Source organism: Ornithodoros turicata, chromosome 1 (genome assembly GCF_037126465.1).
Source record: "Ornithodoros turicata isolate Travis chromosome 1, ASM3712646v1, whole genome shotgun sequence".
Taxonomy (NCBI): domain Eukaryota; kingdom Metazoa; phylum Arthropoda; class Arachnida; order Ixodida; family Argasidae; genus Ornithodoros; species Ornithodoros turicata.
Window position 1 is genome coordinate 209,244,978 of NC_088201.1, and position 72,089 is coordinate 209,317,066.

A 72,089-nucleotide genomic window follows, 5' to 3' on the forward strand; every position below is an offset into this window, starting at 1 on the left:
GTTCAATACAAGGCGACCTCCTGACAGAGCTTCAATACCGGCCCCCTCCGCCCCCGGAGCTAGCGTTGGAAGCGCGCTGCGCGTGGTCAGGAGGAGCCGCCTCGGTCGAACGCCTGCATGCAACAGGTTTGGGTGACAACCCCCGTAATTCATACAATGCGGAGTCATCCCACCGAGCCCTAGATCCGTTCCTCTATGACCAGAGGACGATCCCCGCAGGAACGAGCCTTGACAGACCAGTCCCGCCCCGAAGTCGCGGTCAACCTGGCCTTTCAGCTAGCGAAACCCCACGGCAACGGGAGCGGCATCATCCTGCGCCCCCGCAGCCACGAGCGCCCAACGGCTGCTGGAATTGCGGCAGCCCTGACCATTTTCGTCGGGAATGCCCGCGACAAAGACCGAACACCCGTAATGTGCCATCGGGAAACGGTCGCAGCCGGCGTCCATGAATGCTCGCTCAACGACGTCGGCAAGTTGCGAAAAAAGCGAGCAGACGGTTACTATCCGTGGCCTTGATCAGTGGGCACGGCGAGTTCATGGGAACTGAACCGTTCACTATGCGTTTTGTCTGCATTATACAGGTCCTGATTCTATCGACTGATGGAGCAGTTTCGTGTGGTGTCGACTCGCCGTTATCAGCGTCAACAAGTATTTCGATAATGGGAATCGGAGACAACGCCGTAATCACCAATTCACTGTTCACATCATTGGATCAGCGTTTTGTGACGTCATCCACCGCTCTGTTCATAAAGAAAAGTCTTCACCCGGGCACCTTCAGTGGGCACGGCGAGTTCATGGGAACTGAACCGTTCACTATGCGTTTTGTCTGCATTATACAGGTCCTGATTCTATCGACTGATGGAGCAGTTTCGTGTGGTGTCGACTCGCCGTTATCAGCGTCAACAAGTATTTCGATAATGGGAATCGGAGACAACGCCGTAATCACCAATTCACTGTTCACATCATTGGATCAGCGTTTTGTGACGTCATCCACCGCTCTGTTCATAAAGAAAAGTCTTCACCCGGGCACCTTCAGTGGGCACGGCGAGTTCATGGGAACTGAACCGTTCACTATGCGTTTTGTCTGCATTATACAGGTCAGTTACAGTTCTTGCTTGCGCAGTGACAATAGGTTCTTGATAGTTGTGCCGTGCCCACGTACTTGCTTGAGTATTGCCTATGACTGTTTTCATTCATGCCAATTGCTTATGTGCGGCGACGTTGAATTGAACCCAGGTCCTTCCGTAGAGGAGATGTTTCAAACTTTAGTAGAGGGGCAGCAGGCTATCAGAGATGATATTGCAGGCCTGAAGTCGCGCTTAGACATCACCGAAAAGACTATTTCTAGTTTTGGTGGCCGATTAGCCGACTTGGAAACAAATTTGAGACAGGTTCAGCTTAAATCTATGTCGCTAGACAAGTTGTCTTCCACTGTAACCAGAATTGATGACGCGGTCAAATTACAGCAGGACAAACTGGTTGATTTGGAGAATCGAAGCAGGAGGTCGAATTTGATAGTTTTTGGTATTGAAGGTAGCGAAAACGAAACAGAAGAAGATTTGCGTACAAAAGTTGTTAAAGAAGTCTTCGACGATAAGCTTGGTGTGACATGTACTTCTGTTGCACGCATTCACAGACTTGGGAAACCCTCTCTATCTAGACCAGTAATAATTTTTTTTCAAGATTATAGGGAAAAAGAAGCTATTTTAAGGAATGCCAATAAATTGAAAGGATCACGTATCTATGTTCAAAACGATTATTGCACTGACACGCTACGTAAACGCAAGCTCTTGTGGAACACTGCCAAGGCTGATAAAGATAATGGTAAGAGGGTCTCCCTGGTGCGTGATAGACTGCGTATTGATAATGATATGTACATGTGGGACGATGCGGCAGGTTGTAGGCGACTGATCACTAGAGGTGATTCGTCGCTTATGCAGTACTAGCGATTAAAGACTCACCAGCTCCGGTTATTATCACTGAACGCAAGAAGTATTGTTAATAAAATAAATGAACTTGAGTATCTTTTGTTGTCGTATGACCCACATATTTGTGTTATCACGGAAACGTGGCTGCATGAGGGTGTCGGTGATGACGAAATTGTACCCCCGGGTTATCGGATGTATAGACGTGATAGGAGGTCCCGTGGTGGAGGAGTAGCCGTTATAACAAAACATATAGTTGATTCTGTTATTGTGGATCAGATTACCTCCCATGAAAGTTTGTTCCTGAAAGTATCTGTCTGGGGAGTTTCGTTTTACCTTGGTGCCATTTATCGTGCTCCTGATGTGAACGATGCTTTTATGTGTAGATTGTACGATTACATGTTGCCGTTGTCCGGTAAAAATATAATAATTACGGGAGATTTTAATTTACCTTCTATTGACTGGAGTAATTTAAGTTATGGAATATCCTCGTCTAGCGATGTCCTCTTGGATATGATGCTGTCCCTAAACCTGACACAGTTAGTTAATTGTAATACTCGTGGGAATTCCATTCTGGATCTTTTGTTGGTGACCGAAAAATTCACTTCTGGACCCGTGGCTGTGGAGCGTGGTATTTCTGACCATCAGTTGATAGTTTATACCCCTATTCTTAGAGAACGTGTGGATTTATGTTCCCAAGGAGTAACTGTGGTGAAGGACTTTGCGAAAGCGAATGATGTTGCTATAATAGACTTTCTAAACGAGCGACTTGATTTAGTACACACCAGTGTAGAGGCCTCTTGGAGGCACTTTTGTGACACTGTAAAGTGTTGTATTGATGATTTTGTGCCGGCTAGAAAGGTGCACAAGAATAAACCGTACCCTTGGATGAGTCGAGAAATTATCCACATTAAGCGAAAAATTAAAAAATTAAGAAAACAGCGTAAAACGTCATTGCCGGAGTTCGGTATGCTCAAATATAATTTAAATACAAAGATAAAAAAAGCGAGAGAGAACTTCTTTGGTCATAGACTGCAGGAGTTTGTAAAGAAAGACCCGCAAAAGTTTTGGCGTTATTTGAATCGAACGAAACAAGATGTTCAAAAAATAAAAGTTGATAACGAGATGGTTACTGACCCACGTTCCATTGCTGAAAATTTTAACGATTATTTTCATAGTGTTTTCGCCGATCGTGAGGGTTACTTCCAAATATCGGTAGCAGATCCTCGAATGGAATTCTCAGTGTCTAGGGAAGGTGTATTGAACATGCTGCTAAATATCAATACAAAAAAATCCACGGGACCAGATGGTATCCCGAATGAATTTTTAAAAAGGTATTCTGTGCAAATTGTTGATTTTCTGACGGAATTTTTTAATACGTCAATTAAGACGGGTGAGATCCCAGAGGATTGGCGTGTAGGTCGTGTTGTCCCAATTTATAAGAAAGGGGACGCATTGTTAGTCAGCAATTATCGCCCCGTGTCCATTACTAATACTTGTTGTAAAATGTTGGAGCATGCAATATCAAGCCATGTGCGAAATATTTTAAATGATAAGGGGTTTATTACTGTTCACCAACACGGTTTCAGGGGATCTCTGTCTACTGTAACCCAATTGGTGTCTGTTGCACATGACTTATTTAATGTTCTGGACAGTACCGGACAAACTGATGTTTTATTTTTTGACCTTTGTAAAGCCTTTGACAAAGTCCCTCATATAAAATTATTGTGTAAGCTGGAAAGTATAGGGCTCCCATACTGTAGTGTTCGCTGGATTGCCGCCTACTTGAATGACCGACGGCAGTTTGTGGAAGTCAAAAACGGTCGTTCAGATGTTTGTGATGTGACATCTGGTGTCCCGCAGGGTAGTGTACTGGGGCCCATATTATTTTTAATTTACATAAACGATCTAGTTAGTATAATTCCGGAAGGTGTTTCTGTAAAATTATTTGCAGATGATTGTATAATATACAAAGAAATTACGACCACGGCCGATCATATTTTATTACAGAACACTATTGAAGCAATTTTTCTCTGGTGCCGAGATTGGGGAATGGTAATTAATAACAACAAGACGGTTGTCTTACGGGTAACAAGGAAGAGGTCACCCAGTATATTTTCATATTTTTTAAATAACTGTACAGTATCATGCGTTGAAAAATATAAATATTTGGGGGTTACATTTACTAGTGATCTTAGTTGGTCATCTCACATAGCAGATATTTGTTCTTCAGCGTTAAGGAAATTATGGACTATGAGAAGGAAGCTTAAAAACGCACCAGCGAGTACCAAAATTTTAGTTTACAATACTTGTGTCAGGTCTAAGTTAGAGTACGCGGCAATTGTTTGGGACCCCGGAACCAAGAAAGATATTAACCGTCTCGAGCAAGTTCAAAGGAAGGCAGTGAGGTATATTTTTGGCAAATATCGAAGAACTGACTCACCAACTCTCTTAATGAAACAGAATAACATCCCCTCCCTACAAGCACGAAGAAAAATAGCACGATTAACGTTCCTACATAATTGTTTGTCTGGAAAATTCAAATTGAAATTACCAGACTGTATAAAACCGCTGACGGCAAGGCGGACCCGACATAGACAGAGCGATCGTTTACTGTCCCCAATATTTGCTAAAACGAATTGCTTTAAATGGAGTTTCTTCCCCAGAACAGTTGAGGACTGGAATTCTCTCCCACCCGATGCTTTCCAGTCCCCAAACTTTGTCAAAGAGCTGGAAAGAATTATTTCTTGATGTTATGTGTTGTTACGGTTGTTTCCGTGTTCTCTATAGTAGTTGTGCGCTCTTGTAGATCACACATATTTGTTGAAAGAGCCCCTCCTGCTAGGGCTTCTATGCTCGCAGTATGTTAAAATAAATAAAATAAATAATCAGTCAAAAACTAGCTTTGCAAGCGGTAAGATAACGCAAAGAGATGCTTTGGCTCCTCTTGCTTTTTCTGTCCGAGATTACATCGAGGATAAGGAACCAAACATCGCCGTTCGAATTTTGGGCAAAGATTACATCGCCCTTATCGACACTGGAGCTACGCTTTCCCTTATTGGGGACAGTGTTTACGGGCATTGCGTATCACGGCATGTGGAATTGCAATCCACAGATGTCACTCTTCGTCTTGCTTCCAATGACGCCGTTCCAGCACAGGCAGCAGTTGTGCTCTGGGTACGTTTGGATGGTAGACGACGAATGCAGCGCTTCGTGCACCTTCCTGGCCTGGCAGTTCCTGTTATCCTGGGCAGAGACTTCATCATCCGGCAGAAGTTGGTGCTGGACCTGCCCAATGGAGGATACGTGTACCACGGCTCGTCGGGATTTTTCCGCTTCGCCGCAGCACGGGAACACTACACAGCACAGCAAGCTGTGGCAGCGTCCGTTGAAATGTCTGGGCTGCCGACTGTCTTGGGGTCATTCCATGGTCCCGAGGAGCAACGCCGTCAGCTAAAACAAGTACTGCGGCAGTTTGACGGAATCTTTACCGAAAAACCGGGTAAGTCGTCTGTGTTACAGCATAGCATAGACACCGGTAACGCTAGACCCTGGCGTTGTAATCCCAGACCATTGAGTGTGCATAAGCGTGCTTTATTAGACGCTGCTCTTGACGAAATGCTCCAAACCGGTGCAGTTCAAAGGTCACAGAGCCCTTGGGCATTTCCTGTTCTTCTGGCTCCGAAACGAGATGGTACGGCTAGGTTATGCGTCGACTACCGTCGACTTAACGCAGTAACTGTAAGGGACTCTTACCCCTTTCCGTCCATCGAGTCTATTATGTATTCCCTGGGCAACGCAACTGTGTTTTCAACGCTTGATTGTAGTAGAGGGTTTCTGCAAATCCAAGTTGCCCCGGAGGATGTCCCAAAAACAGCCTTTACTTGCCATAGAGGTTTGTTTGAATTTGTACGAATGCCTTTCGGACTGTCTAATTCACCCGCCAGTTTCCAGCGGTTGATGGATACAGTGTTGGGAGATGCGAAGTACAATTTCGCAATGGCATACATGGATGATGTCGTAGTGTTTTCTAGAAATTTTCAGGGACACTTGGAACACCTATCAATCGTCCTTGCAAGGATGAACGAAGCGGGCATTACGATCAACCCCCGCAAGGTGCAGCTGGCATCGTCTAGGATCAGCCTCCTCGGCTTTGTGGTGGACAGAGGGACCATCCGTCCTAACGACGACAAGCTAAAGGCGATCACGGACTTTCCGGTTCCCAGTAACGTCAAAGCCTTGCAGCGCTTCCTAGGTATGGTTGGTTTTTACAGACAATTCATTCCTAATTGTGCCGAGCTAGCGCAGCCGCTAAACCAGTTGTTGCGCAAGGACACGCGCTGGAATTGGGGAGAAGAGCAGGAACGATCATTTCGAGCTCTATCACAAGCAATCGCTGATACGGCTAGGCTTTATCTGCCCGACCTTAACAAACCATTTGTTGTGCAAACAGATGCAAGCGATTATGGTGTTGGCGCAGTTCTCTTGCAGGAGCATGACGCTACTCTTTGTCCAGTGGCTTTTGCAAGTCGCACGCTGAATCCGGCAGAACGGAACTACTCCGTGACAGAAAAGGAGTGCTTGGCGAGCATCTTCGCTTTCAGGAAGTTCGACCTTTACCTGGATGGCAGTACCTTCACTGTCCAGACTGACCACCAGACACTTTCTTGACTGCAGCGGCTCCATAACCCGTCTGGACGACTTGCCAGGTGGGCCCTGATGCTACAAGGCTACTCCTTCACCGTGTAGTACAGGCGGGGCTCAACCAACGTGGTAGCAGACGCACTGTCCCGCGCGCCTCTACCGGAGGGGGAAGAGGAAGGCACCGAGGCGCCTTCTCAACTTCTGGCAGCAGCACAGGTGGCACGAGACGTATCTTCGTCTTGGGGCACGGTCGTGAGCAGAGAGCAGCTCCTAGACGCTCAGAGAGCGGACGGCCTTTGTCAGCGGGTGTCGCAGTGGATAGCTGAGCAAGACTCGGCGGACACCGGAACGACTGACCGACGGCACGACTCCTATCTGCTGGGCGAGGATGGCATCCTGTTCAGATACATACCCCAGGCGGATGAGGACGACGGCTCATCCCCGTTCAGAGTCGTGGTGCCACGGAAGTTGCGTAAGTCTTTCATACGTTACTTTCATGACTCGGCCTTGGCAGGTCACAGCAGTGGCAGGAAAACTTATGAAAAGTTATGTCGTGTTGCGACATGGCCAGGAATGAGGCAGGATGTAACAAAGTATGTTCGTACTTGTCCCGTATGCCAGAGAGCCAAACCTCGTGGTGGTTTACCCCCTGGGCGCTTACAGCCTGTTCAGAGCAATAGACCCTGGCAGATAGTCGCTTGTGATGTGATGGGACCATTTCCCCGTAGTCCTAGAGGTAACCAGTATTTGTTTGTGGTTACTGATCATTTCACGAAATGGGTTGAGCTGTTTCCTCTCAGGACACTGACTTCCCAGAGAGTGTGGGAAAAGTTACTCGACACCTTTTGCCGGTTCGGGTTTCCCGCACAGCTGATCACCGACAACGCAACCTACTTTACAAGTAAGGTGTTCTCAGATTCTTGCGCTGTCTTAGGCATTCAGCATAAGACTTCCCCGTATCACCCTCAGGCTAACATTACGGAACGTGTTAATCGGAACCTGAAAATGATGTTGGTTGCTTTTACTAGCCAGCACCAACGTGATTGGGATCTTCGCCTGGCTGAGCTGGCGTTCGCTACACGGACGACGGTCAACAGATCTACAAGATTCACCCTGGCGTTCCTGAACCTGGGACGAGAGGCCCCTTTTCCTGTGGAGAATGCTCGGGCCTCCGGGATGGTGCTACCCGGCCTCCTTATTCAAGGTTTGCTGAGGACCTCCGGAGTCGACTGGACGATGCAGCCCGGACGGCTCGGGAGAATCTGGACGTCGCAAGGTTGGACCAGGCTCGCCAGTACAACCGCGGACGTCGGAACCTCACCTACAGAGTCGGTGACCTCGTCCTTCGACGGACTCACCCGCTAAGTGATGCGTCACGAGGCTTTGCAGCTTCACTCGCAGATAGGTGGGATGGCCCTTTCGAGGTAAGTGCGTGCTCCTCCGGCCTCACTTACAGGCTTCGTCGCTGCAACACCGGCGAAGAGACTGGGCCGGTTCACATCTCGGACTTGAAGTCTTACCATCTCCGAGACCCGGACGGAGAGGAGCCCGATTCGCAACCTGCCTCCCTCCAGGACCTGGACCCTGTTCCCGGACCTGCGTCCAGTCGCTACGACTTGCGTCCCCGCAGGCGGCGCACGTAGTCGCCACTATCTCCATCGCTAAGCATAGTGCTTGTGATTTAGTGCTTTAGTAGTGTGATTTCTGTTCCACAGTTTTCCGCTATCTGTTTTGGGGGGACGCCTTCTCAGGCGCCCACGGTTTGAGGCCGCCTTCTTACCGTTTCCCTTTCTCCCTCGCAGATGCAACGACGTCCTCAATCCTCCGCCCGCCGTGCACCCTCACGCTCCCGTTCTCGCGGAAGCCGCCCGAGTCCCTCCGGACCTCCAGACCGAGCCCAGGTGCAGCGCCCACAGCACCACTCGGTCGCCACTTGGACGCTCGTCTCTAACGGGCAACCCGTCTCCTGGGCATCCCGCTCACGCTGGACAGCCCAGCCACGGCCTCTCAGAGGTGACGACCTGGGCCGCACACCGACACCGTTCAAGGGCCTGACTCTCTCAGAACGCCACCCGACCGACCCCCTTCAACCTCTGACAGCAGAGGAAAGACGGATCCTGTGCCCACTGTGCCAAGTTCCCGAGATACACCGTGCCACACACCGCAGAGGCGCCCTCCACCAGACCCGGGTCGAGGCTGCTCGCACCGCAAACGACGTAGCCACGGCCATCTCGACACTAAGGCGTCTCCAACCCGAACTCCTGGCCGAGACTAGGCCTCCTCCACCCGCCGCACCCTCATCGGTCCTGGAGGATGACGCCGTACTGGAGCTGTCAGACGACCTCATGTCTCTCTAAAAGGGAGGGGGGATGTGGCGTGCCACGCTCCCCTATCTTATCGGGTGAGCCACCACGAAAGCCGCCAGGGGGCCGCAATCACTGGGAGGGCGTGGCGTTAAGCTACATAAGAGGCCACATGCCTCTTCGGAGGCTCTGTTGTTTCCCGCTGGGAATTGAAGCTGTTGCTTGCGAATAAAGCCGGTATGTTGGTTTGAATTTCTGGTTGTGCTGCTTGCTTCCTCGCGCACGGAACGGACGGGCTGACGCCCCGAGGTTGTGGGAACTTAGGTTTCCACAGCAGTAACGAGTTAATATTTTCTGGTCAGCTACAATTATTTTTTCTTTTCTTTTTTTTCGGTTTCTGCTACCTCGTTTTTGTCACATAGATGGAAGCTACCTATTCCGATAAAAATGGAATGAATTGAATTGAATTGAATTGAATTGAATTGAAACTTTATTTTACATTGTAGCATGTACAATGTGGGAGGCCCAGTGCAAAAAGCTGCAAGAAGCAGCTTGACAAGGCTCTGGGTTCCCACTCTGACCGTGACAGTTGTCAACGATAAACACACACAAGGCAATGTTCACTGTGTCACATATCAAATCATTCTATCAATACTAATGACCAACGCAAGTGGAACATAATCAGACACACTTAAACAAGTAACATTTGACGAATCTGTTTGTTGGAAGTTTTTGCATAGATTTGAAATTTATTTAAAATTACAGGCGATTGAAAGGATAGTTTTTGATTACCATAGTTCGTTCTTGAGAACGGAATTTTCCAGGTGTCTTTGTGACGTGTGTTAGCACTGGAGGAGGGGGCTGTGAGCTTTAATAAGTTAAGAAAAGTGCTATTATGAGTTTTCACAGCATTTTTATATATTGAAAGTAGTCGATAATGGGATAACTTCGGAGCAGGTATGATATTAAACTTGGTGACGAGACAGTCTACAGGGTCTAGAGACAATAATTGAGCTATACTCCTCAGGCTCTTTTTCTGTAACCTTAATATAGAGTGTAAATTACCATGTGTCGTTGTCCCCCAAATTAGAGTGCAGTAATTTAAGTACGAATGAATTAAAGCATTATAGACCATTGACTTTATTCTAGTAGGTAATATGTAGCGATTTCGGCAGAGGACTCCTACAGATTTAGATATTTACGTTTTATGTGCTCAACGTGATCGTCCCATGGGAAATAAGAATCCTCTGTCGCTTCTCCCCGGCCGTCTCGGGTATCGTGCCCTTCTCTCTGTGGTGCGCGCGTACTTTGACCGCTGCGCTAACACGCTAACATACCCCAAAGGAAGCAAACGTTGTTCCAAAAAGCCACATTTCAGTGGTATGGAGGAAAGAAAGTCAGGAGGGAAGAAAGAAAGTTAGAAGCTGTGTAATCGAAAGTCGCTGGATGCGATCTTTCCGGAATCGCGCGTTATGTGGGTCGTTGCTTAAGCTGGGACTGAGAAAGTTTTATCTCCGTACGTGTCAAGCAGTTAAGAGACCTTTGTGTGTGTGAGTGGGGACAAGGAGGGGCGGGACGCTCTGATGATGGGACACGGTGCGGTTCCGAAGGTTCTGGCACTTAGTTTCTTATATCTTGTCATGCATGCCAATCGCTCGCTTTTGGGAACTGCAAAATAAAGTCGGGATCTAGTCTCTAATTTATGTTGACGAACACTGACATCTTCAACAACACATTACTTCTACATTATACACTATCGCTTTGGTGTTCAGTTTCAATTTACTTCTGTACAAGCATATGCTGCTCAAAGCGTTGCACCGGATATTTTACGACCACCACAAAAAAAAGTGGAACAATACTGCAACATCACCAATATATACCTGCCAGAAAAGCTAAAAAGTCCTAATTCCAGTAGATATGGGATTTACCCCCCCCCCCCCCGGTACACCAAGATGAAAATCGTCATCGACAAACAGGAAGTGCATGCACTGGATCCTGTACCGCGCGTGTGCAAAACCTGCGACAGAAGTGCGTTCTGGTACCTTGATATTAAATTCGTGTATGGTGGCATGCGAAATATGTAACTCTCTATCCCAGCGGATGCATCACAATTACGACGAAAGGCTCCTGTTTCCCAAAGCGTTGTGCATACGCGACAAAGCTCTCGTGCAACAGCTAGAATGCAAATGCGGATTAACCAGCCCAATGACATCATTACCCTACCCTGCGAGGTGTTCCCGGGAACTAATACTGATCAATGCAAACCATTATCAATGTACATCTCGTAGTCGTGCGTTGGCGGTGATGTAAATACGCGTACCATCCTGTACGATGCCGGATAACGACCTTTGTGCTTCTTCGGGTGTCGTGTTTTATCGCAAATAAAAAAAAGAAAAAGAGAGTAGCTTCTTGACTGCGAGAGCACCACGCTTACGGAGACATTCAAGCCGTCCAGCCAACGCGGAGCCCCCTTCACCGCGGCTTCCCCGCATTCTAAAATAAAAGCTTCTCGCTTTGCACTAAGAAAAAGTGTAGGCGAAAAATTCACGGAGAGATCGTTCCTTGGTACACGATAAGCGTGTTTACTTATCAAAATATTTTTTTCTACTTCCACAGGACAGACAAGTACATCTGAAAGGGTGCATTACAGCAACCTTATTTCAGAGGAGCAAGTACCTGACGGAGCTTGTTTGTTTGTTTGTTTGTTTATGAGGAAAAGAGAGGTTGGCCATGCTCAGCAGGCCTGCTACTCCGCTACCACGCTTTCTCAGCGGCGGCTCGGCAGAGTTCGTTCTCCTTACTTCTCCTCCGTGCCCCCAGCCTCGTCCGTCTGTCTTCGGCGATTGCTGTAGAGCAACGATCATGCTGACCCAAAGCAGGCAATCAAAAAGCGATGGTGTATGACAAATCAAGTTTATTTGTCTTCGGGAACTGCCTCGAAAAAGCTACAGCACATATCTTTTTACGTCTTCTAACAGGCTTCACTGGAGCTTTAGATGCTTCGACATCGAAGGGCAGTTCAGAAGCAAATGCTGAGCTATGTGCGTCGTTGTTGCCCATGGCTGCGGGAGAACTAAAACAAAACAAAAAAATCTATTGATGATCCGTAACTCTGCACGAAAATCACTGCTATGATAGGCAATCGATCTTGATTTCGTAGTTGAACACCATAGCGTACTTGTCACAAATGTTCGTAGATCACAGTGAATGAACGGCTGTGACGTGCATGAGGGGCAACTAGCATAACCACACATAATTTGATTAGCGGCATATCAGAAACGTACAAGTTACGGCAATGCACTGCATAATAAAACGCCGCTAACGTACCGGTCATAAAAAGTAATCAAACTTGTCTTACCGTTCACCTGCGGTACGTCGGGAAGAGTGCGGACTTCCTCTCTGACGATTTCTGCGTCCTTTGGAGGTGCAGGGATTCCCTGTCATGTTCGTCTTCCCGCTGTTGTGATGATCACGTGGATGTGCCATTCCGTTCTCACATTAGCAGTTCGCCACAACCTAAATCTAAAGCATTCAAAACCCTCAAACTACCCGCTAGCGTCTGCGTGCACAACGTTTGCAGTCCAAGAGAACACGCGTGGCCGGACAGACGTGATGTCTCCTCCGTCGTTTTTCTTTCTCCTGCGTTCGACCGACCGTTTGGATACTCGCGCCTCAATCAAATGACTCTCGCCCAATCAGCGCGAAGGAAACAGACGCCAGTTCTTGGAGACCAATGAGCATCCAAATATTTATACATATAATGCGCAGCCAATCAGAGATCTTCCGAGGGCCCGCGCCGGTGGCGACAGTATTTTGGAGGCGGTGCGTTTCGCTTTAGAGCCGTCGGCTGGCACAGCCGCCGCGCTGTCGCCTCTTTGAACGCTCGCGAACAAATTTGAAAACGGCCAGTCATCGCCCAGAAAATGAATTCATCCTCATGGGAACCAATCAGTGACCACTAGCCACCGGATGTTTCCAGGACGTTCAATTTATGACGTTTTCTGTCGTCCGATGACGCGAAACGCATGAAGCGCCTCACTTTGTCCCGCAAAGTTTCGGCGAGTTTCGGGGCCTTGTCTCTACCTCTCCTATTGGCGAAATCGACACTAGCGCGGCCACGCTCCGACCGCGCAGAGCAAACTGGCGGCTCCCTTGACTGGAGTGTCAGCGGTAGAAAACAGAAAAATACCAGAATTTTGGTCCATGTGTTCAGTCTTCTCTGGTGAGTGTCTGGTTTAACATTCAGTTATTCAAGCTGAGTCGACTTAGTGCAAAACACCGTGTTCTATGCGGCACGTTACTTCCAGTAACGATCGCTTAGGTGTGCTCTTTCGACACGCGAGTAACATAAAATCTTGGTTTCACTGAGAAAGTGCTATTCCCTTATGTTTCTTATTGCTTTATCACGCCATTATTCGTGTCACCATCTCGTTAGCTAGCACTTGTAGTTGCCATAAAATTACGTCACCGTTCAGCAATAGTATAGCGCTATACTAAAGCCAAGTGTTGTACCGCTGTCCGCGCAACGGGAGGCAACTATTCCGGTAGACGGGGTAGCCTACCGGGTTGCCGGTTGCGGTATACTAAAGCTCTCTACTGACAATCTGTGGCACGTGATAACCTTACAGTAAAAACTTGTACACACAGCACTCAGAGACACAGCCTGGCTTTTAAAGAGGAGCAATACTGCTGCCCTGTAAGAGCGATATGGGGTAGTTCCATGGTTGAGGGAAGGCTGCGTGATCACACAGAGGTCAGCGACAGACACAGTGTCTCAAAACAGCAACTCTCAGGTTGTCGCTGATTTGGGCTGCTGTGGCTCTCTGCACCTAAGCTCAGACTTCTTCAAACTCACGCAATTTTGCAACTCTGCAACTTCGCAACTTCTCCGAGAAACTGCGTAGTTTAGCAGCCCCACATTTGTCGCTCACATGTTCATATTGTGTGCTAGTTCGTGCGGACAGTTACCAGCAACTTTGACCTTTGAGGCTATCCTCCTTGTCGTCGTCGAATCAGTGCTGCATCCCTTCTCAGCGACTTTTCCAGTCCTAATCGGCCGTTCTGGCGCAAGATGCTTCGAGCGCCGACGATCCCCTTTATAAGTACAGAGCACTCAACCACTGCTTTCCAACCACCGAATCACACACGATATCAACTGGCTGCTGTGTATATTGTCATCCAGAAGGAGAGTTAACTATGGAGGTAGACCCCTTCACACCAACTGGAACACTAACTGTGCCGTCATTTGTGTCATACCCCTGACACACGGGGTAGCTAGAGCTCATTTGCGGTGGGGCTGCTTTGAAGGACACCTTGCTGGAAAAGATGTCAAGCAGGTGACACACGGCAGCGTCAATCTCTCTTTCGTTCAATAACGCCATCTGAAGTGTGACTCGAGCCGAGAGCCACACAACCACTTATTAAATATTAAATTACAGTCATTAAAATTATAAAATTAGCTACAAAATTTGCTCTCTGCCTTCACCCGTTACTTAAATGATGGACCTTTTTCGCATAAGCGTCGTATCCTAGCGGCTGATCAGCGGACTACGCTCGGAGTGCGTTAAAACAAATCCACGAGGGTAGCACAAACAGCCAAAACCGATGGGACCGACGAGCTCACGCCGTTCGTGTGGCCTCTCCACTGGTTCGCGCTTCTGTCGTCGCCATACTGCGCCATCTATTGAAGACGGAAAAAAACATTCTACGGCACCACAAGATCATGCGCATGCGCATAAGCCGTTGGGAAAAAAGTCCATTAAAATCTTCAAGTCGCGGATTCTTACTTTCAATCGCAGTGATCTAAAGTCATCTGCTGTGTCTTTGCTCGATGCTACGCCTTTTCGCCCGCAAAGGAGCTGACCAATCTCCTCTTCCGCAGAGTCAGGCTTGCGAAAGGGAGTACCTCCTTTACCGTGTGTCACGGGAAGCCAACGCCGTTCCGAAGAGTGTCCTTCACTGGAAGGGCCTCTAGGCAGCCCGTGCTCGTGTAAGGCATATTAAAGCGTCTGAGGTAAACGCAGGGAAAACACAGAGACAGCACAACCTGCGCCTGGATTCTAACCCGGATCACCTTCCCGTCCCGTTGTTGATTGTCCTAAAGGGATCATGAAAGCATATTTGACAAGGCAATGATCATTTTCAATTAGTTCCTCGGTACTTAAGCATGCACCCTGTGAAATCTAAAGTTGAAAGTGGCTGAAATAGCGAAAATATTCTACATTAGCCACGGACGTGAAGGACGACTGCTACGACCCGCCTGCGAGGTGCACTGGTTGCGACGTCCATCACAGCGGATGTTGCCGATGTGTCTGTGCGTACGTTAAAAGACGTGTACGGTTTTTTGCGAGCAAATTGCAAAATTTGCGAGCAAGCTTCCAAAAAATGCTCGAAATATGTTTTATTTTACATGGAGCTATGATCGTATCTAATCCTTGCACAGAATCCTACAGGTGGTGGTGGTGATGGTGAAAGGGATTGCCGTTGTCGGCCTCACGTATGTGGGCAACGCCCTAGGGGCGTCAGCGTCCTGGGCAGACTTCTAAGGGAACTGTGCCGACATATGTCTGAGAGCCGTCTGAGGAAAACCCTGCAAAAACCCCAGACAGCACAGCCGGCACCGGGATTCGAACCCGGGTACCTCACAGTCTCGACGTGACATGGACAGCACGCTAACCACTGAGCCACGGGAGCTGTTTGTTTTTTTTCCAAGAACGGTTTATTTCACACTGTTACAGTTCAAGACGTAGATGTTATTTACAATGCAAGATGCGGTATGTGATTAAGAGGGATGACACAAGAATACATGCTTGAGATGAAGTATGTACAAAAGTGTGAGTGTGATTTGAGGACCAGGGTCAGTCCATTGATACTCCGTGGGGCTTCACAGAACAAGCTCAAGTACATTGAGCCATATAGGGTCCTCCGCACTACCTAACAAAATAAGTACGTCTCACGGGAGCTCGCCGCCTGGACGGATCGGGAGGTACCGAATAGCGCGCGCGCTCAGGTAGATGTTCCTCTTGAAGGCACTCTGAAGGACGTCCCAGAAGAAGAAAGCACCCAGTTGTAGTTATTGAAAGCCACGAAGAAACCTCGTTCTCGCAGCCAAGCGCGCCAAGCGCCACGGGAGCTGTTGATGTAGCCATTGATTGTCAGTATGGTTACCGGAGCACGTTTTCCTCCCTGATCTTCTTCTTCGTCAGAAAATGTTTTTGTCGGTAGCCTTTTGGGAACTGCTGCGTACGGAACGATTCCTAGACGCTGTGTGCGTCGCATAATCTCTTCCTTCATCGCTGACAATTTGTGCCTCACCATATTTCTACCGATTTCGACGGCAGATATACGACGTTCTTGTTGTGCAAACCGAAGCCAATCTGGCACATTGCGCATGCTCCACCAACAATATGGCACAGGCTTTTGACGACTTTTCCAACCTTCTTCGCAAGAGAGAGTACGAAGTCCACCCGCGACGCAGCCGGAGGCCGTGTCACGGAGAACGCTAGAGGCCGACTGGCCATAGAACTTGGTGGTGAAAACGTCGAAACACGGTACGCTGTACCCGCCTCACATAGTGAAGCAATCACAGAGAAAAATCAGCACCCAGTACGCTCACCCGTAGTATGAAACCAAGCTATAACCTGCCGATGCCGATGCCGAATGCACTCCTCAAACTCCGCACAAACATTACTGCATAAACCAGCATCATCAAGTAAGGTTTTTAGGAAAAATTTCGTCGGGAACAACGCCCCAAAGGAGGTTGCCCCGACGACCGTTTTATATGAATTGTCATCAAGCAGGAGAGCTACCTATAGAGGAAGACTCCTTTACACAATCAGGAACGCTAAAAGCGCACTGTTCTGGATTAGAGTATAGTGCGTATTGTCATCAAGTAAGGGACCTCCCTATGGAGGTGGCACGTTTGACGCTGACTCTCTCATACATACCAGATAAAAACATGTGTAGTTGTGGCGTAAAATGTATCCCTCTCAGATGGAAGTTGTTTAGGAAAACATATTCTGGGGAAGAACACCGCAAAGCCCGACGACCGTTTATAGGCCGCGCAGCCAAAGACACGAACAACCAGGGAGCGGACCGCATTATCAAGAGGCCCTTCTTCAAGAAATGAAGGACCACCTCCCCTTTGCCTCGCTTCACCGCGTTCGCGGATTTGAATGGAGCCTAGAGAATATCGATTTTTATGAAAGAAAACCTTCGCGAGAACAGCAGCGCAAATGGTACTGCCCATACCATGCGAATAATCCTGAAACTCCAGAAGAGTCCCCACCGCGGACAGTACACTCCTAGTGGGCTTACGGGAACTTGATAGGCCACTCATCCTGATCATGATCAAATAGTCGATTCGAGGTAAGCCAGCGGCGACAGCACGCCCGACATGTTCCCAACATCTGACCAGGCCGACACCGGCGAATCAAAATTTGGAGCTTTTTTTATATGAAAGTTTTATATTTGGAAGTTTTTCACAAGGAGCGTGTTTAGCTTTTAGCTTTTAGCGTTTAAGCTTGTCCACATCAGGCTTCAAAAATAAAGCGCCACCTGTGGCACGCAAGGGCTTCGAGAATTCTAAATGTTACTCCAACTCCTCTATGAGATGAGCCACAGAAGATTGTGTACCCACTCTTGCCCTCAGTCGGTACATGTTTACCAACCCTTACAAACAAACGCATGGAAGAGCACTACAGACGTACAGCAGCTGACAGCTTCTAGATTTGAGGGTGTGCAACAATGGCGTGCGCGCGTCACATGCCCGTGCTTCCCGTGAGCTTTCTCTGCAGGAAACCTCATATAATAGGCCTGTTCTATTTAGCTGCACAACTTCAGGAGAGTTCCGTGACGGTGTCGTGAGGTCAACTCTCGTGACCCGATGGCTAGGGTGATGGCATTCCGCGACGAGACTTGGAGGTGACCCGGGTTCGAATCCGGGCATCGGCTGTGCTGTCTGGCTGTTTTCCCTAGGTTGTCCTCGGAACTCGGTGTACCGTTCCCTGTGGAGCCAACCCAGGATGTACGACCTCCACTGCGATAGTTTTGACGTTGCACCGCCGAGCGTCGCCGACAAGGCAAGCATTTCCATCACCACCACCACCAGGGTGCCACGAGCGTGCAGCCCAGGTTCATACAGTTCCAGTGAAGTTCCGACAAAATGAACGGGCGGGTACAGAAAACGCCGCGTAGGTAGAGGGCGCCTGCCTATACTGCCGCCCTTTTCTCCTTCATCCCAAGGACATATGGAGTCGAGGTGTCGTCTGCATCAAACCATGGAAATCATAAGGCGAGAGGCTAGAAGAAAAGTTGGGAGAGAGACTAATGGGGGAGAGCAAAGGAGTTGTGACGAAGCGAGACCTCCTTCCAGCGTCCAAATGCTGTTGCCGCCATGATCGATATCCCCCCACTTTTCGCAAGCGCCGCAAGGCCCGCGTGCCTTTTACGGTACTGGGCGACAACCTGGAAATGAGCCAGGAGCTTACATAAATCACAGCAGCGGTTGTCGCATTATCTACAACTTAAAAAGCGATAAAAAACGGGTTGTTTGGTGGTGCATTTTACAAGTGATAAAACCCCAGTGCAGGGGACACGAAAAGACGAAACACACGTGAAGCACTGAAACATAGTGCTTCGCGGTGGGTGCCATTGCTTGGTGTCCCCTGCACTGGTGTTTTATCGCCTACGACTTCTCTGGGTTACGTAGAAGTCGAATTGCTATTGCAGATGTGCAGAAGAGAAGAGAAAATATTTGCGATATTGTGCCTCTGCTGGCAGCTAGTGGTATCCCTTTTTCGCAATTTTCATCGAGGTTATCACTACCGACTGCTATTGAGAGTACTCAGACTGATATATACAGATGGGGCTGCAACAGTCGTCAGAGCAAGATTTTGAAGGCAAATACACGTGTGTGATTTGGATCGTGCATCCCTGGGGAACCAGGGGGCTTAATCGCTTCATCGTCGTTACGGTCGTTAGAAGCTAACGAGTGGCGGGAAATTCAAAAATGTCGGCACGTGACACATTGCGCGTGACGTGTACCACGGCCTTCACGTATCGCGCGAAGCGCGCCGTGCACGTGTTTTATTACGTGCCCACAATTTTAAATTTCCCGCACGCCTTTTTGAATTTCCCGCCAATCGTTGTCTTGTAACTACCGTAGCGACGATGAAGCGATTAAGCCCCCAGGTACGGTAAACTGAATAAGACTAATCGAGGTCCATATAGGAGCATGTTGCTTTCTTCAAAAAACGTCTGCCCTTTTTGTGGAAAGCACTAATTCCACAAACCCTTCTGGTAAATGTTGATGCCATTCCATCCCTCTGATCACTACCGTGTGTCTTTCAGCGCACGTTAAAGACCCTCAGGTGGGCAAAGACAATCCACGGACCGATCACTGTGCCGTCGCTCATGATCATAGTTGTCTCGGGACGTAAAAGCCACAAATTATTACTACCATGTGTCATCCCTATTCTATTCCTAAACCGTTCTCACCATTCTATTCCTATTTGCGATGTAGACGGGGTGATTTCGGGATAATTTCACTACAGCAATGCCTGTCCTGCAGCCCTAGTTTCTTGTGAACTGCCTGTGAAGTCAGTCGTGCAATCTCATTCTTCAGTGCCCCACTCTTACCCTCAACGCATTAACCTCATGCTTTTCTTTTCAAGTCATCTTCTGTGATCCATCTCATCATTCGTTCACCGTTTGTTAGTCATCTTTTTTTGTCATCTTTGTCTTTAATCTACCTCATCCTTCTTTCATCCTTTGTTATTTTATCTTTTATTTCCTAATTCCTTTTCTTTTCGTTTTATTTATTTCTTATTTCTTAATTTGCTTTTCCTATTTATTTCTTATTTCTTAATTTGCTTTTCCTATTTATTTCTTATTCCTTCTTATTTCTTTGTTTCTTTCTTATTTCTTTCTTTCCGGAATAGCAAGCCGACGTCCCGTTTGGCTGACCTTTCTTTGGCTGACCGTCTTTGTTTCCTTTTCGTCTAATAAATATACCCCCCCACCCACCCTTGTTTCTTCTTTTTCCCAATTCGAACTGACAGGCGCGGGACCCAGCGATTGTTGCGTGAAGGAGAGAAATGTGAGAACCCCCTTTCTTACGTCTGGGAAAGTAAAGGCTTCAAGGCATCTCTCACAGATTTCTGCACTTCTTCTTCCATCGTGCCATCTAATAGTGCCTTGCATTTATGGGCCCGCTTGCACGAAACAATCCTAAGTGTAACACTTGGCAAGTGTTGCACTAACGCATTAGTGCACTAAGTTTAGGGTTGCGGTTAAGTGGCTTGCACGAACACTTCGACGACCGCCCTAAGTCAAGTATTCTAAAGTGGATCGTGGCTACGAGCAGTAGCAGTTTTCGGAGGCTCTCATTGGTAGAAAGCTAACTTCCGGAGTTCATCCCAGGAAGTCGTGCGTCACGGCATGTTTGGATTCTGGGAAGTCGTCTGCTTCTGCCGTCGCACGTAAACAGTTTGTAGAACCAAAATAAGGTATTGTACTATCATTGTAGCTGCAAGAACGAGTTAGGTCACTTGTTGCGTACTTTTATTAAATAAAATAAAGCCTGTGGCCCAAAGTATGCCTCGAATTGCTCGATGATTGGGAAATTATCGCCACCGGCAGTGCCGGTGAGAGGCACTTCGCGCGGCGATCACTTTGAGAGATGTTGCTAATGAAAAGCACAAAACGTACGGTACCCACAGCATAAAAAAATGAAACGTTGTTGGTATTGCGAGGAAAATGCGTACTGTACTGTGAGGTACAGTTGGTGCCGACGACGAATCTTCGCTACACGGTTCATAGCGGCTGACATGTTAGTCCTAAGCTTTAGTGCGGTAGTTTAGGGTGCTCCTAGGACCCTTGGCCAGCGTCCTAAACTGCGCGGAGCGAGCGCCACCACATTAGTGTTGTAGAAGTTTCGTGCAAGCCACTTACGGCTCCGGCACTACACTAAGTGGGGAACTCGTTAAGTATTACACTAAGTTTGTTTCGTGCAAGCGGGCCATGGTCTATGGCGTTACGTCTTATAAAGTGCTGATCATTGCTCAAGAAACACGGGGGTAATTAAAGAGGACGAACGGGGACACTGGGCATGTTTCTGCTGAGGATTTGGATGGACGTGCTTGAAAACAGGACGGAGACCTCCAGAATTTGAAAATGTCATGTGAGCTATTGATTACATGAATTAACTTGCAGAAATGTACAGGTCGAAGCAGAGTTAACTGCAGCGGGAAGAGAATCACCCTAGAGATATAAAGGGAAAGAGTGTTTCGACCATCCCACTTGTGCTAAAGGGGCGTACGACTTGTCATGAGCTGTTGACCCTCCCATTACCCTCAGCCGTGGTTATCATTGTAAGGTTTCTTTAGGCTTGCGGCGATTACGTAAAGGTCTGTGTGCTGGCTGATGTCGCGCGGATGCGATCCCGTTCTCTCATTCATACACGTAAAGGTGGAAGCGTTCGCTGAGTGCGGCATTTTCAGTATTGTGACAAAGCAAATGAGGATGCACGGAGTGAAGTGGCATATTTATTGTGTTTGCTGTCCACCTTCGCGTATATGAATTAGATAGCGGCACATCATGCATCCGTGCGATATCGGCCAGAGTACGCCTTTATATAATAGCCGCAAACCCTTAGAAAGGTTCTGATGATAACCACAGTTGACGGTAATGCCGAATCAACAGCTCAGGGCAAGACGAACACCCGCTCCGCTCAAGTGGGATAGTTGAAAACCCTCTTCCTCTTTGCTTCTCCTAAGCACCGCTAGGGTGACTAACTTCCCGCTCCGCCGGTCAAAGCGGCTAAGATACTGTCTTGCTCCGCTCTAGTAAGGTTAGGTTTCACTGCACCGCGGTCAGAATTTTGATAGGCCCGCAGGATATCCCTTTGAACAGCTTTGATGTGCATATCTAGCTTTTCTAGCTAGATATGTAGCTTTTCTCGTTTCTTCTAGCTTTTTCTCGGTTCGAATCAGGAGTGAAATTTGACGGGGCTCCGAATTGGTTTAGCGGTGAGCTGGCTTTGTTATGGAAATATTCTTTGAGACGCGACTGTCTTGCGAAGTTATTTAAATCGAAATGGAGCTGATATTCGTTGTACAGGTCACTGTTTGGACAGAAGGACAGTCCCCGATTAAGAAGCGAGAGTTCGTGGTCAGTGAGGGTTGCGGACGATAAATTTACGACATTATTTTTTACATGACTTGCAGCGGGAACAATGGTTGTCGGTTGGGGGTCGTTTGCTCTATCTACGGGATTTGGGGTGGGAGGCGCAGTCACTGCGGTGTCATTCGGCGGGGATATATCATCGCGGGCTAACTTCTTCTGTTTCCTTACGGTTAAGTGATTATTTTTTCTTTTGAATGAAATCGTCCAACTCCGTTCGGTGATGATCCGAAATTTGTGATGTACTAGCGAGCTCCTCACTCAGATCATTTACTGTACTGCGACAATGGGATATTAGAATTTCGGTAAGGTTCAGACTGGCCTGTTCAATGACGTTCTCCCAAAGTATGTGCTCTTCTGCGCGCAGTTGGAGTGTGGGCCTGACACTCTAACTCCTATTGTTCGCGGTTGCTTGGTTCATGTGGCTTCCTGCGGAGATCGAAGAGTTACGTTGTACAAAAAAGGTTATTAGTGCTACTGGGGCACAGGGTTGGTCGGCTGGTTTGCACTTCACCCCAAGGACTCATGGAGAGGTTAGGCACAAGGAGATGTTACCGTTCAATCGTGTGCACCATAGATCGAGAAGTTACCCGTCAAAAAGAACTCGTTATGAGTTAAGTTACCGTGTGAAAAATGTAACTAAGTTAATGACGAGGTTTTTCAGCCTGAAATGTAACTCGCAGTTACGGAGTTACTTCCAAGTTACCTCAGACACAAAATAGCACTATACAGGTGCAGCGCGCGTGAGCAATTGAGTTAGCAGTTCTGTTGCCTGCGGAAGAGTGCAACAAGCTTTATGTCGAACAATTCGCTCGCTTTGCATCTTACTCGCTGTGGGCGCACAGTGGTTGAGCTTCATACTTCCTGAATAGAATACTGTCATTGATTGAATATCACGTTCTGTGGCATAAAATGCCATGAAACAACCGAAGAGAAAGCAAGAAAATAAGTGGACGTGAGTAAAGAGCGAATTAAATGTAACTTGGAACATAGTTTAAGTCACTTCGGCAAAGTTACCTGAAAAATAAACGAGTTCCTCTGAAAGTTACCACGGCGCAAAAGTTCCGAGTTAAGTTACGAGTTACCACCCCAAAAAGGACTTATTTACAGTAACGAGTTACATTTAACTCTGGTCTACACCAGCTTACTTGCCTCCTCTTCTTGTTCAATGATTTACTTGCTGTTGTTGAATTGTGCTCCACGGACCTATCACTTTTGTAATAGTGAGGGGGCGAGAGGGCCTGGCTCATTTTGGAAACGCTGTAAGTGTTGCCATGGATTATCGGTAGTAAAAACTGGAGATGTGTGTGCTCGAAAATTTTCAGGTCACATGGACCATTTACCTGCGTAAGTAACCTAGGATCCCAGCAAACACACATGATTCGCAGATCATCCCGTTTTCATCTCACGGCCTCATCGGGATGAGTTGATCCATGCGTCGTCCCCCAGATCTCCGGGAGCGAGCAATAGGAAATCGTCCCATATTCATCCCTGTGAGAGCTGCTTGCGAGAATTCAGACGCCGCGAACCCTTCGCGCCTCCAACTGCGCTTGCACGATACGCAACTGCGGCTGCATTTCGTAACGTTACTACGTGATCCTTAATATGGTCGTTACCGAACACGATGTAAAATTTATCAATTTCATTCTTCATGTTTTCGCATGGCAGCATCCAGTATTTTGTGGTATTAATAAAGATACGCGACTTGCGCGGCTTCTAGGCGACCAGTGGGAGCGATATTCAAACGTTCAAACCGTTAGCAAGCTCATCCGGGTTGCAGGATGGAGGTGATGTGGTATGATGTTACAATTGTGAGCGAGTTGTGCGTTGTGTTGTGAGTTGTGTGAGCGAGTTGAATTGTGTTCATTTGTTTGACTGCTTGTGAGTGTAGCTGGGAGAAAAGACACCACTCTGGAACCAGATTCTACGCTGAGGTGCCAAAAAAATGTGGATGCCATCACGCACATCTCGACGAAATGTCAGTGTCCCCGTGAGTGAGAGCCTGCAAGCAATACGTTCCGTAAGGTACAGCGGCGAAACTAACAATGTGACGGCAACGAGGGTAGCCGGTACCCTCAGTCAAGGGCACGATAATACGAGTAACATCGGTCCAATGCTCTTGGAACACGGCGCGTTTCTATCCCGCAATTCTCAAACAAGTGGTTCGCATGTCACGGACATTTATGAAGACGCTTCCGACGAAGGTATAGAAGGAGAAGTACATGTGTTACACCAGCGAGGGTCACATATGACTCATTTGAGCAACGCTTGTACGGAACAGGCGTTACCGATGGCAAAGTGTCGATGACCAAAGTGCATGGACGCTTGTACAGATGTTCAGTCAGAGGTGCAATTCTGAAGGACACTCTCCACTAACATACATGGACTTGAGCGACGTTCAAGGTAAATTAATCTTTATTACCACAATTTAGAAAGCGTAGAGTCAGTACATTTTTCTTTGTAGAAAATTCTGTCACGGCAACTTCTGCAGCATGACTGTTCTCCCGCATGAAAGACCTCCCTTGTATGTCAAGTGAGTCATTGTTACAGAACATGATCACTCTTTGTTGAAAATAGGAGAAATGCTGTCACGCTGTCTCTGCTGCAGCGTCAAAAATCGCAGACCAATCCAAGATGTGCCGTACGCCCGCACCTACTTGGCAACCTTATTCTCACCGTATGATTCATACCAGTGTTTCACGGCCTTGCATTGAACGTGTTGTACTTTAACGCTGGTAAAATTAAGACATTCATCATGCAGTGAATGAAGCTGGGCATCCGGACCCTGAATTTACCATCGGGGTACGCAGAATTATGCATTACCAGCCATACAAAACGCTTTTGAACGTGCTTTCAGCATGGTTGGCAAACCAATCCAACCTAAATTTCAGAACCGCTGGATGACCTTGACACTTTATGCGCTTCATATCGCTTTCGACATTGTCACACAGAGTCCCACACAGTCCGCCAAGTATACAACGATGCAATGGCAGACGAGGGAAAGGAATGAGCGTCTACTTCAGCCAGTGGGGCAGTCAGCCCAGCTGTCTCAGTCCCAGCGAATAAGGCAACCAGACGCACAAACTTCACAGTATGGTATTCCAATAGAGATTCTTCCAAACGATATTGTGATGCGTTGACTGTTGTATGGTGAACTAACTGCAAAGCAAACTGTTTCAGCTGTGCGTATCCCAAGCAGAAATCAACAAGATGAGCGGCGCCTCCCCCGTACTCCTGCAGTGTATATCCTGCACATGGTAGGAAAATTTTCCTGTATGTTAGAAGTGCATTGCAGATCATAATTCCGTAGTCAGCATCATAAAAAAGAAAAAAAAAAAGGATCGCGTACTACACATACGATTCCCTCTGTCATTAATTAATTTCCTTTTCTTTCTCCCAGATATTGTGCGTGAGTAGCTTTTTTCTTCTTTTTCTTCTTTTTCATTCCATTCATGTTGCACATATTTCCAAATCTGTAAACACATTTTTAACACTCTGTACCCATGAGACAATCATGTGCTTTGACGTAAAAAATGTCATCTCCTATTTAGATGCCAACGCAACGTCTTGCAGCGGAGCAGATGCTTTGCACATCAGTCACAGGTGATCAGAATATTTTATTTAACATAATTATCTAAGTACAGAAGTCACAGGTATGTAGCTTTCAACGTTTTCCTTGATTTTGTGGCAGATTGCAACTTTTGTACGTTTTTTCTTCTAGGTCCTAGGGTGTTAATAGGTGCTTCTCGAGGGCTGTCTCAGGAGATCTCCCCACATCGTAAGCAAATATCTGCACTTTGCTTCTTTGCTTCAAGCGAAAGGGCAACAAGGCAATTTATATCATTTACTTTAGCCTTTACAGCTCAAGTGCTCAGAATGGTGCATACCATGAAGCTTATTCAGGAGCACCACACTGCGCCTCTTGACCTCATATTGGCCAAGTTAACAACGGCACCAATGGAAGGACCTTCAGAAAATGACATCTTGAGGGAGCCATTCTAATATCGTCAAGAGCTTCTGCGATTCGATGTCTCTCTTTACCATCACAGTGGCTATAATTGGTACGTTCTGCACAATCGCACGCATACTCCACGCCCATTGTCTACATGTATTTGGGATAAGGTTGTGCGTAAACTTCTGTTTTCGTCAGTTGAGTATCTCATGGCTTTTCTTAATGATGCGCGAGCACGTTCTTCTGAGATGCGGGGGCAGTGACGAAAGGGACACCACTAGACTGATCCTGTGTGAACTGATGTCAGATGATGTGGCACAGAGCTTCAGTTACAAGGGTAGTAAAGGGAAAAAAAGAACTTAAGCGCCCTCAATCTGGGGCAAGATTGTCATTCGTATGTACTTTACTCTGCATACTAAAGTGCTCATAACACTCAAATCATCCATTTGCAGCCTTCAAACTGTATTGTCAAGTTCTCATGCGTGCTCAAACGACTAGAATGTAGCCCGTTCGAAGCTTAATTCTGCTTGCCAAAAGTGCAGAGGGGAGTTATACTGTGATATTTTCTGGAGCATCGTTTATCTAATTGAAGTACTGTATACAATATTTCCTTGTGATCTGACTTAAAACGTTGTTCCTTAAAACTCTATTATGCGAGGGAAAAATCGAAGACTTTTGTCATGTACAGTACGTCTCAGCCACATATGATGCAACGAGGAATGTAACAAGAAAAGGCTATAAGTGTTGTATATCAAGAACAGTTGTTGAATGTTTCGAAAAGTAGTATGTTTTGGTCACATGTATCTTTTCCTTGAGACAAATTAAATAGCTGTGAGTAACTGCCTAATAATGCCTTAAGTAGACGATGTTCGTAGCAAAAAGATCGCGAAATTACCACAATACGAAATAATACCAGAAGTGACAACCTGTCACGAGCTTTGTGCCTTTCGACAGAATAGCGTCCACGCTTATGTGAAAAAATGTCACCTTTTCTGTGCATTTCCAAGTTGTAACGCGTTCCTTTTTCTTGAAAAAGAAAAAAAGTGTACTCTGACTGAGACACAGGGGTAGGTGTTTCTCAACCCAGTCTATACCCTCTGGTTGACACATAGACCCTATATAATAAGTGAAAAACTTTGCTTTGTTATCTCTAAGTAATTTATTAGCAGCATCGGGGGAAAACGGGTAGGCAGATTAACAAGGTTCATCAGCTGCTGTTCGCGTAGAACGCTTCGCCTGTTTTAATACCGTGGTTCACATTAGCTGGGGCACCCTGAATACAAACATTTCTCAGTTTACTGTTCAACCCACCCTTTTTCTATTTTCTCTTCTGAGAGAGATGAGAGAAGTTTGTGAATGTGTTTGTGAAGCGAGAATAGGTGGAACCTTGCACCTCCACTGAGTTTCAGAGGTTTTTCCAACAGTGTGTTGATGTACTCTCGTTTGTAGTACGTGTTGTATACAAGGCCATGTGCGTTTAGGAAATAAATATATTTTACTGAAATTCCAAAGCAGTAGTTTCAGTGCTCTTCGCCATTCTGAGCCACGTCAGTGGGCGGGTAGCGGGAGGAGGAGCTACCGCGATCTCTGGGCTGCATGCATGCTTCACTGCAATACCTCAAAAGACGCACGCAGTATCATCCCAGCTTGATCGCTCGGGTGATCCCCGGGTAGCTTGCGGGGACGTTACTCGGGTGGCCAAGTTGTGCGTTTTTCGGAGTTTTTTCGGGGATTGGCATTCCTACCGGGAACGAACGCATCGCCCCAATGCGTGGTTCGGGGTTCATCGCAGGTATGGATTTTGGTTTGCTGGGATAGTACCAGAAGACTGTACCTGGATCACCGTCAGACTATCGAAACCGGCTCGTTCGGGAACCATGGCGACAATATAGCACAAGTGAAAACATATATGCCGACTACGATCTATGCGGACACATTTATTTTTGGAAGTCGAAGTGCCACTTATGGATTAATAAATGAATTTTTTTGTTTCACGCCTTCTCGTCGTTGAGATAACCCGCGAGGAAGAGCAATAGACCTCGTTCAGCAGTACTCTTCTCTTCAGTGATCATCCATGACGTCTCCGTTGCGTGAAGGCTACGACGAAGTCTGTTCCTTTCTCTTCACCCTCTCATTCACGTTTTCATTCTTTCCCTGCCCCATTTCAGGAGATTCCTCTGCCCCGTGCGTGCAGGCATGCTGGCGGAGTGATATCAACCAGGTAAACCTCTCCTGGCACACCGCGCATACAAAGGGCTTCTCCCCAGTGTGAATTCTTTGGTGTCCCCTTAAATTGTGCCGATAGTGAAATGATCTTCCACACGTGTCACACCGGTGGAGCCTGGACTTTTCATGCACACACGCGATGTGTCCTGCCAAACGACGCTTGTCCGCAAAGGCCATGTCGCAAACGGTGCATGCAAACGGGCGTTCGCCCGTATGGCTTCTTCGGTGAACGCGTAACGCCGATAATCTCGTTGTGCTGTATCCGCAGTCAGAACACATGTGAGGACCTCCGGGGTGGTGGTGCTTGTATCTGACGTGTCGGTTTCGGTAGGCTTCGCTGGAGAAAAGCATACCGCAGGTCGTGCAGCGGAATGACGCAGCCGGACAATTCGCCGCCGATGTCCCTGTAAACGGAGATAATGATGTACAAATCAGTCCCGATTTTATCTGACAGTGAGACGGCTAATTAATGACCTGGACATTGTGAATTTCATTTGGGCGTTGATAATATTGGCCGTTCCCGTTTGACAGTATGACGAATTGAAAGTGCTCGATGTATATGAAGCTGGGCAACTAGGGTAAGTTTAGAGAAGTTGGCCACTAGTGGAGACACAACATTATTAGTCTACCCATGGCGCAGTGGCTACACTTTTGTGACGGGAGTATTACTAACCCAATATTTTTGCATGAATACCGCATTGCTTGCCAAATGCAGCTCCATGCAATGAAGGACACTACCACTGTCAAGCTAAGGAATTCATTGTTGCTGAATTTTGCCATTCCACTTAGAGCAATTATCCTGACGTCATCCTCCTAGTGCAAAACCACTTGTGATTATCCTTACCTGGACCAGCTTCGTCCTTCCCGGTTGCAGCCATCGGTGTTCACAGCTGACGTCCCAACTGTCCTTTGCAGGAGATCAGCAATGGGAACGGCACAGGTAACCACCGAGTCGTTTTTGAACTTCCGCGCGGAAAATATCTCCGTCGTCGTCATCTTCATGGGGATAGTTTTCGCATCCACTCTCCTTTTCACCACTTGGTTGGTTAGTGGTGCTTTAGTTCCAAGCAGCGTTTCTGCTTACAATGTGGCTCCCGTGGCTCAGGGGTCTGACCATGTCATGTCGAAACTAGGAGGACCCGGGTTGGAATCGCGGTGTCAGTGTCTGGGGTTTTTCCTGTGTTTTCTTCAGACGCTTTCAGACATAGGTCGGCACAGTTCCCTTAGAAGTCGGCCCAGGACGCACATTCCCACAGGGCGTCAGTCGTGACGTTGCCCACCTCTGTGAGGCCGACAACGGCGATCCCTTTCACCACCACAATGGCAAGCCACGACCAGCTCAACTGGCCGAGTGAATAAAATCAGTTACGCCGATTTTCGAATGTTATACAGAATGGAACAGTACTCACGCGACGTGGTCATTAGGAAACGCTGATTATAGGCGCAAAATAGTTATACCTAAGCCCTAGCGTTCATTCTTTTTTTTCTGAAATAATTAATTCTTAGTTTGACTGCTATTTGCGGCCGGCAGACCCTGTGCCGACGTCACACGCGAAGTAGGGGATGTTTCGGTTTTACATGACATTTGACTCGGTTTCTTCCGCAGGGCCGGCCGAGTGTGTCTGCTACGCAGATTGAAATTGTGGCTTGAGGTAGTCATAAAACAGTTCGCTGTTACTGAGCAATTATATTTCTGACTTCATTGAACCCACGAGGAACGTGAGCTCCGTTTGGTTGCGAAGTATTAGCTAGGCCAGAAGAGACTTCCTGGTGCGTTTCCTGTTCTGTGTCGAGTGCCGAAAATACGTGAGCGCTTCTCTCCCGGCGACAAGAACCATACAAATCTTACGGCGAGAGGCTAAAAGGAAAGAGGGGAGAAGGATCGAAGGAGAGCAAAGAACCTGAGCGGAGCTCTTCCCTCTCTTAAAGGAGCATTAAAGTGGTATCTAACATGGCCAAAAACTGCTGTCATCTTGTAAAGCAGTATGTGAAAAGCATTCCCACAAAATATTTCTGTCCAAAGTTGTTTCACCACGGTGCAATTAATTTGGAAAATCGCTGCCGCGGTGACAGGCAGGAGCGCTCCAACTGTAGACCACACCCACTCTACTGTGACGTTGGTGGTAGAGAGCCCCTCATTCGTTCGTAGGAAAAACCGTCTGCTACGAACAATGCGAGCTGTTTCTTATTGACTTCTATTCTTTATATGATTTATATCACGTTTTCTAAAAAAAAAAGCATATATGCCGCCTGAGAAAATAAGTTTACGATCACAAGAGTAATATATCCGTGGCTTCTGTGCAATCTCAGAATTCACAGTAGCAGAAAGCAAGCGATGGCGGCGGTATTGTGGCGCCACCTGTTAGCCTCTGAAACAACTGGGATGTGAAAACGGTCGGACAGGCTGCACACTGTCGGGAAGCACGGGGTTTTGGCTGTTAGGGCTGCAACACTGGTTCTTCCCGTAGTGTCTGCGGTGCCAAAAAATCGTGGTTGTGTCGTGGACAGCCTTCAAACCCTCCGTTTCGGACACCACGTAGCCGGTGAACGCATGGCGTCTCCGAAGCGGTAGCAGACGCTCATGAGATGAGAGAGATGAGACCTGGATCATCCTTGTCATCCCTGCCGCAATTCATGGCATAAATTGTTCAATGGAGGAAGGCTCGAAAGAAATGGAAATGCGAAGAAGTTGTCAAGATTGATCGCATTCAACAACAAGTAATCCAGTCAGCTCACTTACCTGGTTGACTGCTTCAAACTTGCCTTTGCAACTGGACCTGTGATGGTTGGTGTTGGAGCTTTCACCACAAGACCTTGCTACTTAGCCTTTTTATGATATATTCACTCTACCCCTAGTCATTTTGAACTGTCTTTACCGCCATTTACGTTCCTAGTGCACATGTTTCTAGTCGATATGTTTTTACCGTCATGTATACTTTATATCACATTCTTAATATCATTCTAGTCATTTGGAAGTGCTTTACTGCCGTTCGGCCTTTCATGTCATACCTAGTCATATCTGAATTTCATGTGCAAAGCATAATATTTATGCTCAAGCATTCATAGGCCTATTAAGGTAGTTTCATAAACAAGCGTGCCAAAAATTGCTGAATGCCACGAGTCAATTGTGAGAATGCTGCTTCCTAGCATTCCAGACCCCCGAGCAGAAAGGAAACGGAAGAAACACGAGAAGCAACACGCGCACACGCTGACAGACCGCAAAGGAAACGTAACACGCCAAATACAACACCACACAAAACCAGCAAGTCACATAATAGAAGCTCAAAGTACAACATTGGAACGACACGCCCTCACACGAGTAAAATAGACAGGAAATAACACGTACGTGACGGGATTTCACACAAACTACGTAAGGAACTCAATCACGAGGGATTTCTGCAGCTACCCCTGGCAAAATTTTAGCGAAGCAGCAAGGGAAGCGCTAACAAACAGAAAAACATGTCACAGCTCACATGCATTCCTATGGGCTGTAATCGCTCTTTTGAGCACCGCAGTATGGCGGCCGGTTGGCGTACCCTTTCCCGCGATACCCTCACCCATCCGCTATCCAGCCTTCTCTAAATAGAGATCAGTGGTGGCAACGTTAGCTGATTCAATATGGCGCTCTCCTCGCCCGTACATCCCAATTTCAGAGGTTTCCTTCTAGCACGCGTGCTCCTTGAGATGTCTAGGGCAAGAACAATTCAGCGTGCAGTACAAATGTTTAAAATCACAAGTTTCCGAACGACGAAAGCAAAACCTATTGGACTGGAATAATCGGTTAGAGCTCTGACTGGGTACCGCCCCAAAACAGTAATGATAAGCGCGTTGAGTACACACCGCCTTCCGGAGTAGTTTTGGAGTCATTTGCTGTGAAAGGCAGCAACCGCATGGAGCAACTTTTGCCAACTGAATCGGGAAAACGGAGCGCCAACTCAGCGTGAACGGAACGGTATCGAAGCTATGCAACCGCATGGAGCAGAATGTCCACGTTGAGATTGGCATGATGAAGCGTCGGCCTAGCGTTTACCACTGCTTGTTACACGCGATGTAGCAATGCTTATTGTAGTAAACTGCTGTACGCATTGTTTAGTAACATTAATGATATTTTAGCGTTGCTTGAAAAAGTACGGTGCTAATAACATCTAGAAATCAGGTGTTTACAATAAATTTTGAGATACGAAAAGAATGTTGGCTTATGAGTGTTTCTAGCACTGCTCACTAAAGAAATATCAGACTGCATTTTTGTTGCCGTTATCTCCTCACACATTTCCGATTTGCCATGTGCCACAAATAATATTTTGATGTTTCATTTAGTCCCCTTCGCCTTGCACACACCTTGCCACCTCCTGCCAAAGGATATATTTTAAGTTGATGTCCTTATACTGAACAAGTTTGACGGTCCAAAGGGGTGGCCTCCTTGAAACCTCCGATATTAATATATCCACGTCGAAGTCCGCGCGACGGGCCATCTGCGTGTCCTTCTAGGAGGCAGGGCGAAGAGAGCAAAGCCCGAAAAAAGCGGTCACAGGCATGGTCACAGGTGACTTTGTCACGAACTTGTGGCATTTCCTGTGAAACGTGTTTTCATTGGCGCACACGGTTCCGTCGGGTAGTGTCACTTCCTCTCCTCAGACTAAATATCTATCCTGGGCAGAAACCGGCTCATCGGTCCGTCGTCTATTGTTCGCTTAGTAGGTCATCGTTCCTTTCAAGTTCTGCTGCCATTCAGTTGGCAAAAGTGCTCCATGTGGTTGCCCACAAACAGGACGTGAACTATGGTACCATGCACTTGTTGATGCCATGCCTCCTTCTTCTAAAATGCAAGCAGTGCAATAGGCTGCACAAGATAAGCATTCTTCACGACTTAGACTTGCGTACATACATTTATAATGTCATATCCTCCCTTGTTATTGAAAGCATATGCGTATATCAGAAGAGATTCCTATTGTACGCACCACCTGGAGCAGATTCGCTCCTGGTGACTGAACCCCAAGAACACTACGCGATCCTCAGGACGTCCTCCAAGTGTCATCGCGTCCTCGTCCGTGATGGGATATCCGAAGGAGGTCCACAGAGTGTCATCGTGGGATCGTCCAGTGATGGTCAATTGCGTACGTCCTGCGGTCGTCAACCGGAGTGGGGATATTCCCAAGATGTCATTTCTATCCTTCAGTGACATCCTCAGGATGAGTGAGGGATGTCAGCGCGTTCTTGGGGAACCTGTAGCGACACTTCAGCACATGGGACGTCTATATAATGGTCGTTTCAGTGGCGTATTGTCACTCCAAAGGAGCATTCAAAGCGTGCAGAATCTTCGCATGAGTAATGTGGGAAGCGATTGAGTAACCTTTGATAACCGACTTCGTGGAAAAGTGAGTGCTCGTTAGCGATTGTCTCCTCACTGCGGACACTAATATACGTGTATGCTCTCAAATTGCGAGAACATTGGTACATCGTGGAACTAACTAACAAAAACTTGTAACAAAACAGTGAAGCTTATGATTTGTTTTTTAGTTTCATCAGTGCAGCTATCAACCTTAACACTTTAATAATTGTATCTCGAAACAAACATGTCAGCCCCGGGTCCCCATGGATCCCCCACAGTACCTTGAAGCGCTTGAAAAAGAAAAACAGTATGGGAAAAGGGGTAAAAAAAAACAGCCTTTCAATATAACGCTTAAAAACAGGTATGTGCTTTACTCACGCATCTTGCCTCGGGTGGTTGATCACGCAAAGAGGTGTTATTATTATTCGCAAATCATGTCATGCTCAACCACCGAAGACAAATGGAAGGTAGTAAATAAGTATCTTAATAGGGATGCCAGCAGGACCCGGATAGATAAGATCCTACAAAACGATACTATTCTTCTAAGACCATCGGAGATTGCTGCCGCTTTCAACGCCTTTCTTCTAGTACCTCAGTTGAGAGTGCCATGGACAATGTACCCCCTGCTCCTATGTCATGTCGCCTTCTGCTATCTTTTTTTTTTTTTCTTGAACCTACATATCCTACGGAAGTTGCCGACGCTATTTCATCATTGCGTAATACGTCACCTGGGTATGACAACATATCCGCGTCTAAATTGAACCTGGTGAAGGGCATTATATCACATGTGCTATCTCACATTGTGAATCTCTCTTTTAGGCAAGACGTCTTTCCTGGTTCACTTAAATGTGCGATCATTGTGCCAGTACTTAAGAAGGGTGATCCTTCTGATATCTGTAATTACAGACCTTCGAACCTTCCTGTGGTGGGTAAAATCATTGGAAGGGTGCTACAAAAGCGCCTAGCGACCTATATTAACAAAATGCATGTGTAATGTGCAAACCAGTTCGGTTTGCGCAGGGGGAGGGAATATATATTTATTGAATGGAAATTCCGCAGGGGTTATTCTACAGAAACAGCTCTTTTAACTTTTACGGAATGCATAAAACAATCTATCGACCACTCTGGCTCAGCCATTTCTTTCTTCGTTGACGTCTCTAGAGCTTTTGACTGAATCAACCAAGACATTCTTCTTTCTAAATTAGCCAGGTATGGGATCACAGGACTTGCGTTTGGTCTAATTGCTAGTTACCGTGGAAACCGGTTTCATATTGTTAGGTGTCAGGTGGCTTTCTCTCGACCTCTATAGTTTCTAATGTTGGTGTACCACAGGGATCTATACTAGGTCGGCTTCTCTGTTTACTGTATATTAACGACCTCCCTGAGCACATAGAATATTCTGAAGCATCTTTGTATGCAGAAGACACTCCGGTACTATTAACTGGTAAGGATATGGATGATCTGTCGTTAAAATTAGATAAGGACATTGGTAATCTCGTTTATTGGTGTCATACTAATAAATTACAGTAAGACGCAAATAAAACAGTGTCCATGAGGTTTCATTCACATAAGCATAATGTTGACACGCCCACATCGCTCTCCCTTCTGGGAAGTTCATGAAACTAAATTTTTAGGAGTCCTGTTCGACCGACATCTTCCTTTTACATTGCACATCAGTCGTATTATCCGTAGGGTTTCAAATGGTATAAGTGTTCTTTGAGAACACAAAAGCTTTTTCCCATCGTCTATCTTACTCAATTTATATTATGTCCTTATACATTCCTACTTATCTTACTGTGCTCATGTTTGTGGCTTAACATACAAAACACATCTTTGTGCTCTTCAGCTAATACAAAACGTTGCTGCTTCACGTTTTGTTTGGCATTTTTCTATCATGTCCCATATCATGACATTCATATCCTTAGGGTTCACGATATTATAATAATGATACTTTATTGAATAAGGTGCCATGTCCCACCTACAGCAAGTCACAGCTTAAGGTAACAGAGGACCTCCTGTCTAAAATGACTATAAGATGAGTAAAATAGGTCAACATGACCTGACACACAATTAAAAGACGTCTGGATACGTCGCGTGGGTGACTGACGAGCTGCAGTATCATCCACATAAAACGGGGACATATTTCTTACGATGCGAGTCGGGGCGTGAAAATTCAGCAAGCTGATTACAGATATCGTATCTAAACACATTTATACAAAAATGTGCAATCGCGGCTAATTCTGTGATCAGTCAAAAACGATGGAGACAGAGAGAATAAACTTTCAGAAGGAAATTTTCACTAAGCAATCTTCACATATCGCCTAACAACGGCACCTAAACGCGCGACATTGGTCCTACCAATACAGTTCCATCCGACTGATCCAAACTCAATCACTGGCAGTAATAGAGTTCTAAAAAGCACTTGTAAACAAATAGGGTCGTTCAAGTCCTTAGTCGTCCTACAGATCAGGCCAAGAACTCGATAAGCCTTATTCACAATGATTATTAATACGTGATTATTAAATACGAGGCGTCGATCAACAAAGACACCAAGATCTCTCACAGCTGACTGCCTACATAACTCAGTATCATACAATGTATAGGTAAAAACTGCAGGATTCACCTTATCGGTAAGTGCCATCATTTTAGTTTTGTTGGCGTTCAATACTAGGCCATTCAAAATGCACCAGTCAACAATTGCAATCGAGGCTTCAGATGGCGGAGATAAACAATCAGACATGGTAGAAATTGCAAGGAATAATTTTAAATCGTCAGCGAACTTAAGAAGATTACCACATTTGATGACGTCATCAATACCGTTAATAAAATTTATAAACAACAATGGCCCCAGAATTGAGCCATGGGGCACGCCTGAGACCGCCACATAATTGTCAGAGAAAGCGCTGCCAACCTTCACTGTGTTGCGTCTCCCGTCTAAATTGCTTGAGAACCATTGAATAAAATCACAACTGAGGCCATAGCGCTCAAGTTTACGCAGAAGGAGGGAATGGTTGACTAAGTTGAATGCCTAGGTGCCGTCAAAGTACATACTGTCAACTTGACCCTCCTTGTGCATATGAGAGGCCGCATAATCAAGAAAGGCTACTACATTGGTCTCCAGTGATCGCTGAGGCAAAAAAAACATGTTGAGAGTCATATACGTATAAATCTGCTAAGATGTGACAATAGATATTTGTGCACCACTTTTTCAAACACTTTTGAAAATGACGGTAGCAAGGATATATGCCTGTAATTAGAAACAACACCTGCCCTTCCACCCTTAAAGATTGGGACAACAACGGAAAGCTTCTGCAGCGTGGGGTACTGACACTGAGTTAAGGAAAGGTTGAATACATGAGTTAGCAATGGTATTAGAAACTTAGAATGTCAGTACATCCCTTAATTATGAAGGATGGTATGCCATCATGACCAACTGCTTTTCCCGTAGAAATGTCACAGGTGGCCTGCGCAACGTTGTCTTCTGAGGTCACCGATGCTTGAACCACATCAGCCATTACGCACGAAAAGTCAGGGTTTGGGAGAACAGTGGACCCGAAGACGATTGAAATGTAGTGCGCAAAAAGTTCACTTATTTCCGATGGGTCGCTCACATTTTTACTTTCAACGCACAAAGAAAGTTTAATCTGACGTGGAAGACCATTTTCTGTCTTTCACAAACTTCCAGAAAGCCTTTGGGCATGTGCGTAGGCCAGACGAAATCTTGCAATCGTAGGCCAGCTTATCACGTCTGTAAGCAATCTTGGCTTCACGTCGACAGGCGCTAAATTTATCATACCAGTAGCGATTCCCAGATCATTTATATTTGCGAAAGAACTTCAGCTTTTGACGCATCAGTTTCCTCAAGTTCGATGAAAACCACGATGGGTAGGAGGGTAATCTTGGTTTAAAAGTTGGGATAAAATTGTGCATAGCTGTCTGAATACGTTCAGTGAGCGCAGAGACCGCTTCGTCGACATCTCTCGCAGAATTAATATCATAGAAATAATATAATTTGTTACAGTGTAGTCAACATGACACACCGCATGTTAAACCTTAATCTTATCTTGCCAAAAATTAATTTTTAGTCACCTCAGTTCGAACCGATGCACGAGGGCTGGAGTGGCTTGTACGTTGAACTTAGCTGTGGTGAAAACAAACTATGGGAGGCTGTCATTTGTGTTCCGAGGAGTCTGTGAGTGGAACCAATTGTCTCATGATATAACAAGCACTCGTCATTTTTCCTTGTTTAGAAATCGAGTGAGGCATGTATTCACCCGTAATGCAGTTCAATTTGTCTGGTTTGATTAGTTGTTATATCATGAATTAGATTAATCTGTCCTTGTTTTGTTTGTTTGTTGTTTCTTTTATCTTATTGTATTGTACCTTGTAGCGTTACCTAACTCCTGACTAGTGCTTTATTGACTATTAGACACTTTTTACCAAGGAACTTTCAACCGCGATTTTCCCTCTGGTTTCTTCAGTTCTATGTTAATTGTAAGCATTGTGCGAGTGACTGAAATAAATTGATTGATTGATTATATTGACTGATTGGTCGGTCGGTCGGTCGGTTGGAATTGTTAGCATAATCACAATGAGAGTCACCTACGCAAAAATGCACCACGTCTGGCGAACCGGCTGATGATGGTAGCGGTCCACAAACGTTGCTGTACGCGCCCATTGTTATTGGCATTTTTAGAATCCCCGCCCTACATGGCGGGGGGCGCGGAGTTCGTGTCGGGTCTTAGACACAGAGTTGCCCGTAATCAGGTATGGGCACTACTTGAATACATTGTAATTATAGTATTTGAAATACAAATACATGCATTTCTATTTTGTATTTAAACACATATTTAAATTATTTAGAATTCTATTTAAATACCAATATCAGGATATTGATTTTTGTAAATACTTTATAAATACTCCTAAATACGCAAGGTACTCCCTCATTTCTTAAGGTTACCCTGCATTTGATCTTTCGGTAAGAAGGACAAAGCAAAGTTTGGAGAGCCGCGCAGTTATGCTGTGTTTCCCCAAGCGCTACATGGGACAACCCATTTTACATGATGATGTTTCCACTGTGGTTGCGGACAACGGTCGGGGCTGCCCGACTACCTCTTTGTACGAAGCATCTTCATCAAATGCAATACAAGCGTTTCTTCATCGGCACCTGTGGAGAGGTGTCCTTCTTTGCGAATCTAATTCTACGGCTGAACAGATTATATCTAACAGATGCAGTCTTCCTGAAACTTCTAACATGAAAATCGCCATGATAATCCAACCAATAAATGCTGTTCCTTGCTGATTTGTTGTTACGATCATCATTCTTTCTGTAACTCCAAACGAAATCTTCCTCACAGTATATATGGTAGTAGTTATGGTATTTAAATACTGTACTTATATTTTGTATGAAATACTCATTTTGCAAAATGTTTATGTAGAGTATTTAAATACCTCTTGTGTATTTTTTATAGTTATTTGTATTTATATTTAAATACTCAAAAATGTATTTATGCTCATTCCTGCCCGTGATATTAAATGTGACGAAGAAAACAACGAAGTAAGATGAAAGTCACTGAAAAGGTTAGGAAGCTGTAGGACTCGAACCCACATTTCTTAGGCAAATTGAGCCTTTGTATGTATCTGTCCCTTCTATGTTGTTCCAGCCTCAGAACATCAGTTCTTTCATATTAAATTTGAATTTTCTTTAAAAAAAAACTAGGAGATGGATTTCTAGGAAATTTGTGGGCGGCTTTATACTGAGCACCCGGGCTGTAAAGTGAGTCAACTGTATAAAAGTGTAAGCGGCGACGGCTGAACGTGCACGATGTCACAGCCATTAAACATCTTTTCCCAGTACACCGGGGGGGGGGGGGGAGATGGGTAATCACGAGAGATTGCTTTAGGTGTTGTCCTCGAAGACATGCCAGGCGTGACGCGTGCCATAAACGAGCTCTCTAACAATGCATACGGGTCTTGAGACTGCCTGCATTCAACGAGGGGACATTCAGAAGATGTCATACTCAATACGCCGTGCATGTATCGTGTGTGTGTGCTGCACGTGATACGGTGGTTGTATCGGACCACTTCCAATGTACATTTTTTTGAATGCCTCTCAAAATTACGACTTCTTTGAAACACATTAAACGTGCAACGACATTTTCTTCCTGCTGACACGAACTAGACCAAAAAAAATCCATCGATACTTCGCAACAAGAGACGTTATTGGGAATTCACAGAAGCATCCTTGAAGAGCGTCAGAAAATATATATGATGCAGGAAAGAATCTCAAAGAAGGAGAAGAACTTACAGGCAGCATAGTCAACGCGCCTCGGGTCATTACTGCCGTAATGTCGTTCCTCCTGTTCGTACTACTCGCTGCTGTTTGCGTTAGCGACGCAGCAACCTGGAGGCCTGTACTGCCCCCCCTCGAGGAAGGTGGCTGGAAGGACATAAACCCAGACAGCAGTGATGTTGCACGAGTGAGAGATTTTATCGCACGTACAATGAACTCCAGAGGAGGTACTCGTCACGTGAAGAAAGTCCTACGAGCAGAGGAACAAGTAAGTAGAGTTCATTGAATCGTAATTTTAATGGAAGTGAATATTGAGTGGAACATATCGAAAACGTGGGCTAATACTTTGACACAGAAGCTAAGAAACAACCATGAAAAACCACCAAAGTGTGTCGTGTACTCGCATTCGTGATTAGTGATTTCGCGAGACAGTCGCAGTTGAAAATTACCTGACCAAATCGAACCTTCAAATCAAAAAATGTGAAGGAGGTTTGATATGGGTGCCGCTACACAGTGTCGAAACACACCATTTTCTATTTTAATTTATTTCCAAAGAAAAGGAAGGCCAGGTACAAAAGGGATTACGATCCCCGACGAGAAAGAACCTGGTCGACTACAAGCAGTCACAGCGAGTTTAACGCGTTAATAGTTCACAAAACAACATACATTTTTCGACAGCCCTAGCGACAGCAGTAGCGATTAATACCAACGAAATTTAAGATCAACAGAGCAATAGTAATAGTTCCAACCACGTTTCTTTTGAATTAAAATACAGAGGCCAAAATAGCTGCATTCCGTAACGCTTCCGTCGTTAGAAAAACTGCAAATAGGTGACTCCTAGTGTTACAAAAAATTGGTAACAAATAGTCAGTAGCCTGCATACCATAGTTCGTTCGACTATAAGGGTAGACAAAATAAACTTTCGGATTAGGTAGCGTTCAGTTGTGGTGCTTAACTGAACTGCACCTGGATAGAAGCTGCTGTACACGCATAACCCGGATATAGGTGACGTATTCACAGGATTTGTCATTCCCGAAAAAGTGTGCGTAGATGCTGCCGTTGTACTCGCAATGAATCGTCTTGCACTGTTCATACATTCTAGTGTAATTTGTCGAGCTAGTTAATCCTCACACCAATAAACAATAATACAGTGTGTGATAAATTAGCCCATAATCAGATGTCCTCCTTTGCCATAGGGCCAACAGATGTTAATTAATTCGATAGCCCCCCCCCCCTCTCCCACCTCCCCCCAATTTTCATTGTTGTTTCTGCCGATACATTCTTAATGTGTGTATTCCCGTAGCGGATTTTTCTGAAGCCATACCTAAAGAAACTTGATTTGCCTTACTCGTTGTGGTGCATATTTGTCAATGCGTAAGTCTATCGTGCTGTTCTCGATGGGCTTATTTGTGGCCGCACATATTATATATTTCGTTTTCCTAGCGTTGCTTCTGCATGACGTCCGGTTCACAATATGGTTTATAGTCGTTGTTTGACCGTGCTGTACCACCCTGTACCTACTTCTTCTTCTTTCTTTTATCTTTTTTTTTGTTTTGGGCACTCATGTAAGAGTGCAAAATATTATGTATTTTCATGCACTTGTGTGTACCTTAGGTTGTTTCGGGAAAGAACTACAGGTTGACACTTCTTGTCGAGGAAACCCGGACAATGCTGTGCGCGCTCACGACACCCAGGGTACGTATACGTGATGGCACCATTAATGTGACGTCACCTGGTGGGTAAAAAATGCAGCAAAACTCACTGACATCCCCACAGGAATTGTGCACAGCTAGTGACAACAGTGTCGGTTTCGACTGCGGTAAACCTTCGATTTCTGAACGCTTAATTTTTCCCGAAAAATCTCTAAAAAATTGGAGAATCTATGGTTTACGAATGATTGGAACGGGGCAAATGCGCTATAGACCGAGAGGGAATGGGGCGTGACCTCAGATTCTTTTTCATGTTTTTGAATGCGTTGTAAATACTCTGTGAGTATATAAGAATTATAATAATAGGGAGTAGATTTGGACGTAAGGTGATCCGCCCACATCTGCGTGGCTACATGCTTCACATGCCGCAGGTTAGAACTGCGGATAATTTCGACTTCCTGGGATTATCTTGGCGTCCGCCAGAAATCTCCGTCACACGGCGCTCGAGGCAATGTTTGCCTGCCTCACGTTGTTACCGTCCTCGGCTGGGATTAAACACACGGCAAGCCAACACGACCGACTGATCTACCGTGGCCGGCTTCTGTGTAAATACTGTATTGCACCCCTGTAATAGTAGCGCAAATATTGTGCCCAAGCATTTCACTGGTGACGCTGGTAATAAACATGCCTCGGCAAAACTCACCATCAGTGTGGAGAACGAGCTGAGTATGAGAGAGAAAAACGGGGAGTTGCGCAAGGCGCGAGTATAAGCACGTTCGAGGAAACAGAGGGCTGAGGATTGAGTGAGTGAGCATGTGTGAGCAAACAGGGAGCTGAGCGCGAGGTGTGCGAGCACGAACACGGTCTCTCCATACTTCTTTGCTCGCGGGAAACTCAGGCAGAATACAATGGAGCGACTTATTTAGTGTCCGGAGGTGTCGCGAGGGGGTAGCTATAATGTCGATCGGGGGGCGCCGTCCTCTGTTAGCAGACGACGGAGCAATGTGTTCAGTCAGGAACTGGAAAGTCAATCCGACACCACCGACACTTCATTTGCCTCTTCATTTATTCGTAATAGACCTTTTTCGAAAAGCTAGCGCCACCTGTGGCACGCAAGGCCTTATGGGAACTTATAGCGCCTTCAGGCATTACGAGACGGGATTTTGGGCATAAGATGTGCTGTGTAACTGGCATCGGTCGGCGCAATCATGATGGCAATGCCTTATCAAAGCCTGATGATCGCGATCATGAGTGCGATTACGAAACACTGGCAAGGCTGCCGCGATCATGATCGCGCAGACCTATGATAACTGGTAGGGAAACGGGCCTTTTTTTTTTCATCGGACCCCGTTGAAAGAGAAACGGTGGAAACGGACTATCTCACGTGTGGAGACCGAAACCTTCAAATTCGACTCTCCGAACACAAGGGTGTACCAGACTGGCCAGACTTCCTTTTCATACACGGCTCTGTCCCCGAGCAGACATTAAAAGGGAGTCTGGCCATTAATGGGTCACGCCTATACCTGAAGCTCCACCCACTTTTTCAGCTTTCCGACCAATGAAGTCTTGAAATATGGGGCGCTATCAATCAGCCTATCCACACTATTTATCCCCTTATCCAACACGGGCAGCACCATTTTGGGTGGCAAGTGGATTGGATGGGATTGAAATGGACACCTCTCGCAATCTGCAAAAGTAGTGGATTGTTAGCGCAGATTTGATCAACGCCACCTAGGGAGCGTAAGGAACGCCGGGAATTGTCGTCTGCTTCCGTCGTTGTACGGCTGCCGGCAGAACTACCTGCTGGGACACATTCTGTTGTCGGTATGATTTTCAAACAAATCTACATGAATAGTTGGAATATAAGAGGCAGGAATGTTTATATCCATGAAATCCATCGATTAAATGTAAGACTGTACAGCACAGTGCCGTTTTGGTTACGATTTCGCTGTGATCGCCGTGTTCACTAGGCCTAACATTACGCAACAAAACGTATTATTTTCGGTTAGATATCGATGGATGAGCGTACGTTGAAACTGATTTCCAAGAAACGTATATGAAAATGTACATTTGCAGGGTAAAATCAGAGTAGTCCGCGAAATTTTTTTGTCGCGAAATCTCCGCTTCACCACTGTTTGTTTTCGTCGCCTGTTTGGGTGGCAGTAAGGTGTCATGGCGACACCCCTTGTAAAAAGCAACCCCATCAGAGGAGCGAAACTGCGATTGACAGGTCGAGCCTCTTTTTGTGGCTCCTCCCAATGGCCAGACTCCCTTTTAATATACGGCTCTGTCCCCGACTCTACGGGAGCGCCACCGCGCGGCGACGGCGCGCCCTAAGGCGCTTTTCGCCGGAGTTCCCTGACCAGAGATAGTATTGAGAGACCGTCAGAGATTGTGATATGATACCGTATGTAGCAACATGAACCATGTAAAGGCGGTAACGTCGGTAACGTGCTGGCTTGCTGAGCTCAAGGTAGCGGGTTCGATCCCGGTCGAGGGCGGTAGCAATGTGGGGGAGGTAAATATTGCTTCCAGCACCGTGTGTCGGATATTTCCGGCGCACGTCAAAAGGTCACCAGGTGGTCCAAATTATCCGCAGTCCTGCTCTGGGCACGTGCAACATGTCGCCATACTATATAGGCAGACAAACGTTACGTGTGACGTCATCTTACCATTGTTCGTGGTGTGGGTGAGAAGGACTTACAAGCTTCGACCTCTGGTAACAAGTGGCATAACTCATGGTTGCTGAGCCGGAAGAACTGTATTGTACCATGCACATGCGACGATTTCAAAGTTCAGAGGTGGGGAGTTCTTAACCGCCCGTGTTCCAGGAAGAGGGAATATTGGTTAACCACATTTTGTTAGTTTGCCCTTTGATATAGGGCACGGAATACTTTGTTGACATTTATTGGCCGGTGATTGACCTGCACGACTGTTTTTAACCCTTACAGATATGGCGGTAAAAGAATGGGGTTCTTCTGGGGTTCGACTTCGACTGGCGGAGCTAAAGTCGGGGAGAGAGCAACCCTAGCGGCTCTTACGAGGAATAAAGGCGCATAGTGTTTCGACTGTCCCACTGTTGCTGGGGTGGGGGAGGGAGGGTGTCCGCCTTGTCATGCGCTGTTGACTCGGCATTGCCCTTAGCTGTGGTTATCATTGCAATGTTTGTTTGTGTTTGCGGCGAGTATGTGAAGGTGGATGCCGGCTGATATCGCACGGATGCGATGCCTTTATCTCATTGATACACGCGAAGGTGGTCGCGTTCGCTCAGTGGGACATTCTCAGATTTGCGATAAAACAAATGAGATGCAGGGCGAGTCTAGTGGAAAATTTATTGGAGTTGCAAGTCACTTTTGAGATCAGTGAGATCAGCATCAATGAGATAACAGCATCACATCCGCGTGATATCGGCCAGCGTTCACCTTTACATAATCGTCTCAAACACAAATGCCCAGTGAACAACTCATGGCAAGGCGGATACCCTCGCAGCATAATGGCGAATTCGCGTGGTCATTTCGCAACTTCTTTCTTTTTTGTCAGATCCCGAGCAGTCGAGCAATCTTTCATCTTCGTGTGGCACTTTCCGAACGCCCGGAATTTGCCAACTAGCACTTTTTACGTCCGGTCCCGAAACAATCGAGCAGCGGGTTGTCCAACTATATCCGGTGTCGTCAAATTCGCACTGCAACGGTGGCGAGTGCCCTCATTGGCCCGCACGTCGACGTTGACGTGATTTAGCAGACGACGGAACCCGAAGACGGGCGACCGTCATGCCTCTAGCGTGATTCAAGTGTACAAAGTCTGCCCTGATTCAAAAGGGATAAGGCGACCCTGATCCTGATCCTAAAACCGCCAGATCCCTGGCACTCATGTTCGATGGCAACTGTCACGTGATCCAGCTCCGGAGCCGACCTAGCAATTTCCGAGCGCTAAGCCATGTTGTTGTATAATGACCACCCGAATTCGCCATAAGTAGGACAATGGAAACATTATTTCCTTTTATTTCTCCTAAGCGCCGCTAGGGTGACTTTCTTCCCGATTCGGCGGTCGAAGTGGCGTTCCAGTTAACTCTGCTTTGAGCTGTACTTCCTGCAACTCACGAGGGAGGGTCCCGTGAATCCCTGGCCGCTGCTCATCCGGTGCTCGAAATGTTCTGTAGCGTGATGTACGAGACCCGTTGGCTTGCACAGCTTCCTTTGTTTCCCTGCTTACTAATAATTCCCGTTGGGGATGACATACATGACTGATATAAAAATGAGAGCTGATGCACGAAATCTATATTAAACAAGCTTGAGCGGATAGAAACGACACGACACTGGGTGTGTACAAATGAGATCGCGTTCAAGAAGTGATCTGAAAGGAGAGATATTCCGAAAATGAATTTTATTGGTATTATTATATATGTCTATAGCTATTATATCACCTCTGAAAGGATGTAACGTCCACTTAGCGGTGTGAGTCTTGTTGGTCTACACTGGTAATTGGACGATACCTTATCGAAGTTTTGGTGTAAATAAACACCCTTAAGCAATGGAGCAATGTGTGCAGCTTCCATAGCGTTTCCATAGTAGGTGCGTCACGCATATCAGCCAAAGTAAATGAAAAAGAAAATATGAGCCTCTAGTGCATAATGCTCTCCCAAAACAGCAAATCCAAACTGGCGCCATATTGGGCCAGTATACGGCCTGATATACCGATAAGGATATAGGCGCTTAAATATAGAGATACATTTGAAACATTACCTAAGTGGGATGACGAAGCAAAAGCCCACTTAGAAAAATATTTCCTTACCAAGAGAAAACATTTTACTATACACATCGCCTGTCCTCTAGGCGTCTGCAAATTCCATAGCCCTGCTCGCATCCCAGACAAAACGAAGGGGAGGTGTCTAAGTGTAATTTCATTATGTAGACCAAAAACACTGAAGCAAGGAATAGCTTGGTGTATCAACTCACCATCATGATAAATATTTGTGCTTCTTACTGGCTGAAATGAATGAAAATTAAGACTCAGTGTACGCACCAGTTATACTCCGCCACATGGTTTACTTATTACAACCCATGGTTAAGCTTTATTTCATTACACCCACTATGTTAGGTGTAGCAGCTACACTCGAAAGGGTGTGCGATATGACGCACCCAAATGACACAAAAAAGGGTGTAAAAAGGTTAAGTGTACAATGTTAAACGTTTTAGAACAAGGCAAAACACCCTTAAACCATTACACCTTTAATACACCCTTAGTACACCCTTAACACACGAATGTAGATGTGCACCCAATTCAGACCCACATGTGAGAGAATCAGCCTCGAAAGGGTGTAATATGTGTGTGATCTGGGTATGTGTTGCAAAATACACCGCTTTTACACTAACATAGGTGTGAAAAAATGTGTGTTCGTCGCTCGTGCGCCAGGTAAACCCAAATCATCATCATCATTATTACAACCTTGTCTCGGGTTTAATTATTTTTATCATAAACCGTCTGCCTCCTGCTTTACGGTGCCCCTAAAGAGAAAGAGATATGTTCCTTAACCACACGCACTACTGAATGTCTACCGGTGTTCTGTTTCCTTACATGACCTTGTCTCCCTTTCTGTTTCTCCTCAACCAGCCTCGTCAGTTCACTTGCGTGGCAGTCGTCCGTGAAGTGCCCTGGCTGCGTTCGCTATCACTGTCTTCAATGAACTGTGTAGAACCAAGGAGCCTGATTTCCGCGAGGTGTTGACGGAATAAAGAGTCACTGGATGTGTACCATATAGGTGTACTTATTGACTAGCGTTGGACATGCAACGTAAGACTGTGTACCCACTACAGGGTGCACTAATCGTTTCGCAGGAATCTTGCACTCCAAAGACCAAACATGAATCAACAACTTAGCTCACGACATGTAAGATTTTGGGTACCGACTGCGCAAGCGGTAAATTGAATGCGTTTCTCAGTTCCTTTTTGACTTCACTTTAAATAATGTACCTTGCACGGTACTTTTGCGTGCCTTTAGCTAAATCCTAATGCAACGGAAAATATTCATAATGTATTTTGACTAGATGTCATGGCTAATACCGTGCTAGTACAGGGCTGGAAGCCGCCCTTAGTCTAGTACATAAAAAGTCTAAAACTTTACTACGGCAAGACGTCGGGTATATAGGGTTAGGTGTCTAGGTGACGTAGGGTTGGCTATGCCAGAGGAAGGCTACATGAACTCCTCTAAACACTAGGGCGGCTGGGAGACGTCTACTAGACATGTCACATTTCTAAATTTAGAAGTGAATTAGACATTTACTATATCACCTTTGCCTACATGGGATGCTTTGTGTGATTACTGTAGCCGCTCTTTTCACGCTTACATTTTCTTTTGATGCCGACAAATGCAAATGCTGCAGTAGCAAAAGGAACGCAGGCGCACCTTATGAGATCAGTATAACTTTACGTGCAGGACCATCCATTCAGGATGAACACTGCACCTGCCCAGAGGGCAGTGTGGGAGACTGCCTTCACATGCTCGCGGCACTTACCCCTGAATTCACAGACACTTGACTTGACATTGACTTGACATTGACTTGAAGCCGCATCTTGACTTACGCAAGTCTGCGCCAAGACGTGTCATCGCTCACGACGGTTTGCGTCTTTCACGAACCTTCCCGCTGGCTTGCTTCGTCAAGTCGCAGCCTGCTAACTTTAACTGCGTGTATAGGAGCGAGACTTTCGCTAAAGTTCGTACTTAAAATCTGCTCTCCAGTATAAAAACGCGATATTTCTTAACGTCAGGATTTATAATATGTGCCACACCTGGCACCAACGGTGGTGGAAAGTCTCTGCAAGCGAATTGATGACGGATCAGCTCATGTAAGGCCAAGGCATGGTTCCGAGAGACAGGTGGCTTCCAGAAGCTGCCCTACTGGTGCGTTATCAAAGTCGGGTTCAAGGTTGCCCGAGCGCCGACCTGACATTTCCACTGCATGTGTCAAGCCGCGCTCGTTCCATAACAACACTTTAAGACGAGCACCGTTTTTGAAGTGCATTGCCGCTCTTCCAAGGCATCTGCATGTTAAGTCGAGATCAAGTCACATCTACGAACTCGTGGGTTAGAGTTCTGTCAACACTCAATGCCCTCGGGTACAGCGAAGCCCCCGGAGTTGTCTGCAACAGAGCTCTCGCAACGATGGAGACGACGACGGATGTCAATGGCACCGGAAGTCGTCGTGGACATAAACTGGGGCGTGGTTCCTGAGGGGAGCTCAGGCGCCCCTCTGCCTTCTCTGTATGAACCTGGAAGAAGAATAACCCTGGAACACAGAGCAGCAGCAGCATGGGGCTACTAGAAGACTTGCTAGCATGTTGCCAGATGCCGTTTGACGCAGTATCCTAGTGGAGATACTGTGCATGGATTCAAGGTTCCCCAGTTGTGGACACTATGTTTCGGCGAGCACCTCAAGGATGAGTGAAGAATGTGCATCAGCCCCTTCATGCTAGGCAGTATACAGTACTGTTCTCGCTTCAAAGACCTCGTGCTCCACCTTCGTTTCACCTTCCATTCTTCACACTGTTCAAGGATGAAGCGCAGTGGGTGGGTCGGACTCGCAAAAAAGCTTGACCACACAAGAGGTGCCATCCGTTGGTCATGGAAGGTGTTGCCTTCCGTTGGCTGCTTCATTCCACTAAACTTGACGTGCTCATTTTCCTAAATTCATCATTTGCCTGTGTGCTGCCGTTCGTTCGTCACTTTATTATCACGAAACCCGACAGACCAGAGCATAGTATGGCGGTTAGTTTCATTTTTGCCATCACCGGTTCCCGCTGGTTCGCAGAACAGCATGACAATGGCGGTTTACTGTGTGTATTCACCTTTGGAGCTCTGTTGCCTTCGGAAATACATCTCTAAACTTGTTACCATGGGTAACGATTTACTGATTCCGCTCGTCAAAGCATACAAACACCACTTCAACAAGTCATAGGCGCTAAACATCTTCATCTGCGTCGGTGGAAAGCAAAGGATTGGCGGCGTCGCAGGTAATCTCATAGACAAGATATCATTCACGTTTGATATGGCGACGTTTACCTTGTGATTATGATAGCACAACTCAATTCTGCACGTATCCCGAAGATACGCCTGGCTTCGTACGGTGGACGCCGTGGCCTCCATCGGCTCGTCCCCCCGTTTGTCATCCCACGTGATTGCACAAGGTTGGCAACAAAAGGACCAGCTCCGCTGTAGTTAGGGGGCTGAAATTCGTCCACTAACGCTGTCCATGTCCAACGGAAGCGAGAGCATAGCTGCGCCCGGGCGGTTGCGCTCGGGGATAGGAGAATCCCATCGACGGCGCCCCAAGCACCTTCTCTAGAGTATTCCTATTGTGAGGAAGATCACCGGTGGCAATCACCCCCATCGCTCTGACCATCGTGAGAGACCGCGCCCAATTCATTCTGGTCTCGACTTCCATCCTCTTCGGCTGCTATTAAAAACCCCTCCTACATTGGCACCTGTCTCGGCTTTCTGCCTAACACTATATAAACTCTATGGTGTCTACAAAGGGCCGTTTTTCGCTCGTCAGCCTCCGCCTCGTTCTTCTCTCCTGCTCTGTCGTCTGACTGCTTCCTTGGCAAAGGAGAAATCTGCGCAGAAGGCTTGCTTTTTGGCAACGCGCAGAAGGAAGAGTCACGTGACAGTGTTGCCAGGTCTGCTGAAATTTCAGTAGATCTACTGGACTTGGAGTTGGTCTACTGAAATACTGAAAAAAAGAACAAAATGCGCTTAAATCTACTGAATTTTTTGCCTGAAGTCTGGTTTTACATAGCGAACTCCAATTCACGTTTGCTTTTACACTGCATGGTTGCATCGTAGTCCGCGTACGACCGAGAAAATCACGTCGTTTTGACATAGTAAGGGGTCTACGCGTTATCTGGCATCTGCAAGCAGTCACCTTTAAAGAATCGAGCGGCTGCCCCAGTAAAACAATTTATAGCAAAGACATTGCAGAAGTATGCGTATTCCACAGGAAACCGGTGACATAGCAAACATGACAAGTTCCGACGAGCGTATGTTTCCGTCATTAGGAAGTTTGGTTGGAATCCCCCTCTGCTTGCCGCATTCGAGCGCGTGTGTGGATATTTTCTGAGGTCAGTCTCATGAAAACGGAACAGCTTTCGACAGAAACTATCACTGGACTGCTGCAGACGGAGCGACTGATAGGAGACAAGAACTTCTATAACTTCACTGTGACTTAGTAGAAACTGAACGTACATATGTATGAGCGAGAGCATGTGAATGAATGACCGTGTGCAAGCACGGCAAGCACGTTTTTACTGTATACACCAAATAACATGTATATTTTGCTTATTCTATCGCCTATATGTTGTGATAGTTCGTGTCTATTGATCATATGGCCCACTAGTTAGGTCGCCGTGGAGCGCTTCGCCCTTGTTTTTAGTATACCTACTGAATTCTACTGAATTTTCTGATGCCGACGTCCTGGATTTCCGCTTAAGTGACCTGGCAACACTGTCACGTGATGTCATAGCCCGTTGTGCGGATGATTTCAAACGTGCTGGAGAGGCTGGAGAAATATGGCGGCGTCAGCAATGGCGTGGAGTAATACGGCAATTTGCAACGCGAACAGCGCCAGTACAGCTTGAATTCTATGAAGAGTTAGGTGCATATGCCTTGCAGGTAACGGATTCTCCATCGGGGGCCACTATCTACGACCGAAATACAGGTAAACGGCCGCCGTGCCCTTTTTTGTTAGCGCTCGCGTTTAAGACTCCTTTGTTCTTCAAGTCGCTTTAGCCCACTGGCTAGTGAAAAAATGCAATCGATTCGAGCTGAGCTTGTAATATAGGCATATTAGCACGTGTGTGCTACCCTTATTTTGTGGTTCACTCACTGTGTTCTTGGTGTTCTTTCAGGCGGAAATTGCTATACCGCTCAGCATCGGCCACTCATTGCTGTGTGGGTCTCAGCGTCTCCCAGAGAGTGTGGGATGTTTTCTTTATGAGCGGCATTGGAGTTATATAGGTAAGAATGGTAGGCAAACTAGAAGTAGGCCAAACGCTGGTATGCGTATGTGCCACAGGCAGAGACCGATGATGCCTGTATTATATCTGCCGTTTTTATGAGTGTGCCTCGGCGGTAGAACTTGGCCATTGAGTTCCAGAAGTCGGAAGACACAGAAAGGAACAATATAAAGAGACCGGCAGCCATTCATAAGGCGTGAAGAAGCGTGAGGATACAGTTGCGTCGATTCCATGCAAGATGCCAACTTTTTTTTTTACATATTGTGGCAATATTCTGATCACGATCTATATGAACGGAAATGATCTGGATATGGCTCCTTGTCACGTTCGTTCATTCTTTGCACTGATTATGTGCCGGCGGGCAAGTACGAATGCACATGTAAATAAAGTCCACATAGAAATAAAGTATTCTGGGTGCACACTTGCGTCCTTGATCATGCACCAGCTTGTCAGCGCCTTGTCTCTTCTATCGGTTTACCTCATGATCAAAATTACGATATTTCCATAGGCGCGCGATACCTATGGGGCCAGAACAGAGATCCTCCACAGACCCCTCTAAGATCCACATCAGCGTTCCTACGAGGTCCATTTCGCATAATTTTGTCTTGATTAGCATGGTAATACGGGCGTAGTTAAAACGTAGCCGTGAGCAAATGTGTACGTTCGTGAGATGTACCCAGCAGCACAAACCCGATGTTTGCTGGATGTTGATGGGCGGTTAATGGTGCTGTGGGAGAGTTTAGCATATTACCTAGGAGTTTCCAGCTAAGTTTCCTGTTTCCAAGGATATTTCCTGCAAAGCAGAAGCGCACGCACGAGCGACAGATCAAACTGGCGGTGCCTTGTCTACAAAAGAGGTGAAGCGAAATGGTACGGAGTTTTGTGGGGTTTTATTGCACATCATGCTGGTGGTGGGCTCAAGGGGGTTGTGCAGGGCAGTCTTGGGTAAGTTATAGTTACTTTCTTGGCCAAGTGAGTAGTTACAGATACAACTACTGAGAGGAAATAACTTAGCTACATTACAATTACTTTGAAAAAAAATGACGAAATGATACAATTGCTAAAAGCACATTTATTTACGAACGTGTCTTTGATAAGGGGGAAGTTATTGAGGGCCTGGAGTCGACTGCGGGGAATTTTCCTCCACCAATCAAGCTCACTCTCTGCAGCGGTGCTTTGCAAATTAAAGTGGTCGCCGCCTGAACCCTCTTCATCCTGGCGTTCTGAAAGCGGTGATCCCTCAACTGGTGCTGCCACCTCATACGCTTCTTTCACCAGGCTGATAGCCCTCTTCCTTTCGCCTTCTCCCAACCAAGAAACCTAAAAAAGGTGGATGGATTGCTGCAGCGATGACAAGGCTAGGTTCTGCCAGCTGGTCTGAAAACCTGCAAAGCGAGAGTAGCTTAGTCCCGCGGTGCTCACACATATAAAGAGCGAATATTGTGCACATTAGTAGAGCGTGTGAAAAAATCGTCTCTACCTTCGCCTCAGTGCCGCTGAAGGGATGGTCACCAATGGTGTGCAATACTCCATTGGAGGCAGCATGTGTAGGCGGCGAGCAAGAGACTGGATTATATGCAGCAATCTACCCATGTACATGTAATCTTGGCCTTGCAATATGTCGAGAGCTTTAGGGAGGTTTCCGTTAGCTCGTTGGCATGGTAACTGACAGATACATGCCAACGGAACGGATGCCTGTGAGTCAAAACGCATCAGTGAAGACCAACCTTTAGCCGCGGTAGTAACAAAGCGTCGATGATGATGATGATCATTTGGATTTTTATGGCGCATCGACAACTATGGCCATAAAAACAAAGCGTCGAAAACATTGCAAAGCTTTGGTTTTCCTACGTTGGTTGATGAACTCCATATGTGGCGTTCCACCGTGTAGCATTTGGCACAAGGTACCTTCCAATTTTTTTCCTCGATAACCCCCGCAGCTTGCACTGACTGCTTCTTTCACAGTGCTTTGCATTTTGTGAACACAGAGTCTAACACACCGGAGTACAATGGGTCTTCTTGCGCCATCTCACTGTCGACGGTAGCCAGAAGATTCAGCGTATGGGCAGCACAGCGGTGATACTTCGGAAGCTGAATATCGTCCGACGTTCTGCGCAGCTCGTCCGTGATGCTGTGCGCACTGATGATTTCGTCATCGTCCTCAGCATTATGACCGCCAAAGATGCTGCGTTTACATAACGAAGAATACGACCACATGCAATAAGAACCATGACCTAACAACGCATGCTATATCCAGAAGAGTCACTCTGCAATAGAAACAAACTTACCGAAATGCCTTCACAAAATTTGGGCCGTTGTCAGTCACCATGCTGGATACTTTCTTTGTGATCTGGAGTATGGTGTGGAGCTCCACAGCCAGCCTATTGTAGGTATGACGCCCTTTGAGTCTTCGTCACGCCAACACTGTCGACTTTCTTTCCAGCTTTGATGTATTCAGCCAGTGCGCAGCTACACCAATAAAGCTTCCGCTGCGCTAGGCGTCGCCGAGCACATCACCACATGACACGGATTTTTGAACCTGAACGTCACCCTCCTGTTGCAAGCCGTTGCAAGCCGCCGGCTAGTATACAGCAGACGGCCGACGGCTCGTCGAGAGATGCTGCCACAGCGACTTTCATGGCACCGAAGACGTCGTCAAGACGCGACACGAGCATCTTTCGCGTCATTACAGTCCTCCGTGGCAGCAGCGTTTGAATCAGACTCTTGAACTCTGGGTTTTCCACCACCGAGAAACACTGTATCCTGCAAACCACGACGTCAAATATCATGGTGTCAAGGGCACCCTGGGCTACCCGACTGCTCCCGGCTGACTGCGCTTGTACATATGACGGCAATGACGGTTGCTTCATGGGGGACTCAGCACGCTTGCGCTTCTTTGTCGCAGACTCTGAGTGTTGTGTCTATGACGAATAAAACATGAACATAATGTACTAAGTTAATACGCGGTTGTCGTACACACACAAAAGATACGACATGCATGAGCATGGCAACGCTCACGCATTTTGTAGCGTGTAGCGACCGACATACACGACAACAAGAGCTCAGCTCAAGATGCTTTTTGGTGGGTACGTCTTATTGCATAGCTCGCACTTTACAATTAAATTATTTTCGTCCTTCCATGATAAAAACTTGGGTATTGGCGGGGTAAAAAAAAGGGCTACATTTATTTGAGTAACTAGTTATATTTTGCAGTTACATTCAGAGAGATAGTAACCAGTTGCAGTTAAAAGCTGCTTTTCTGGAAATGTAACTAGTTGTAATGTAACTAAATGTAACTAGTTACCCCTCAAAAGTAACTATAGTTACAGTTACAGGTTAAAAGTAACGTAGTTGCTACCCAAGACTGGTGCCGGGGTCCACGGGTTTTACACGGGCCCATTCGTCTGCTTGGATTGTACAGACCAATTTGAATAGTTCATTACCACGGCGTTGTATAGTACATTATGGGCGGCGATCTTGCCCCACGCGATCTCTCATCTTGCCCCGAGGATGGGGCACGATGAGAGAATCTGCATTTTCTAATTGATTATTCTGTGTCTATTTTAGAAAGGGCCACGTCCGTTCTGCATTTATAGGTCAGAAACTCGAGACCCGTGAGCATGTGCCCACGCCTTGTTTTTTGAAAAACACGAAAAATATAAATTTTACGTTCATTTGCAAATTTCTGTCTGTCTCGGCCCATCTCCTTACCTTACTTCTGGAATCTTTTGCCACCATATAGGAAGGCTTTGGACAATTTTTGTGGGAAATTTATTTTTGTCAATCGAACTTTGAAAATTGCCAAGCGAACTTCACTTTTTTAACATAAATATGAAGTCCTCCATGGATAATCGCAGGCCCAACAAGAACTATGCACAGTATAGCAACAGTATGGGCCTGTTGCTATGGGCCAGGTGGCTCGAGTGAGGACCAGTGAGGACCAGGTGAGCAACATCAGCGCCCCAAAGCATGCAACACTCCCCAGTTTAGCAGACGACGCGGCACTTTCAAGTACACGGTTTCGAGTTGTTCGCGCTTTTCAAGAAGCACCGCTTTTTCTGTTGATTTCCTACAGGTTTTGTAGCTTCCTTGGCACCATACCGTTTGACACACCATGCAAAACCCGCTGACGGAACTCCTTACTGTTGGGATTCGCGGCCGTTTGGGCCCGAAATGGCGCTGTGCAAACTTCACTGCAACAACCCTATAGCAGTATAGCAGCATAGCAGAAGTATAGTATAGCCGGGCAAGTGCTGCTTCTCCCCTCCGGCTTTAATGTCGCACACACAAAAAAGAAAGGACACGACATGTGCGGCAAGAGGAGGCGGTGTCTCCGCCCACATTTGTTTTGCGTTCTTCTGATAAGGCGGTCGTCACCAACATCAAGGTCAAAGCCGGGGAAAGAAACGTAAAACACGTAAAACACGGGGAAAGAAACGTAAAGAAGCAGGACAATTCTACCCCTCGTCCCATCTTGCGCGCACGCTTTTAAGCGATAATCAACCAGGCGGGACTCAAGCAGCACTTTTACAAATTCTTTTTCCGACTATTTCTGTTGCTATGCTGTGCATAGTTTTTGTTGAGACTGGCGTTATCACTGGATGACTTCATATTTCCGTAAAATAAAGCGAGGTGCGCTTGACAATTTTCAAAGTTCGATGTAAAAAAAAATCCCTGAATTAAAAATAGCCCAATGCTTCCTCTAGTGGTGGCAAAAGTTTCAAGGTATTTGCCGAGAGTCCCACAATCCTCCGGCGAGTACGTCGCCAGGTAGAATTTTTTATCACTTTAGGTGAAGCACCCGTTAGTTCAGGTGTCCTTCATCGCAGCACACTGAACGCCTACTAAGTATAACACACACAGTCCACAGTTGGTTCACGAGATAAGCAATTGTTATAGGTATACGGCGACCGTATGTGTGCAAGTGGTTAATGCTCTGGATTCGCTGTTCAATATGAATACGAAGTGATGCGTTCGCTTTTGTTTCAAGCACCTGCTCTTCTGTAAAATGTCCGCAATTCGAGGAATGTTCAGCATCACATTGAGGGGCTGTAGAAGATCTGCAATGATGAAGTCCTAATCGGCCATGACAACGCCTCCCTCAGCAAATGGATGCAAAAGAAAACCGCTTTTCTTCGCGAGCTGCCTGTCGGAAATTGAGACTGCGGCTAATGCGGACACAAAAGTAACGAGGCCAATCAGTCCTTTGCGAGTGTTGAATGACTCGTAGTTGGAGAAGGTTTCTATCTGCAATACAAAAGCCCCTCACTCTTTCCCGCTGTCCTCTCTCCATCTGTGCACACATGTACGCCGCTCATAGCCACAATTGCTTTGCAGCGTTAACACGGAACCAACCAAACAAACAGAAGCAAAATAACTTTGGACTTCGCACTCTATCTCTGTTGCATCAGTAAAAACCCGTGTCCTTGGTTACTTATCCAAGAAGACGCATTTTTGTCAGCAACTTCCCTCGAAGCCCACAGTGGCAGCTCAGACTTGCGCAGGTATAAGAAATTGATCAACTGTGTGCAAAGCTTTCTCACTCTGCCCAGGTGGACATTGAAGCAATGACCCAGATCTTTTTTGGAAGAACCCAAGCTTGAACCTGACCAGCACTCGAAAGATGTGTTTTGTTGTGATCTGCGCAGGTGGACGGTTTTGTCGCGGATATGTTAGGTGGCTCTCATAAAGTGTGCACTGGTCATGTGATACAGGAGCGAGGTACCCCATAAGTGTTTTGAAGGTCCCGTAACTAGGTAGTCCGGTGTAGGATTGGAAGGTTTCGTCATCCTCTCTGAATCTCTCAATGGAGAATTCTAGAGGGGTGGCTTCGTGTCTTCTACACATCGCTTTCAGAAGTTCATTTTCGCTTTTTAGGCTTGCTATCTGCAATTTTCCATCTATAAGGGAGCACTGAGCTGGCCTCCAATCGGTGCAGGGTATTCTCCAACGAATAAAATGAGCTCCTGTTAAAGAACAACGAGCATAGGTGACCTACAGGGCGAGCGTGAGGGCTCAGTTCCGCACGCCTTTCAAAACTACTTCTCGTCGTGGAAAGATCACATCGTAGGACAAGAGGATGTCGTGACGTACGCTACTCTCCTCGCGTGACCAGTGAAGTACATCGGCACACCTCAAACATGTATAAACGTCGCGTGAGCGACGAAGAAAAAAACAAACAAAGAAACATGGCACGGAACCTCCAATACGTCACGGGAGAATCGTGTCGGCCGTCTGTAGCTGCCTTCTCCGACTGTATTCTTTTTCTTTCTTTTTTCTTTTTGTAAATTTGATTGCACAGCTATAACGCAGCGAAGAGCGACACTATTTTGCATGGCGACTCCTTGTGGACAGCTTGACACATGAGGCAGGATTTCTGGCGGCGTTAAATGCAGACTTGTGCGTAACGCGTTACTAGTAATTGTGTCCCTGATAATCAATTAATTTTTCAGTAATTTTTCGAGTAATCGGTTACTTAACTGTCAAAGTAATTTTTGGAGTAACCAATTACTTTTCTGAGTAAGCGGTTACTCAGTAATTGATTACTTTCCAAGCAGAGATGAACTTATCTCTCAGATGTTTTGCCCCAAGTCAAGCCCCTCGTGTGGTCAGCCTTTGTTAGGCCGTTCTACTAAGCGGAGGTCACTGTAATAACGTTCTGGACTTTCAGGGTCTCTTTCCCTAATCTCTTCCTACACCAGTGTGGTGGTAGTACCTGAAGCTTTAGAAGTTTAGTCAGTCATGGGGAAGCTCCATGCAGTGTTCTTCCACAATCGGGTCAACCTCCTCCATGGCGATAAATACAGTAGACGTACAGATCTACTTGTCCTATGTGTATTTATTTTTTCGTGTTATTCCAGCTGCTCCGCTGTTGAAGCTTTTTTTCCCTTTCTTTCTTCTCTGAGTAACGACCGGAGTAAACGCGTTACTTTTCTACTCGTTACTCAGTTACATTTGGAGTCAAGTAATTGGTAACGGTAATCACTTACATTTTCCGTAAAAGTAACGGTAACGGTAATCAATTACTTTTTTCGAGTAACGGGTACAAGTCTAGAACTTAAATGCTACCTGATTGCTCCACTAAGGTCTCGCTGCCACTGTTCCATCCGTGTTCCTTTCTTTGCCAGGTGACTCACCGGTTGTTGCTGTTGCAGAACGCCCATGATGTCTGAGGATACAGGGATGTTCTCTTGTGCAGACTCCATGGTTTCATTTTCACGGTGTTTTAATTTTTCAAGTACTTGAGGTCTGCGTGCAGTTACTGCAGTTGCAGTACGTATTTCGCACTCATAGGTCGTAGATTTATGCTGACTGTTACAATGTCGTACGTGTAGGCTGGTTCTAATGGAAATATCTAGCGCGACTTCTTTGGGTGTCTTTTTTCAAACGAAACACCAAAAGGAGTTCGCTCTTGTCGTGTGTCACCGCAACGAACTCATTTCGCGAAGGTGTCCTTTGCAGCTGTAAAGGACCCCTACCGGACATGTGTTCAAACGTGTGCGCGTGTCAGGGGTATTAACCGAACTTCTCAGTAATTGCTGTTGTTCTTTGAAAAAGTCAAGCGGTAATTAGTAACCCGACTCAAATGCGTTGCGTTGTACTTCGGTATCATACGATGTCTATCCGCATATCTGGCACCGACTCCAACTTTGTTCTTTGTGAACGTTGACGATCGCCGCCACCTTTCAGTTGCTAAAAGTGCTCGAAATTAATTAGTGCGATAAGTATGAAGAAGTGAGGGGTGATGACTTGTGTGTGTCTTCACAAGATCATGATGGGGTCTTGAAACATTGTGCTTCTATTTCACTTTACAGTTCCTTTCATTAGTGAGCCCATTGAAACGAGCCGCTCGCTGTTGAAGTCTCCACCGACGTCTCAAGGACGCTCAAAGCTTTTCGATAAAGCAACCTGTTTACGAATTATTCAGCGGGGGGACCTACGTGAAGCACCAAGTATTGCGAGCAGCTCTAAGCGCATTTGAAAGAGCACAAATTGCTCCTGCTTGCTACGTAGACATTGCTCGTTAGCATCGCACTTCAATGTTGATTACCCTCATGTAACGACAAGTATGCCATAAACACTTTGAAGGACACCTCAGAATGGAGCGCCCGTGAAAGCCGTAATCTCGCTCCGATAACTCATATCACTTGTCCTTCTGCCACGTCTAAATAGCTGACGCATCACATGAACCGTATAGGCGTCTACAACGTATTGTACGTGTAAAGACATCACATAAATCGTCTTCTTAACGTTACTAGATGACATTCATTACGACACGGGAGCCCAGATTTATAAGCCTCGTCAACGCGTTACGTACCAGTTATTCAGGCGCCATGTCACCCAGTTCGCTGATTGTCGTTCTGATCCTTGGCGGTTTTTGTGTCGCTGCAAAGCGAAACCCGAAAATTGCAGGCTACAAGGACATAGATCTAAAGAGTCCGGAGCTTAAGAAGATATTGCAGTTTGTAGTTAAAGCGAAACTGAAACAGGAAAACAAGCCTGGCGTCGTGGTGAGGTTCACTCGTGCAGAGAAACAGGTACGTGCATTCGGTCATTTATAGTTGGCACTAAAAATACAAACGGAATGCCCAGAAATCCTAGAATCACTAAATAAGTAGAGTAGTCAGGGGGGTCGGACTCGCTCAAAAGAGCGTGACCATACAAGAGGTGTCATCCGTTGGTCATGGAAGGTGTTGGCTTCCGTTGGCTGTTTCATTCCGCTAAATTTGACGTGCTCCTTTTCCAAAATTCATCACTTGCTATCTAAAATCCGCGTACTATGTGCCTATGTGCGTATCTCATATGTATTCGTTAATCAAATAAGCAGTGAATATTTTCCAACTACATCACTTGCTTCTGTGCTGCCGTTCGTTCACCACTTTATTATCACGAAACTCGACAGACCAGAGCATGGAATAGCGGGTGGTTTCGTTTTTGCCATTTCCGGTTCCCGTTGGTTTGCTGAGCAGCATGAAAATGGCGGTTTACTGTGTGTATTCATCTTTGGAATTATGTTGCCTTCGGAAATACATGCCTACATTTGTTACGATGCGTAACGATTTATTGATTTCGCTCGCAAAGCATACAAACGCCACTTCAACACGTCATAGGCGGTAAACATCTTCATCTGTGTCGGTGGAAAGCAAAGGGTTGCCGGTGTCGCAGGTAATCTCATAGATAAGATATGATATAGATGAGATATGGCAACGTTTACCTTGTGATTCCGATAGCACTACTCAATTCTGCAAGTATCCCGAAGATTCGTGCGTTCTCAACGCAATTACACGGCTGGCCTCGCCGCCTCGCTTCCTACGGTGGACGCCGTCGCCTCCTGCCTCCATCGGCTCGTTCCCCAGTTTGTCATCCCACGTGACTGCACAGTGTCGGCAACAAACGGAGCAACTCCGCTGTAGTTAGGGGGCTGAAATTCGTCCACTAACACTGTCCATGACCAACGGATGGCTGCGCCCGGGCGGTCACGCTCGGGGATAGGAGAATCCCATTGAAGGCGCGCCAAGTACGTTCTCTAGAGTCTTCCTATATTAACTCTATGAGAGTAGTGACACTAATCCACGGGTGAACAGGGGAGGCATCTTGTTCGCGAGGAGAGGCGCCGTAGTTTAAGGAAACGTGTCTGGTTGTCGTGCGGCATTATCAAGGGTCGTTCAAGGCAAGGGTCGTTCTAGGTTGACGGAAACTTTTATTTCAATTTATTTCAATGGGAAATTCGGGAAGCACCAGATTACGTCAGTTCTTCAAAGTGTTCGCCGTAGAAAGTAGGAAGTCACTGGAAAGGTTAGCCAGCTGCCCCCCCCCCCCTCCAGACACACCGCAGCAACACCGAAGACACAAAGCCTCAAGTGCCTAAGAACGATGAACGATGATGTCTTCGGTGTTCGTGCCTTCGCTGTTCCAACACCAATTTCCATCGTGATCAACAGATGCCGCTTGCGTCGCCCCGTCGTATGAGTGTGTGCGTAAATGAGAAAACAAGTAAGAGTGAAAGGGGGATGAGTGAGTGGGTGGATGAGATTTGTCCCTTTACATGGCGCAACCCTGGAAGTCATTGGAGAGGCGCTTAGCTTAGCTCAACTGGTAGAGCCCTGGACCGGTAATCCAGAAGATGTGGGTTCGAGTCCTGCAGTTGGCTAACCTTTTCAGTGACTTCCTACTTTCTTCGATCATCGTTCTTAGGCACTTGAGGCTTTCTGTCTTCGGTGTTCCAGCCTCAGAACACCCAATTTCCATCGAGGTTTGCCGTACGCGCTTCAAGACATCGCTGTGGCAACTCTTTGATGCATTTGGTGTGGAAAGAAATGAGCTGCTGTCATAGCCACTGCAGGGCATCTTTCGAGACTTCTTCATCTGTGTCGAACGTTCTCCAAGGTGCTCTATAAGGGGCCCAAACAAATGGTAATCGCTTGGGGCTAAATGTGGGCTGTAAGTGACATAGGGTGAAACCTCCCAGCACACTTCCGCAAGGGTTGCTCCTGTCGAATTCTCCCTGTGAGGCCGGGCCGGGCATCGTCATGAAAAAGAATGACCCTTGCGGATAACATGCCGGGCCTTTTCTTGCGAATTGTGTTTCGTATGGCACACATTATCAAGGTGGCGTAGCACTGGGCCTAATTCGTGACCCCTTGCACGAAGAGGTCCACAGGGATGACACCCCGTATATCCGCGATGACAGTTCCCATGGACTTCCCAGGAGACGGTTGCATCTTGCTATCTAACTTTTTTTTTTTCGACGGGAAAGCCTTATGACGCCATTCCATGCTGTTTCGCTTTGTCTTTCGGGTGAAATCATGCATGCTTGTTTCAATAAAGGCGATGATTGACTACAGAAATTCGTCCCTTCGCTATGAAATGCGGTTCAAATGCTGCTCAGATACTCTCCTGCGCGCTCTATTTTGGTCAAAAGGGAGGTGCATGTACACCCATCTTGCTCGGACTTTGTGAAACAGTAAGTGCTTGTGAATGATTTTCACAGCCGACACTATACAGGGTGTTTGCCCTAACGTGTCCACAAATCATATATAAAGCGAGCGATAAAAGAAAAGCAAGTGGTAGCTTTCCGCTACTTGAGTAAGAAACAGGTACTGCTTCACTAGTAGCATCTATTTCTTAGTACAATAGCTGGAAAGTAGCGCTCATTTCTCTCTTATCACTTATCGTTCGCTTTAAATAAAATTTCTGGACACGTTAGAGCAAATACCCTGTATGTTACGCTGGACGACTGCAATGTCGTACTGCAATGCCGTACTGTTACTCGCGGGTGCAGGAGTATGGCTTGTTCAACGCTTGCGATATTCACGAGCGTTACTACAGTCGGACGAGCGTGTCCATGTGGTTCATTCGTCACCACATCCCGTCCTTCGCCAAACTGTCTGCTGCTGTCTTCGCCTTGACAGTGTTTGTTCTCCATAAAGTGCCTATAAGCTTTGCCCTGTAATCTTTCTAAGCCGTTTTGACCTATCTGACCTTTAATCCTTGAATACTCTCAGCTGGTTCGACGTTCTCCTTCACTAGGAACTTTATTATGCTTCGCTGACAGACACAGAGCTCCCCCCCCCCCCTAAAAAATAGGTGTCGCTGTTTCACGTGCACTGCTGCATATACCGCTGACCCTAGAGGGATTGCGCTTCGTTATCCGCAAGGTTTATTCAGTTATATTTAGCCACTGATTTTTCTTGAGCAAAAGTCTCGGTCAACCTTGAGCGGCACTTCTATATGGTCCAAGAGACCGTCCAGAGGAGGTCCCAGGTGAGCTCAAGGCTGTCGAGATATCATGGCGAGCCGATCGCAGCAGGAACAACATTTTGGAGCGTGCTCGACAGAGTGCATAGTGAGTGCCGTTGGGTGACGATAGCGGGAAACGGATCTAGCGGAAACCAAATGGCCTCTGCTTGGGGCGCTTCTTTTTACCAAACGGGACATCTCCTGCTGCGGAGTGTGGCGCTCCCGCACTCCCACGCACAAGTTGGGTGCTTGTCTCACTCTCCACCCTCCTCTCCGGTTGGACCTTCACGCAATTTAATTATTCCTTTTAAGGCTTCAGATAGCCTGATGGGAAGACGCCTGTTCCAGAAAAGAGCATTAGGGAGCATGGAGGCGCTTTGCACACATCACAAGCTTGGCTTAAAAACCCGTTTTGCAGAGGCTCCGAAGTGAGAGAGACGGAGTGGGACGGAACAACAACAGCAACAACTTTATTTTAAGATGATGAATGGGGTGTTTCATCGCCAGGGGCGATACTCAACCCCCATTGCAGGTGGTGATGTGGGGAATGAAAGCTAGAGAGGGCGAAGTGCGCTCTGCAGACCCGCTACTTAAAGGGCCTATAAACTACCAACTAGCCCATCGACTGTGTCGGCACCAAACGGTATTTTAACGTGTTGGTTGTGACACGTTTTGTATAGATGAATCCCATAGGTACGTATCGAACCAATGCGATAACGGTTACCTCAGCTACTGATCGGTTCCGCAGTCGATCGGTCCGCCACTGTTTTTCAACGAGCGCACGCATTTCTTCTTGTCTTCGTAGTTTAGGCATCATCGCAGAAAGCGTGTTTTGGTTCCCGCGTGCTTTGTGGACGAAATGCCTACGATGTGTGCTGTCGTAGTCAGAGTCAGAAAGAAAGTTAATTGCACAGGTCGATCTGGGGAAACTTAGAGGAAGCACTAAACACCACATCGTTGAAAAACAAGGCATGACGAGCAGAAATATATTGCACGGTTCCACATTTTCTGTCCAACATTGTCGGCCATATCCCAACAACCAAATTTTTTCTCTCTGCTTCTAGTCTGCTCACCGACCAGTAGCTGACGACGTTATGTGTACCTCCGCGTTGGCGTCTGACTGGGTGCTACAGTTCTACAACTGACGTAACAATTGGTAGAGGTATCTGAATAGCGGTACTTCTAGTCGCCCGTATCCAACAAAAAGGTTCATTTTAGTATGAACGCTGGCCCCGTTACGCAGGAGAAGTATTGAACAAGAACTTCTAAATAGTGCTACGAAGCGTATAAGAGCAATATTGAACATGACAGAACTGATGTTCTGAGGCTGGAACAACATAGAAGGGACAATTACACATAAAGCCTCAAATTGCCTAAGAAATTAGCGATGAAAGATGAAAGTCACGGAAAAGGTTAGCCAGCTGTAGGACTCGAACCCACATCTTCTGGATTGCCTGATGAATTGCCTGATTCTGATTGAATTGGTAGAGCCCTGGACCGGCAATCCAGAAGATGTGGGTTCGAGTCCTACAGCTGGCTAACCTTTTCAGTGACTCTCATCTTTAAGAGCAATATTACACCTGTAGTGCTACTGAAGACTAACGAGACCAGACAACAACATGGCGGTGGAATTGCCAGGTCAGAGCGAGAGCTCGGGCTGAGCGAGGCAAGGCTATTTATTATTCGCGCCTTGATGTGATGGCGCTGGCAATGCCGCCACAGGGCCTCCCCCCTAGCCAAGCGCTGGAAGCTGGCGAATAAAAACGAGCTTGGGAGCCCAAGTGACTTGTCGGGGCGGTCTGAGTCGGGTAGACAGCCGAGGAGGCGACGGTGGGGGAAGAGTAGTTGGAGTAGTGAGCGGACAGCTTGCCGTGGAGGGTGAGTCGTAGAGTAGCTCCACGGAGAAGGAGGGCGGCAACGGTGGTACAGCGTCGACGTATGCCGGCTTAAGCCGTTCTAAGGCAACAGTGTCCTCGCGGCCGTTCAGCTGAATGGTGTAAAAGTTGGGTGAACGGCGCAGCACGAGGTGAGGGCCTGTGTAGGGCGGTTGCAGGGGCTTCCGTACAGCGTCACAGCGCACAAAGACGTGTGTGCAGGAGGCGAGGTCGGGATGCTGGAAGGCCGAGGGCACACGCGAGGGCCGAGATGTTGCTGGACGAAGGGCGGCCATAGTACGGCGGAGCCGCGAAACGTAGTCAGCTGGTGAGAGAGCAGTGCTGCCTGGCAACGGGCAAATGAGATCTCCGGGGAGGCGTAGGGACGTGCCGTAAACCATCTCGGCGACGGAGCAGCCTATGTCAGGTTTGAAGGTGGAACGGATCCCCAGGAGCGCGAGCGGTATGACTTCTGGCCAGGGTGTTTCGGGAGCAGCCCGGAGGGCAACCTTGAGCTGTCGGTGGAAGCGCTCCACGAGACCGTTTGACGCCGGGTGGTAGGCAGTCGTTCGAATCCGCTTGCAGCCCAGTGTGTTGACGAGTCTAGAGAAGAGGGCGGACTCGAACTGGGGACCTCGGTCTGACGTGATGATAGACGGTACACCGAAGCGCGACACCCAGGTGTTCAAGAGGGCGGCTGCAACCGTGGATGCAGTGGCGTCGGGTACCGGTACAGCCTCGGGCCAACGGGTGAAGCGGTCAATGATGGTGAAGATGTAACGATAGCCGGATGATATTGGGAGTGGTCCCACCAAGTCGATGTGGATGTGAGCGAAGCGGCTGTCTGGCGCGGGAAACTGAGAAGGATGGAGGCGGGTGTGCCTGTGAACCTTAGTCCGCTGACACGGAATGCAGGCTTGAACCCAGCGCTTGATGTCCTTGTTCATGAAGGGTCAGACGTAGCGCCGAGAAATGGTGGTGGTGGTGGTGATGTTGAAAGGGCTTGCCGTTGTCGGCCTCACGTATGTGGGCAACGTCACGACTGACACCCTGGGGAAATGTGCGTCCTGGGCCGACTTCTAGGGGAACTGTGCCGACATATGTCTGAAAGCGTCTGAGGAAAACCCAGGAAAAACCCCAGACAGCACAGCCGGCACCGGGATTCGAACCCGGGTACCTCCCAGTCTCGACGTGACATGGCTAGCACGCTAACCACTGAGCCACGGGAGCTGCTGCCGAGAAATGAGTTCTTGAGTTGCGCGTATGCCAGGATGGGACAATGAATGATAGGTCGAGAAGACTTCTCGTCGAAGTACCGCCGGAACAAATGGGCGGGGTCGACCTTGTGACGTGTCGCACGCGACAGGATGTGTAGTGCCTGGCAGGTCGACATCCTCTATGGTTAAGGAAGACGAAGGGTCACTTCTGAAAGATGAGAGTTCTTGATCGGATGATTGGGCCTGGGCCAATGCGTCGAGGAGCGAAGACTGACAGGTTGTCCCAATGAAGTTGACGCGACTGAGAGCGTCCGCCACCACATTATCTGCACCACTGATGTGCTGAACGTCTGTGGTGAACTCCGAGATGAATGTGAGGTGGCGGGTCTCACGAGGGGTGTAGCTTGTGCTGCATGAAGAAAATGCGTAGACGAGGGGCTTATGATCGGTGAATACAGTGAATTGTCGGCCCTCCAAGAAATGGCGAAAGTGCTTGACGGTGAGATATATGGCCAGGAGCTCGCGACCGAAGGCACTGTAGCGAGTCTCCTGGGGCTTCATCTTGCGTGAAAAGAATGCTAGAGGGCGCCAAGCGCCAGAGATACGTTGTTGGAGGACGGCGCCGACAGCTGTGCTGGATGCATCAACCATGATGGACGTTGGGGCGTCGTGTTGAGGATGGAATAGAAGGGACGACGAAGCGATTGCCTGTTTGATTGCCTGGAAGGCAGCTGCCGCTTCAGGGGTCCAAACCAGCACAGAGTGTTTCGAGCGCTTGGTGCAGAGCAGAGCCTCGAGGGGACTCAGTTTGGCTGCGCATGATGGCACAAAGCGCCTATAAAAATTCACCAGCCCCAAGAATTGTCGTAGTTTGGTCACGGAAACGGGCTGCGGGAAGTCTTGAATGGCAGCGACTCGGGATGGTAAAGGCATGATGCCCTGGCTGTTGACATGGTGGCCAAGGAAGTCGAGTTCTCCGACTCCGAATTCGCTCTTAGCGGCGAATTCGGAGACAGAGGCGGAGCGGGCAGTTCCGAGAAGCCGGAGGAATTGACGACTGCCATGTCCAGGTCCGTCAGGTATTGTCCAGGTATTGTCCGGGTCACCACTGTAGTGCTACTGAAGACTAACGAGACCAGACAACAACATGGCGGTGGAATTGCCAGGTCAGAGCGAGAGCTCGGGCTGAGCGAGGCAAGGCTATTTATTATTCGCGCCTTGATGTGATGGCGCTGGCAATGCCGCCACAGACCTCTTAGACCCCTAACACAACAGCTGGACACAGGAGTTCCCACCTCCTCTAACCCCCCCCCCCCATTGCCTTTCCTGCTCGTCCTTGGAACTCAGTGTTGTAACTCTGACGCAGAGCTTATTTATGGCGAATTCGGGTTATCGTTTTACGGTAACACGGCCTAGCGCTGGGAAATTGCTAGGTTGGCGCTAGCGCTGGATCACGTGACCGTTGCCACCCGAAGATGAGTCGCAGGAAATCAAGCGGTTTTAGACGCTTTGATCCCTCTAGGGGCGTCGCGGTCACTCGTGTTCGGGTTCCGAGGTCTGCTAACCCGCGTCAACTTCGACGTGCGGGCCAATGAGGGCCCTCGCCGCCTTCGCGATGTGGATGTCACGACACCGGATATATTTCCGTTGCCCGGTCGCTTGGAGGCCGGGCGTAAAAAAGTGGCGAATTCCTGGCGCACGGTAGGCGCCACGCGAACGTGCGAGATCTGTAAAAAAAAGTTGCCACAAAATGCCCACCCCAATTCGCCATTAGTGATAATCTAGGCAATCCTATCGTGTATCTCATATCAGCGTTGTGTAGAGGATCCCCCCCCCCTCGCTCTCCTCAAAGAAAACAAAGTTTCCAATTGTACGTACCGTGAAACCGCTCTATGTCGGATACTTGCAACGTAGCCAAAACGTCCCCCAGTTAGGGAAGTGTCCGAATAAGAGAATCGAGTGCACGTCTTGTTGCCAGGGCATAGTGACTGACATGCACTCTAAGAAAAAAAAGGTATGATTTTCTACCCATTTCGGTAGAGCTGCATTGCAACCACATTTCTACTCCAACCAGTTTTACCTTTTGAGTATAAATGGAGAGTAGAAACAAACTACAGAGTAGAATCTGTCGTTCTACCAGCTTGGGTAGGAAATTCTACCATTTTCTTTTACAGCAAATGTGAGAGAGAAGAGCAAGAGAAAGGGACGCCGCAGGTTATACCCGCGTCCTACTGTGGTTAGGAACTGTGGGTAGGAAATTCTACCTTTTTTGTCTTAGAGTGTGTATATTCTCGACGAACACTCTCTGTACGTTACTCCTTCCTGTCCAGGACTTCTCTGTTTCTCGCAGGTGTCAGTTCCACACTCGTTCCCTGTTGCCTTGCAGTAGAGGCTACAGGGCACTTTCTTGACGACCGCCCTCGGTGGCTGAGTTGGTAGCAGCGTTTCGAAATGGGATGACCCATTCCATTCCAATTCCATTAAGAGGAATGAAGATTTGTGATAATTGCATTCCTTTCAATTCCTCCGAATGAAAAAGTATGGTCAATTCCCACTCCTGGAATGGCTTCGCAACCCCATTCCATTCCTTTAATTCCACCAATAAAAGAATTAGGACCGGTAACAGTACTAGCTAGCCCAGCAGTGCTATAGAGGAGATTGACATTACCCAGCACGGAAAAAGCACAAAGAGAAGGTTATTTCGCCCTCCTCCTCCTCCTCCTCTTCATTGGCATCATCATTACAGGAGTTTTCCACTAAAGTAACTGGTGCAAGTGATGTGGGTTTGCGGGCGCACACTACTGGAGCCAAAATCTCCATTGTATTTTTTCTTAAAACCAAACCACACCGTCGCCCTCGATCGTGTGGCACCCAGACCATTACATTCCGATTCCATTACCAGGACAGTTTCCGCCATTCCATTCCAATTCCATTCCGGGCTCTGATGAATCTAGAATGATTCCGGAGTCATTCCAACCAGGAAGTGGCAACTCCGCAAGCCAGGTTGGTAGCGTGTCCACCTGGTGACCCCAAAGTTGCGGTTTCGAACCCGGCCGTGGCCGCCGGCAAATTGGTGTCAGGGTACAAGCTGATTTGACACGCCGCATTCTGCGTTAAATACGGTGTGCCGTGTGTCAAGATTTCGGCGCACGTGCACAGGAACCCTTAGTTGGGTAAAGTTAATCCACAGAAAAAAGGTTAAAACTTCGGCTGGTTGGTGATTCATAGTTAGAGGTACGTATTTAAGGTCTCGTTTTGCGAAATAACGATTCTTTGGTTGGCAGTTCAGTGACGTGTCCCCGTTTCTTTTTGTGTTCCGACCTCACATTTCCCTGCACTGAAAGTTTTATCCGTTTTAACTAATCCACAGACCGACCAGTGTGGCATCGCTCATGATCACACTTGTCTCGCGAAGCCACGGATTTTTAATATTAATACTTCTTTGAGGGCTTCACTGCAGTGGATAAGTCGTAACGCTAGTAAAGTAACCGGCCAAGACTGAAGAGAGGGTTACACTGACCCATTTAAAAAAAGTACAGCAACAAATAAACGTAGGTTAATTATTTGAGAGGGAGAAAAGGCAGTACAGGAAAAAAAAAAGGACAAAAGGGAGGATGTCACAAAAAGGTTGACCTGTTAAGGCGTTTTGAGCGCAGACGAATGCACACATTGAGAAAATAAAGAAAATATTTTGCCCAGCTTTGCACGGAAAAACCTGTCCCACGTCGAAGATAGGGAGGGGTACGGCGTAGAGGATTCACTTTCCATGCATTTTGAATAGGAGCAGGCGCGTGCGACGACAGCTTGTCTGACACCGGGAGCTGTCCAAGGCAGGGAGGTGCCTGAATTGGGTGGTTTCGTTGTAATTTAAGGGAAGGTCGCCTTCGTACTAATCGATAACGAAAGGATGGCGTCATTGTCTTACGAGAACTGCTGACGTACCAGGATTTGTGGCAGGGGCCGGTGCCTAATGTAGCGATATTTTCAGGAGAGGCATCACTGCCTTCCATGAGTCTTCGCAAAAGATTTGTTAAATCGTCGCGGGAAGGACCAAGCTGAGGCACCGGCACATTCTTGAGTAGGAGGGAAAGGGAAAGCGTATATTGTGGTGCCTGTCGCGATATGAATATACGAAAGAAGGGATGAATGCTGTACTGTTCTTAAAGGGGCACTAAAATGAACACACAGGTTCACTTCAAGTTACGTTACACACTATGTTAATTTCGCATTCTTTCTCGTAATGCAAAACTTTGATCCCGTTACGAAGCTCCAATCAGAATTGTACCGGACACCCAAGAGAGCAGTTCCGGCGAAAAACAAAGTGCGACTGACGAAGCGGACTGGTGTCGTTATCCCAAGTACGTGAATATAATTGTTGTCACCAGAACATTTGTGATTACTGTTGTGGGCCACAATTCAATTCAGTAAGTTGGTTTTGAAAACTGCACCAATGCTCCTCTGCACTGATCACTGCAAGGATGATCGTTGCCTGTGATGCCTCGATGGCATAATAAATAAATAAATAAATGAATAAAAATAAATAAATGCTCGTCACGCAGCCTATGTACGCAACACTACGGCCGGACCCGTTCCAAATCCACACGCACACGATAAGCACACTCGCGGTTTTCCTGCTGTCTGATTGCTTTTTTTTTCTCTCTAATTCCGTGTTAGCACCGAGAAGCAACTGTGGCTGTGAGCGGCGTACAGACGTGGACAAATGGAAAGAGGACAGCAGGAAGGAGTAGGGGACAGGGGGTTACTATGCGTACTGGGCCGACTTCAGGGGGAACCGTGCCGGCACTGTCTGATTGGATGCCTCCAATGTTTGCGTCCTGAGCATTTAATTGGTTGACGCGGAAGTCGGGTTTGTTGTCATTGCTTTTTCTTCTAAACGGTAGCGCTGTGTGAACTAATTTTGCTTGCATTATACTAATTGAAATGCTGACTTTCATTTGAGAAAAAGTTGGTTTTGCATTTTAGCGCCCTTTAAGGTGACGGCGTCGTTCCTTCCCCGGTGAGAATGACTTCGTGATGTAGTCACCCTTTAAAGGAACGATCTCAAAACAACAACAACTTTATTGTAATGATAATGACCATGATGACTGGGGAGTTTCAGTAGTCGCCGATTCCGAAACTACGGTGTCATTTCGTCCTCGGTGACCACCGACCAAGACATCGAAAGTGCCACGTGGAATTGTGACGTAGTTTGACCGCTATTCGATAGAATGCATGAGCAGAGGAGACGGCGGATATTGAGAGTGCGTCGGAATTCCCCCTGCAGAAAAGGCGAAAACACCATTCTCTACATCACGACTCTACACCAATCAGAGCATCGCCTTGAGGAAAAGGATACGTCTCCGCGCGAAGCAGACGAAACTCGCTGAAACGAAGACCTTCTCGTGTACCCGCCGCCCTCTCACTCCTCCTGTGATGGAGTGACGTTACGCTGACGTCATTGCCGCCGGACCTTGCGCAGCTGCAGAAGCAGCGGCGAACTCTAAGATTCGTCTATTTGATATCTAAGCACTTTTCCAACAACAACAACAACAACAAAATTCATGTACATTGTCGCTAGTAGACAGCGATGTCAGTTCCCTGTGTGGGTTCCCAGATGCGACAGTTACCGTAACGGTATGGCAGCATGTACAGGGTGTTTCGCCTAACGTGATGAAAGATCGTATCAAAGGTCAACCTGTCTGAATGTCATGGGTCAACGCTATACATCGCGACAAGTTTTCGCCATCCGG

General features: G+C 47.0%; 1 protein-coding gene and 2 long non-coding RNA genes across 3 annotated transcripts in view; 2 read left to right on the top strand and 1 right to left on the bottom strand.

Moving 5' to 3' along the window:
- Window positions 1–27,904: 27,904 nt before the first annotated feature.
- Window positions 27,905–29,212, bottom strand: LOC135375876 (uncharacterized). Its single transcript, XR_010417422.1, has 2 exons — window positions 29,077–29,212; window positions 27,905–28,636 (listed from the first exon to the last, which is right to left on the bottom strand). It is a non-coding gene; the product is annotated as an uncharacterized LOC135375876 (long non-coding RNA).
- A 10,579-nt stretch (window positions 29,213–39,791) lies between these two features.
- Window positions 39,792–47,255, top strand: LOC135375879 (uncharacterized). The gene is made up of 3 exons (XR_010417423.1): window positions 39,792–40,121; window positions 41,468–41,548; window positions 47,113–47,255. It is a non-coding gene; the product is annotated as an uncharacterized LOC135375879 (long non-coding RNA).
- A 12,568-nt stretch (window positions 47,256–59,823) lies between these two features.
- LOC135375882 (uncharacterized) overlaps window positions 59,824–72,089 on the top strand; it is a 15,803-nt gene continuing 3,537 nt past the window's right edge. Inside the window, exon 1 of the mRNA XM_064608515.1 lies at window positions 59,824–60,046. Coding sequence (XP_064464585.1) covers window positions 59,843–60,046 — 204 coding nt within the window. The 5' untranslated portion in view covers window positions 59,824–59,842. The remainder of the gene's footprint in view (window positions 60,047–72,089) is intronic.